The following is a 72,089-nucleotide window of genomic DNA, read 5'->3' on the forward strand; positions in this document are numbered from 1 at the left end:
TTTAATTCTGGTTGTAATGCACTTTCTGATTGGCTAAAAAATTATTTTATATCGTATAAAGAATGTTGCCTACGTCATAGTAAGACTAACGTCAAAAACGTATCAATACGCCTGACGTAACGTTTGAATTTTGTACAATTTTACGTCATTTTAAAGGTCAAATGACCGTTTTATCTACAATGAAGAGTAAACAAATTAAATTATAAGCAATGAATTCAATATTTATTTAATTTACTGTGGTTTCATTAATTTTCAAGGGCATCAATTTTCGTGGATAAAGTGAAAATCACAGTTTCAAGGATACGTAAATTCGTGGCCAATGACCCTATCAATACAAAATGTTGATAAAAATTGCACTTCAATGAACATTTAATTTCGTGAACCAACTAAACAATGAAATCCACGAAAATTGGTATTCAAAGAATATTGATGAAACCACAGTAGCTTTATACGATATAAAATGGTTTGAAACAATTTACGCTTTATTATAAACCGCTTCGCGGTTTATAAAGCGGAAACTGTCCCAAACCATTTTATTTCGTATAAAACAAATAAATATGTATAATTAAATTATTAAGAATAATAAATAATTAAATATTCATTAATTGTTTATAGTCACAAATACATGTAAATCTTATATTATAAGCATCAATAATCGATAAATTTCATGTGTGTGTCATTTGCAGGTATTTATCTAGCACCACATTCATACAGTTTATACTGATGAACTCTTCATTTGGTTTAAAAAAAAAAACTCCCCGGAGACAGTTGGAAAAATCTATTAAAGAGAAAAGATAGATATAATTTTAGATATCTCACCAAGATTATCAGCATACCAATAGCTTACTTATTAAGCACAAAAAGACATACCGATTATCAAACATGACATGGTCCGAGTCTCTCATTGACATACTTACCATTCAGAATCAGAAAGCTTATATTCACCATTGAACATTAATTCCCGTTAGTCTCACCACTTCATCAATGATCTGGTAAATAGCCTGACTGTCAGCAAAGGTCAATTCACTGCACTCCAAATTTCCTACCAAGATATTGATAAATATTAAAAGGTTTGAATTCACCTAACAACTCAAACTCTTAAATATTGCAGATCTACAGGGCTTAAAGTAAAGGTTATGTGGGTGCCTTCTTCAAAAGCCAGGGTGCTAGATCCACAAATCTTTTTTACAAGAGAGGAGTGTATTGTAAACCTTTGGCATGCATTGACTGATGCAACTAAAATGTATGCGACAACATTTTGGAATTCATACTTGTATATAATAGCTTACATCATTTTTTAAATAACATATTTCTCTTTCATTTACCGAGTTGCCCCTTTGTCAAGGCACCAAGATATTTTTTACAAGTATCTCTTACACCTATAATAACTTTCAAGTGTATCCAAAAGATATCATATGATTTATTTTCTTCTAGACTAAGTTATATAAGATGTGGTGCAGATTTTGACATGCATTGTTGTTTTTATTATATACTTGAATTTATAAAGCTAGTTTTCATTTTGATGTGGGAAAAACTTTTACATATTTTTTCTTTCTATCTCAAAACTGCATATTTTCGACGTTCAAATATACTGTGACGTCATCTATAATGAAATGTTTCAAACGTGACGTCATAGTTTCGACTTCAGATATGCAGAGAAAAATAGAATAAGGTCCGAAGTAATCCGAATAAAAAGTGAAAGGTGTTCAGGAAAGGTGTAATAAAGGTTGTGATAAAGGGTGAAATAAAGGTTGATGATACGGGTGGTGTGATAAGAACGCGTGCCACCGTTCATATCTTACCTCCTGGTAAATTTTACGTGGAGACTATGTATATTCCATACATAGTCAGTAGAAAATATTACCCCCTTCAAGCATTATGACGTCATTTTAAGGCATTATGACGTCTGGTTTTGTACTCAAATTCAAACTTGTAATATTATTATCCAATCCAAAGCTTGATTTCCATTGTTTTATTTACTTTTTAAAAAAAAGACAGTCGGTAAGATATAAAAGTTACACGGTTTGTAGTTGACCTAATATGGTTAATACATGGTCAGTAAATTCCATACGGGGGCTTGAGCTCCGCTCTTGCCCCATCAGAAAGTTACTGACCATGTATAAACCATATTCGGTCAACTACAAACCGTTTAACTAATAATATCAGGGGTGCAAATACTATAGCACTGAATCATGAATTTTTTAAGTACATGTATACGGTATCATAACTGCAGCGGTGTGTGTATACAAATTAAGTAACGCGCGTTATACGGTATAGTCGTCAAAGGGCACCTGCTCCTAAAACTTTACCCAGCTCCAAGCACCTTAATCTCCTCCACATTTGGCTCATTTAAGCCTGTCAAGTGTGTATGTATCATAAAACACACCATCCGTGCAAGTATGGTGAAGATAAGACCAGCTGTAACTGAGATATGGTCATCAAAAGGCAACGCTCCTAAAGCATTAACCAGCTCCATAAACCTTAACCTCATCTAGCATCCGAAACCTATGGCTCAGATTCAGCATCCAAGGCTATGGAGTGCATTATTATCACAAAATGCACAATCCATGCAAGTTTGTTGAAGATAGGACCATGTGTATCTTCCCATCAAATGGTACTTGCCTAAAAATACCCATAAACCAGCTCTTTTAAAACACCTAAATCTTCTCCAGCATCTGACATTCATGGCCCAGATTCAGCATCCAAGTCTTTCAGGTCTATAGGTAGGCCAAGATGCATCATCCTTGCAATTTTGGTGGAGATAGGATAAGTAATAACTTAGATACAGGACCTGATCCAAAAAAGTTTAACCAGGTCTGGATGCCGAAGCCAACGCCGAGGGAATAGCATCAGCTCCCCCTAACTTCCTCTCAGTGAGCTAAAAAGGAGTAAGCTTGGTCGCCATGGATGATCAGGCTGTCATTGTATACTTTACCTGCTTCAAGACATGTCTTGACACAGTCGGCCTCATACCGCAGACCCCCACTGTTGGGAAAGTTGTATGGAGCTGGACCACAGGGTATTTCATTGGTTATTTTACCTGACGGCAGATTTGCTGAGGCTGGGGCCCAGAAGGGTTCATCGATCTAAAAGATTTAAAAGCATTCATATTTTCATATTCACTGACTTTCCAGCAAAAACTAAACATTATAATAAATGCAAGCCTTGTTATCTTGATAGGTTGGTACTGAAATTCTTAATTAGCTGCATGCAGATCTGTAGCTCTATTCTGGAAAAGTCGGATTGACCGACCTTAAAAGTTACCAATTCTTGCATGAAAAAACCTGCAATTTCAATTTTTGGCCTTCAAAAACTGGTGCTGATGTTTCACTTTCACCTAATGTCCACATAACAGGTTTTGAGTAAATATTTCATGCAAAAAATTCTACAGTACCGGTAGATATTTAACTTTCTATCACTTAACTTGACTCAGACATTGAATTCGCTTAAACACCAACAACAGCCTCTGAAATAGACTTGTGTTCAATTTATCGGCGGATCCTAAGTCACCATTTTTTCATGTGAACAAATGGCTCTTTTACTTACAGGGTTGATGAGGGTGTTTATAAAAGAATTTCACAGGCAAGTTAAGTAGCGTTAAAACAGGTAGTGAGATTGTTTGACGAATAATTTGGCGTAACATATTACCACTACAAAAGTTTGTGTTAGAACATTAGATTAATCAAAACGTATTTTTCAAGTAAAGACTGTAAAAAGAATATTCCACAGAGCTACATGTACCCATCTACAGCTAATTGTTGGCTGGAGATTTGCATTTATTAAAATGTAATAATATATGTGCATGGTTTACAGAATCCAAAGATACCCAGAATGAGTTACCAATATTTTTAAAATTTATCAAAATTAATATATAGGATTTGGGACTTAAAACTTATTTCAACCAATCCATAGTAAATATACTCGAGATATCTTGAACAAGTCTATAGACTCTAATCTGAAAGATAGATACCGGTATACCAATTAAAGTTCAACCAAAACTTGAAACGATAGTGACAGCACAGAAAGTTTGAGTGCCTTTTGCTTTCTTCATAAGTTCTGAAAAAATCAGATGTCTCACCTCTATTTTTCCCTTTGAACCATATATTATTGCTGAATTCTTTCCTTGAAACAGTGTACTGTAGACGAGCACTGCTTTACCGCCATTCTTGTAGGTTAAGGTCATACAGCCATTTTGATCCACTCCTACAGATTTTCAATCAAAATTTACCTTTTAAAGTCCATTTTGTTTTACATGTATTTTAATTTTTTTCAGCAATTAAATGGCTGAAAAGCGAATATTCATAATTGTTACTTCAACCAATTTTCTTTTGTAAAGAATTCTGCATGTGAAGTGAAATACCAGTATACCGGTACATGTACATGTAATATGACAAACCTTGATCAGAAAACGAAGCATCAGCTGTGATTTTCAAGGGCTTTTCATTGTTAAATACCATTGTAGCTAGCTGGATTGTGTAAATTCCAACTTCATGCAGACCTCCTCCCCCTAGCTCAGGCTTTTTAAAGCGAATCGTTTCAACCACAGAGTAACAAAGCTGGCATTGTACATGCAAGATTCCCCCAAGGTTTCCAGAATGAATCTCCTCTTTGATTTTACGATAAATTGGAAAGCACCTGCTCCAAATTGCCTAAAGAGAATGTGAACATGATATAAATTTAAATGTTGAAATGTTATATCTAAAAAGTTTGTAAACCATCTTCATCCCCCTCTACTAAGTTAACTTTAAATATTGAAAAAGCAGAAATCAAGACAGGGCTAAAATTTCGTTGATTTGTTATTTTAAATAATTTTTAGGGGATTTAATTTTTGTGCTTCAAAATTAACCATACTGAAAATGTCCTTTATAAATGATATCAATGAAGTAGTAGCAAAAATTAATCAACAAGAAATACAATGTATTTTCTCTTTTACAGTTAATCTAACTACTAAGAGGAAATTTCCCTTTACCTCCATGAAGAAGCGTTTGCAGTCTTTGGCCACTTGCTGGACCTCCAAAAACTGATTCAAACTAACTGCTACTGGTTTTTCACATAGAACATTTTTTCCTGCTTTTAGGATCTGTTTGGACAGCTTCACATGGTAACAGGGTATCAAACCAATGTACACAACATCTGAATAATTTTGGAATATCAGCATAAAAACATATTTTACCAGATTTACGATGAAGAAAAACTGCCAAATAAATTTAAAACGTAGCAGAAAAGTGAAATATCTGTTATTAATTAGGTAAGCAAAACTCTTACCTTTACCTTGAACTACTAGTATGTTTGCTCAAAATAAAAGAGTTGGTGGATCAAGAGGCCCATGGGCCATATTGCTTAGCTGAGCCAAAATGCCCAATTGAAACCCGAGCAGTTGATTATAGTAACATGTTTGACATTTCACAAATTAATATTTTCTAAATATCTTTAAGAAAAAATAATTTCTATGCAATAAAAGAGCTATTTTATAAAAGACAAAACATATCATAATATTTCCCAATTGGGTTTAAACAAAGTTATAAACTTTGTAAGATCTTACCAACATTTGGATCAGTGGCAACTTCATCGTATGAGCCATAGGCTTTCTTGATACCAAACCTGTCAGCAAATTCTTGGGCTCTAGCTAATGATCTTGCTCCAACGCAAACTACCTTTAACAATCATCAAGGATGTTAAAATTAAGTATAATGCTAAAAATAGTTGTCATTTATAGTCTTGATATTACCGTAATACAGTAAACAAATTAACCTCATTGCCTCATAAACATTACTGATAATACAATAAGCAATAACCTTATTTATTTACCTCATGAACATTATTGGGAGGAGCTAACAATGCCGACACAAAATCATTACAAATCAACCCTGCTCCACAGATTCCCCAGCGAAGGACCATTATGTTCCTATCCAAATAAAGAAAAAAGTTGTTTTAAGTTCTATACCGGTATTTGTACTAGAAATGAACACAAATTCAAACTTGAAGAAAACAATAATAAAAAAATAATGACAAGCATATGCAATATATCATTTTGTAAGTAAATTGTCCTAAAAGAGAATGGTATTTAACACTAGTCCGCTGTTGTTCCCGTGAAAGGGAAAATGATTGCAATCTACCGGAGGAGGTACTCCCAGAATTTGGAGTAAGGTATCTTGTGTTGTAATATTACTATAAAGCGAAACAAGTGCCTTTGCTCTAATGGGATCTTATCAAGAAAAATATGAGGTAAAACCAACAGAAAATATGCAAAATGATATATACTAAAATATAAAATCTTAACTTTTTATATTAGAGTACTACCAAAAAATTTTGGCGGAAAACAAAATCTGCAAAATTTTGCCCGATTTTCCTCTGTTTAGCTAAAAGTCTATTTTTGTTTGAGCCTAATTCCATAATAGTGTAAAAATATCGAATGTTTTGTCAATAATAATTCATTTCATAAATACTTTTTTTGTTTAGAACAAATTTTACTCATCAAATTGAACTTTATAACAATCCAAATTTGAAAACCCTGAGTAAACAAGACCTTAAATGCAGATATTTGTTAAAGCATAATCTAACTGATTAATGTCTTAAATGTGGTTACTCTTATAAAGACTGACTGTGTTCATTTCTTTTTTTCATTGTTCATATGTTATTCGGCCAGAAACTCTTTGATTGGTGATATAAATAACAAAAAGATACCAATTAATGTTAATATTGTATTATTTGGCTTCAGCTGACCATACTATGACGAAAAAATGTTGGGTTTTTTTTTTTTACCAAATTCTTCATTTTATTAAAAAAAACAAAAAAGGATTTTAGAATGTACAATTGCATTATGAAACAATACAAGTGCTTTCATGTAAAACTATACATACAGGTACACATAATATTGCTGGGCCTACTTTATATTTTACATTTTATACAATTTTTTCCATATCTTTGCCTTTTTAATTTTTTTTTTTTGGGGGGGGGAGGTTGGTTTATTTCATTTTTCAATATTTCTATTATAGTTAATGATGTTTAGCACTTTAAAAATGATTAAGCAAGAGCGAGCGCAGATCTTAAGAAAGGAGTCTTCTCAATATCAAGCATACTTCTTGTAATAAGAAACACATTCAATTTTGACACAGTGTAACAGATCATATAACCAAATGATTCTATCAGTTTAATCAAATTTGACCTCCTTGTTTTTGCATTAAGGTCAGGTCAAGGTCACTACATTTTCCTTAACTTCCTTAAGGATGATAAAATTAAATGTAGTTCTTTGCAGTAATGTAGACATTTGTTTAAGATATGAAGATTCTATCCTTCAATGAAATGATTATATATCAGAATGTCTATCAGCTTATACTTCTTAATTGGAATAAATATTTAAACTAAAATTGATATTGCTAAGCCCGCATTTCCTCTAATTTTCTTAATTTTGAAGACATTTTGATTATTTTTTATTTATGCTTCCAATATTAAAATGTTTCTGATTTTATATTGACCATTTAATAAGAGAGAAAAACTGAGTTTAATGATTTTTTTTCACAAAAATCAATGTATAGAATGAGAACTTTAAAAAGCTTATAAAAATGTAATTTGATAGGCAAATCACATTTTAAAAACATATTCTGAAACCCAAGTATCCTATCTCTTAGTTCACGTTAGTTAAAAAAATCCAACATTATGTTATTATTTTAAAAAATGCTAAAACAGACTCATTAATCTACAGCAATTCTAAGTTGCGAAACGTGATATTTTCCTACGCCAATATTCCGCCAATAATATAGTCCTTGTTAGCTCTAAACATTGATTACTATTTCTATGCCAAGTTGTATGATAGTAATAAAGAAAGAAAATTATACTACTTTAATTTCCTTTCATCTTGATATAATGAACAATTAATCAAATTTACGTTTGACAAGTCGAAAACCAGAAAAGACTCCTTCCTTAAAAGCTGACCCTGCCCCATGCAGAAATGCTCATCTGCTTAGCGTGATGATTTTGTGGAAATGGTAAACACAAAGACCATTGCTAGAAAAGAAGACCAATGTTTTTCATGTGTGTAAGCCTTCCACCTTCGTTCTCTCCTGGAGATGCGTCTCAATCTTAGTAAACACTAATCCAGTAGTTCTTTCACAAGCAGTTTATTAACAAGCGTGATCGTATAGTCAAAATTACATCAATTAAAAGCAGCCCAAATCAAAGATCTTTAATTCAAAATCTAAATCAAAATCTCTAATTCCACATCCAAATTAAAATCCTAAATCAAATTTTTAGCCAAAAAATTACAGATCTAATATAAAATTCTAAATCCAAAAATTAAAAATCTGCCTTAACATTATTTTACAGAGGATTATTAATATTACATTTTACTTATGATTGACAGTTCTGAGTAGTTCGGCCCATCTACGATGACCAAGAGTGAACATTTAGTGTTCAAATTCCGGGGTTATATTTTATTTCTAAATAAAGCAACAAAACTGTCTATCAAGGAGTATGGATGCAGCTTTTAAACTTTGAGTCCTGGGTCTCTGAGTCCCCCACCTGAGTATGAGGCATTGCTTACGCATAATACATTCATTCATACACGGCTTTAGGGTTACAAAGGTTAATTAGATGTAACAAGCATTACATGGCTAACTTGCAGTATCAGGGCCTTCATTGCAGACACAAGATCGCCAAATATGACAATTCGTTGATTTAAGAATTGAATTTAATAATTTTTCAATTGATCGACGTATCAAAGGAAAAATTGACCGCAAAACATCAATGCGCATAGCGCATTGGTGAAAAAGTACCAAATTTGAAAAGCAGCGTTACCCTGAAAGTGTATGTGCCTATATGTTCGTTATGATTTATTCCTGTAATTGGAATAGCCAGTTTCCCAGTAAATGTTGATCGTTGATCTAAAGCAGACGAAATCGTGAGAAGACGCTTAATTTTCTATTTAGTGAATTAAATTATTGGTATTATTTATTTTTGAAGGTAAAACTTTCAATTTTTATGTTCATAAAGTTGCATTTTGTTTGCTGACAATTAAACAGATACAACTTTACATTTTGTTGACAGTGTTTTTCTTGGAAATTCCAGTTCTATAGATAGTGTTAAATCAGAACAGATGAGAAAAGTAGATCCGGCAAAATTTTATTGATGCAGGTATCAAAGAAATTTTTCGACCAATCAGAAACGCCAATATCGTATCAAACTAATAAATATTAAATGATAACTTGTTTATATATTAACAATTTGGATTTTACTGTGCCTGATAAATTAACGTCATTTAAGACTTGTTGGGATGCAGGCTTTGAATCTCCCGCCTGAGTATGACGCATCGCTTATGTACAATATTTAAGAAATGAAGATAATAATTGACCGGAAAACTTCATCAATGCGCGTAGCGCATTGATGAAAAAGTTTTCCGGTCAATTTTTTCTTTGATACGTCGATCAATAGAAAAATTATTATCTTTACTTCTTATCATTTAATAAAACATTTTCAAATCAAAAAATGTGAAGTGTCATTGATCAAAAATGTAAATAATGTAAATGAAGCGGCGCGTATGAATACAAAATAACAACAGCAACAATATTCAAAATGGATGCGCCTTCAGCTGATGCAGAGCTATTGAACTTAATTTAATGGATTAAACACAAATAGTGAGTTAAAATCTGAACCGACTGAATTGAAAACGAAAGGAAAATACATGCGATAGCTTGTGATATTATTCACTGTGCAGAAAAATTCGTAATAAAACTAGTTTTCATGTGAGATCGGTGGAAAATGCAACTGGACGTAACCATTCAAGGTGAGGCGATGGACGAAAATAGTGGATATGTCGACAAAGAATAGTGCATGTATGTATAAGCGACTTTTGTAAACATTGTGGTAACTATATAGCCAGTGATGTACTTAAATGGTATACTATAGTATCTGCCGCTTGGAATGCGCCGCGCCGAAGGAGTTGATGCATTGTACTCAAAACGATGCTTATTCTGAATTTCTGATGACCGATCATGTAGGGTACTGTGTAAATTTAAAAATCATCGTTACCAAATTTGAACAGCAGTGTTACCGTGAAAGTGTATGGGCCTATATGTTCGTTATGATTATTCTGGAAACGGAACAGCCAGCCTCGCAGTAATGTTGATTGATCTGAAGCAGACGAAATCGTGAGAAGACGCTTAATTTTCTATTTCGTGAATAAGATATTGTGTTTTGTTTATTTTTGAAGGTTAGACTTTCAAATTTTTATGTTTATAAAGTTGTATTTTGTTTGCTGACAATAAAACAGACACAACTTTACACTTTGTTGACAGTGTTTATTTTGGAAATTCCCGTTCTATAAATAGTGTTAGATCAGAACAGTTAAGAAAAGTAGATCCGGCAAAAATTTTATTGATGCAGGTATCAAAGAAATTTTTCGACCAATCAGAAGTGCCGATATCTCATCAAACGAATAAATATTAAATGATTAAAAGGTCATACATAAAAGTATACATGAGTTGGTTACAAAGAATATATAAAGCATGCGATACAAGACTCAGTTTAGAGTATTAGAGCTATCGATGCAGACACAGAATCGCCAAATATGACAACTTATTTAAAAACTCACAATTTGGATATCGTTGTGTCCGCATTCTACACCTGATTGCATAAAATCATTTAGGAATGCTGCGTAGTGCTACAAGTCTCACAGAGTTCATTCTGTTATTTATTCATTGCGCAGTATCTAGGTATACAATACAGAATGTTGCTAAAACGCAGAACGGAAAACGGAACGGAAAGCGGAACGGGAAACGGAAAAATACTTTCACGTTTATCGCTTAGGTATTGTTTAGATTGGACACAACATTTTACTTTGTAACATTTATTCATATTATATGAATGATTATTATCAAAAGGTTGCTTAATTATTTGATATCATTCCTACGAATGTATATCAACTCATTCATTGCATTCAATTTGCTTACACAAGTGCGAAACGGAAAAATAAGTGTACACACATTGTGTTTAAATAAGCTATTAAAATAACTTTTGAATTATTTTCCTTTTGTAATATTATGGGAAAATAGTGTACCTACCCTTGCAGTTGGTTGAAGCGTTTGGTTGTGATTTTCATGACTTCGAAACTTGCTTGGGATTTTATACTTATTTTTAAAAATTCATATATGATGAATTTTTCGTGATCCATAAAATTTTTAAAATTATCAATTATAGCATTATTGATATCAAAAGCGTGACCGACGAACAACATCCACTATCATTGTTACGAGGTTTTGCTGCAACACCTGTTTGCTTACCCTTTCGTCTCGCTATTTTAAAGATTATTAATTGAATTTTCCGTTTCGATCAACATCTGATGAAATTACAGCTTCTCTACTAACAGCATCCGACCAACATATTCCACACGGAATGTTTAGACATTACTTTAAACCATATTGGAAAGACAGCGGTCTCGACCAAGCTCACTATGACATGAGAGATGCCCGCCGATCATGGAAAGCTGACGGGTCACCGAGATCAAGAGATGCAAACTCGTTTTTAAACTATAAGAAAGCAAAGCGAAACTTTCGAAGAGTACACCGACAGACGGCAAAACAATGGTAACAGTCCGTATTTGACGATATCGACTAGGCAACAGAAATGGACCTAGGAACGTTCTACAAGACGGCATGGAAAAACATGAAACGATCCTCATCCAAACTCCCTAGTTCATTATCATATCAAGGCAAGTCCGCAAACAACATACCTGACATGTGTAACTTGTGGAAAGACTCAAAACTAGCAGAGGAAAATCAGGACCCGACTAAATTCGACAAGTTATTTAAACAGCATATTGACCAGCGTGTGCACGATATCGACAATGATCTCAACTCAACATTAGATTCAAAAATTTCATTATCACGCGAGGAAATTCAACATCATATTAAATCATTATCCAAGGGAAAAGCACCTGGTCCAGATTTTCTCACGAACGAACATATCATTTTTTGTGGTGATAAAATTGTTGATGAATTATGTATTTTGTTTAACTCGATACTTAGACATGCTCATGTTCCCGAAATGTTTAAAGTTGGAAAAGTTATATCAGTTTTCAAAGGTAAAAACAAAGATAAAAGTAATCCTACAAATTATAGAGGTATAACTCTAACATCAGCACTTAGTAAACTGTTTGAGAAGGTTATTCTGTCTCATATTGAAAATGATTTATTAGATAGACAAATCTGTTTTCCACATCCATTACAATTTGGTTTTAGAGCTGATCATGGTGCTGTCCCTGCCTGTTATGCTATAAAAGAAATAATTGGTTATTATAATAGTAGAGATTCACCAGTTTTCTGTACATTTCTTGATAACGAAAAGGCTTTTGATAGAATATGGCACAATGGTCTCTTGTATAAGTTATTGAACTTGGAATTGACAAAACTTAGTGGAAAATTTTAGAAAATTGGTACTATGATAGCAAATGTTTTGTACCTTTTGCTGGAGTCAATTCTGAACTCTTTAAAATATCTCAAGGTGTTGGCCAAGGTAGGGTGCTCAGTGCCTTTATGTTTCTTGTTTATATTGATGACCTATTGTATGAACTATGTACATCTACCAGTGGTAAACTAATGGGCAGTTTGCATATTCCAGGGATTCTGCTTGCCGATGATACAGCGCTAATAAACAACTCGCCTCGATCTCTTCAAGAATCATTATATGTTGTTGAATTATATGCTTACAAATGGAGATTACATTACAATCCAAATAAAAGTGTCTCTGTTGTATTCAACAAACAGTCACATATTTCATTGGAACTTGATGTTAAACTCTTTGACAATGTGATACCCAATTGCAATGATGTTATTTATGCTGGCTGTTTACTAGTATTGCAGGCTAATCTGAAAAGTGATAGACTTGTAGAACGAGCTTGCAAAAATGCAAGAAGTAAAACTCATTCACTCCATCCTGTTGGCGTTTATAATTCCCAAATCAACCCAGCTGTGTCAGCCAAAATTTGGAAAAAAATTGTTCTTCCTTCTTCTCTTTATTCATGTGAACTTTGGACTGATATCACAAAAAAGGACCAGTCCAAACTGGAATACACCCAACCACATTTTTCAAGAATTGTGCAAGGACTCGCGAAATTCTCACCTTCTCTATCCTGTACATCAAACCTGGGCCTGTGGTCAGTAAAAGGATATATAGACAAATGCCGCCTTCTATTTCTCGGTAGACTAATGAGAGCGGACAAAACCACTGTTCATAATAAGGTTTTTATGTTTTTATCTTCCGAGGATGTTTCAGATAAATATATTGTTACGAAGACTATTCAAAAGACAGCAATTGAGTATGATTTGTCTCTTAATGTTATTACAGATTGTGTGTACAACAAAGCTAGCTATATTTTCAAAACAAGTTGTCAAGAATGCGTTTATTGAAGAGGAAACAAAATGGAAACAATTGTTGTACAGCACTCCTGAAATGTCAGTATATAGAAATATTCATTGTAAATTAAAGCCAATTCATTTATGGGCAATTGTTAAAGAAAACCCTGGTCTAAGAAAATATTTTAATCGATTTATTGCATTATTGTCTATGAAAACGGTTCCCAAATTGTGTAACCATTGTAAAAGAATGGAAAACAATTTTAACATGCACATTATGCTCAATTGTTCATTATTGATGAATGAGAGAGACAAACTTTTGGAAGATTTATTAGATATTCTAAATGTATTTGAATATGTTTCTTTTGATTTGCAAGATACCGAAATCCAATATTTGGCTCTATTAGGGTGCATTGCAAATACCAGTTTTGCCCAAATTACATTTGAAAAGTGGAAAAAAATTATAATTTGTGTATCGAAATTCGTATTTTTATTGTGGGATCATTTCGTTATTGATTGTAGAAAAATTTAAAATAATACTGTTTTCTCCTGAACTGATTGTAAATATGTTTGCATTTATGTTTATTTTTCTCCTATTGTTTTTTGTTATTTAGTTTCATGTTAAACATCATAATACTCTCCTATTGGACCGCCGGTCAATAGACTGCGATCTATTGGACCGGCAAAGTATATCAGAACGCGGGTATGTTAATGTTACATCCTTTCGATAGTTCTCAGGGAATGTATAATTATTCCTTTACATAGACGCTGCTTTTAGTACTCGGTGAAACCAAATTCAATGTTATCAAAATGGAGTATCAAATAATCAACAGTTTTAAAGCTTTATATATGGTAAAATACTATTTAAAATCTAATGGGTTGAAGACTCCTCCTCCTTTGTGTAAACTTATATTTAATTGAGATGTTGTAATGCATGCAACAGGTTTTGGTGCATGTAAAAGATGAAAACAAAATCTGTGTATATTGCATAATGGCACGAAAACCATCTGCAATATGCAACCCCGAAAACTAAAAAAGGAATTAGGTAATAAAACAATTATTTAATGCTTGAACGGTCAATAGACCAGAATGTTTTCCCTTGGTGCAGGGAACAGGTCAGTATGAACTGGCCTCGGGCAATAGATCACACTGAGCTGTTCCCTGCACCTCGGGAAAAATATTATGGTCTATTGACTGCTCAAGCATTAAATAATTGTATCATATATACGCATAGTATTGTTGCCCTTACACTTTGATAGTTGTGTACAAATAAGAACGTTCTAAATTCGATAATAAATGAAATGCGTATGTCATTTTAACTGCGCACATCAGTGGATCAAAGTTTAAAGGTTTTGACTTTTGATAAGAACCCCCGATTTAGCGAATCTGAATTCTTTTGACGCTTGTCTGTTCCCAAATCGAAGTGAATTCGCAGTGGCGGGAGCGGGAACCAGATTACGTTTATGGCCGATATTTCGCGTGAAAAGCTGTATGAAAATGGCGATTAAACGATCGTTGCTTCAAAGCAATCCATCGTCTCCTTCTAATGCCAATGATCCTAACAGGGATCTGTTTGAAGCTTGTAGAAACAGAGATCTTAACAAAGTAAAGAAACTGGTGAATCACCGTTCTTAACATTATGTTAACGCGAAAGATACAGCGGGAAAAAAGTCTTCCCCACTTCATTTTGCAGCTGGTATGGATGAAGTCAAATCACATTAGCTTTGTTTTTATTTTGTGTTTATGTTTTAGTATTCGTAAAAGTTCGTATATTGCACGATGAACGTTTTTAGAGGTCGCTCAAATCAATTGTTCCTATTGCATTTGAATAAATTGCAATCATTCAAATGTTTAAGAATTTTTCAACGTTTAAGAAGAAAGAGATTTGGTTTCTCATAAGTTTGTGTTCTTTGGATGTCTTTGATTATGTTGCGTAAGATCAATATTTGTTTCCCCATTACAATTATTCTTTCTAATGTATATATGCATGTACCATCCAGGTTAATGGGATTTAACCGAACTCAAAATGTCCCAGTAACTGGGAAATACGCTCCGCAGCGAATAACTCAAAATAAATAAAACATGACTTTAACTATTGTATTAATGTATATTTTTATTGTAATAAATCATATCTTTCTCCAACGTGTCTATTTATTTTTTACAATGTATTTACATAACGTTAAGTAAATTGTAAATCAATCCAAATCAAGTTCTTGAGTTATCTCTCTTTTGAATGCCTTGTAAAAAAATGGTTCAAAAGAAGCTTTTAAAAGACAAAGGCTTTTAAATTATATAATGGCCGGCATTGGATAGCGGATAAGTTTGGGTAAGACACTTTAAGATACACAATAGATTATTTACCTACGTACATTAAATACATCATTAGCCTATTGACCGAACGCTATTATTTAGTTTTAAATCACTGTTAAATAAATTAGTGTTGGCAAATCTTGCCATATTTAACCAAGTTTCCTTCTATGAAAATATTTATGACCAATTTTATAAGGCCTAGCATGTAGGATTTTATTAATATAAAAAATTAATCAACATTAAATGTGTCCCTAACAGCGGCAGGTGTTTTAGTTATTCGTACTCCCGAATGTTCTGATTAGGAAAAAACGAACACTTTGCTTATCCGATTCTAATTAAGAGAGAGAATTGTATCAACATGTTAATAAAATTTTATTGATTTTTATATCATAACCTGCATATATGTAAAAAGATCACATTAAAAAAGTTTATCATGTAGATTAAGTAATTAAAAGGAATTAAAAGAAATCAAACAGTAAAAAGTGGATCTCAAGCAATAAACAAATCACTCAGTAAATACATGTTTGTAAAAAAAAATTAGCACCTTAATCATAAATATAATTGTTTATGGCCACAAGTACATGTAAAACATATACTACAAGCATCAATAATCATTAACATTCACATTTGCAAATATGTTTCCTTATATAAACCTACAGGATAACGAAAACGTTCAATTCTGTATGAATATAAGTAATAAAAATCAATGTTAAAAGGTTCACCGGGATATGAAGTTGGTTGGTGCGTGATCAAATCTGCTGAGAAGCCCATACTGATGCACTCTTAATTGGGTTTTAAAAACTCCTCGAAAGCAGTTGGAAAAATCTGCTAAAGACAAAATATAGACATAATTAATACCTCAAGATTATCAGCATATCAATAGCTTACTAATTAAGCACAAAATGACATACCGGTAAGCAAACATGACATGGTCCGAGTCTCTCATTGACATACTTACCATTCCCAATCAGAAAAGCTTCTATTCACCATTGGACATGAATTCCCGTTAGTCTCACCACTTCATCAATGATGTGGTTAATAGCCTGACTGTCAGCGAAGGTCACTTCACTGCACTCCAAATTTCCTACCAAGATAAATATTTAAAGGTTTGAATTCACCTTACAACTCCAACTCTTAAGCATTGCAGATCTACAGGACATAAAGTAAAAGTTAAGTGGATGCCTTCTTTAAAAGCCAGGCTGCTAGATCCACAAATCTTTTTTACAAGAGAGGAGTGTATTGTTAACTTTTGGCATGCATTCAATGATGACAATTATAAATGCATGCGACATCATTTTGAAATTCATACTTTATGTAATAGTTTAACTTATTTTTTTCAATGACATATTTCTCTTTCATTTATCAACTTGTTGAATTTTCCCCGAGCTGCCTACGATCATGCCTGAACTTTTGAGACCACCCGTGTGTAATCACTGTGTTTACCCAAAATGAACAAGCATACAATGTACTTCAGATTCAGTTTTGTTCGGGCATTCGAAAAGGAAAGCCGCTTGTTTTTCTCGGTTAAATTTTTTATGCCTGCGGTCTTAAAATTTCATATTCATTTAAAATTTGCATAAAATGTAATAGAGAAATGACCGTGTTGGATGGCAACTCAAAGTGCTATAGACACACAGTTTGCAACGAAGCGTTTCCATGCCATGTTTGCAGTAATTAAGTGGTCAGAGGAAAAACGGGCGTTAATCAAAAAGATGATTGAATGAAAGAAAATAGAAGCGAGGAAAAAATCAGCTACATTGCCAAACCCAAAAGTTCCCTTTGTGGGAAATAATGGTAATCTGAATCGTTCCGGTAATCAAGTTTCCTCTGCGGGAAACGTAGAGCTCTGCATCAGAAAACCTCTCTCCGCGGAAACGAGTCAAAATGGCGCAAGGTTCAGTCCCTCTTCAAGTAGGTAATTTTCCGCCTTTCATATTGGGAAATTTCGAAGCCCAATGGCAACATCATCAAGAGAATTGCATGAAAAAGTTGAATGACGCTAAAATTAAAGAATTAGTTCAGGATTCAAATGAACAACCGACTAGTGCTATAACGTCTGACGTTCGTTCAAACAGGGCGTGTAACTGGTTGGATATATTTCGACCGTCAGATGATCAACTCTCCAGAGAATCGGATGACGATGATCTGGTAAGCCACAGAGGTGAAACTGATCAAGTCTTAAGCAATTCACTTGATGATGTTATTGATGTTCACGAGGACATCGTTCAGAGTTTGATAACTCTGTCTTGGGTTCAGTACATACGCATGATACAGACTCTAACGGTTCATGCATGGTAGACTGGGAAAATTTTGTTTAAAAAGTGTCTACAGACACTGAACATCAACTCGGTTAATGTTTCTGAAACTCAGAGCCGATACTTCAAATCATATATGTCCAATCGTTTGATATATTGAGGACAGCAGTTTTACAACAGGGAGGAAAGAATACAAAAATCCCTACCATTTCCGTAACCCTATGTTGCATTCACGCACCAATGAGTTATGGAAAATAGATCAACGATCTCGACTTCCTCTCAGAAAGTTGACATATGCCTCTCTAATTTCGTCTACGTTGATAAATTTGTATCTGATGAGGACAAAACAGAGTCCCTAAAATCATTGATGCAAGTGTTTAAGTCAATGGCTGATGTTACTTCCTACATATTAGTGGGTGCAGTTGCAGCCTGTAGAGCCATTCATATTGAGGATTTGGCTTTTAAAAAACAAAGCAACTGAAAAAAAAAATACTTGTACAAACAACTCTGAATTCTAAACTGTTTTGTGGGAAGTATTTTGACATTCTTCTCTAAAGTGCAGAAAGTTTGCGCGATGCTAAAGAAATACAGCACCTGAGAGGTTCAAAAAAGAGAGGTGATGCAGCCCTCAGTTCTGCAAGGAAAAGAAAGAGAGATGAGTCCATGGGCACATCAGAACCAAAACAACAGAGTAATACTTTGCAAAGAAGGGAAAGTTTGTTGCGGAAAAGAACCATAGGACTACCATAGGAGGGGGACGAAATTTCAGTTCGAAAGTTTCTTTCAGAGGTCAAACTCGTGGCTCTTGGTTTTGCAGCACCTTCTTTGTTGTTCCAAAACGAGATGGAGGTTACCGTCCGATTCTCAATTTGAAATCGTTAAATATATTTCTCTAAAATCAACATTTCAAGATGGAATCTCTAATTAAGGTCAAAAATACAAGCTCTGAATATACAAGACTGGGTTGCATCAATAGATCTAAAGGATGCATATCTACATGTTCCAATTTATCCAGAAAACAGGAAATACCTCAGGTTTTGCATAGACAATTCAGGTCAATGCCCTTCAGTCGAGCAACAGCCCCAAGAGTGTTTACAAAATATATGGCAGCGTGTATAGATTTGGTTCCTCTTGTCAGACTAAAGATGCGTCCCATTCAGTTCTGCCTTCTGTCCCAGAGGCGTCCACAGTAGACAAACTGGATCATATGATTCAAATCGACAGTTCCCTCATCCCACATCTTCTCTAGTAGACAGAGAGAGGGAACGCTCTGGCAGGTTCATCTATTCTGAGCTTCAGAGCAGACCTAACCTTGTGGACGGATGCATCCACTTACGGGTGGGCAGCCCACCTAGAGGATCGCAATGTGTCAGGGGAATGGACAGTGATAGAACAGTCATCACATATAAATCTGTTGGAACTCAGTGTATTGGACTTATCACTTCATAATGTCGTACTGAGGACAGACAATTCAACAGTATTGTCTTACATCAATCGCCAAGGGCGACAAAGTCTGCAGCCCTGTGCATGATGACATGAAGGATTCTGCATTTGTGTCTTCTTTTTAGGATACAGCTCAAAGCAGCTCACATTCCCAGGAAAAGGAATGTAATAGCAGTTGTCCAGAGAGCGACAAATTCTCAAGAAGACGGAATGGAGTCTCAACCAAGAAAAAGTTCAGCAGATTTTTCGAGTTTATCCATTCCAAACATAGATTTATTTGCAACAAGGGAAAAACGGAAGTTAACAGTGTTTTGTTCTCATTTCCCGATCCCTTAGCATGGGGATGCAATGCACTAAATGTAGATTGGACAGGAATATTTGCCTATGCATTTCCTCCACCCATATTAATTCTGAAATTACTCAGAAAAGTGGAACAGGAGTCGTGTGTTCTTTTTCTCATTGCTCTGTTTTCACCAAGACAGTCATGGTTTCCAGACCTTCTAATTCTATTGGTAGACATTCCAAGGGAACTTCCAATAATAAGAGACATGTTAACTATTAAAAAAGAGGGCAGTTCATTCATCCAAGTCCAGAAAGTCTGCATCTAGTGGTTTGGAAAATTTCAAACAACAAAGAACAGAGAATAGATTTTCTGAGCAAGCTAAGTCATTTATCTTCAACTCCCAAAGACAGTCAACAAGAAAAATGTATTATGCTAGAATACGAATCTACAAGTAATGGTGTGCCAAGAACACAAAGGATTCAGTTGAGGCCACTTTAGCCGGTTTAGCAGACTTCTTCATCTTTTTGCATGAAGAACATAATTGTAAGCCACATACGTTAATGGGTTACAGGTCAGCGATAGCATCTATGCATAAGGGTTGGAGCAATAGCTCTTTCAGTAAAAACACTGATCTCTCAAAGTTAATAAAAGGAATACCGGTATACAATTATTAACCAAATGTACGACCATTACTTAGGTATGAACAAAACTTACTTCATTTTGTAACCAGCTCCAATTTGACTTCTTAAATTTTAAACCACCTAAGCATCTAGATAATCAATATCACTCTCTGTATCTGAAACTACATGTACCTCTGTGATTAATTTACAGAGATAAATCAACCATGCAAGTTTGAATAAGTACTATTTATATTTTCATAAACATGTGATCAGCTCCAAAATCCTTAAATTACTCCAGCGTCTGAAACTAATGGCTCAGATTCAGCATCCAAGCCTGAAGAGTGCATCAGTATCACAAGATGCATCATCAATTTAAATTTAGTAAAGACTGACCCAAAAATAATGAAGACTTGTCCATCAAAATGTACCTGCTTCAAAACTTTAACCAGCTGTGGAGTGCATTAGTATCACAAATGCACAAGCCATGCAAGTTAGGACCAGTAGTAAGTAAGAAATAGTCATCAAAGGGCACCTACTCCTAAAACTTTACCCAGCTCCAAGCACCTTATTCTCCTCCACAACCGAACCCTTTGGCTCAGATTCAGCATTTAAGCCTGTCAAGTGCATAAGTATCATAAGACACACCATCCGTGCACGTATTGTGAAGATAAGACCAGAAGTAACTGAGATATGGTCATCAAAGGGCAACGCTCCTAGAACATTAACCAGCTCGAAAAACCTAAACCTCATCCAGCATCCGAAACCTGTGTCTCAGATTCAGCATCCAAGGCTGTGGAGTGCATAATTGTCACAAGATGCACCATCCATGCAAGTTTGGTGAAGATAGGACCAGCAGTATCTTAGATGTTGCCACAAATGGCACCTGCCCAAAAACTTAAACGAGCTCTTTTAAAACACCTAAATCTCCTCCAGCATCTGAAATTCATGGCCCAGATTCAACATCTAAGTCTTTCAGGTGCATCAGTTCATAAGTAGGCCCAGATGCATCATCCTTGCAAGTTTGGTGGAGATAGCTTAAGTGATTACTTAAATACAGGACCTGCCCAAAAATTTTAACCAGATCTGGATGCCGATGCCAACTGTATAGCATTAGCTTCCCCTGACTCCGTCTTGGTGAGCGAAAAGGAGCAAGCTTGGTCAACATGGTTGTTCAGGCAGTCATTGAATACTTTACCTGCTTCAAGACACTTCTTGACACAGTCTGCCTCATACCGCAAACCCCCAGTGTTGGGAAAGTTGTTTTGAGCTGGACCACAAGGTATTTCATTGGTTATTTTACCCGACGGCAGATTTGCTGAGACTGGGCTCCAGAAAGTGTCATCGATCTAAAAGATTTAAAAGCATATATATTTTCATATTCATTAGCTTTCCAGCAAAAAGTAAACATTATAATAAATGCAAGCCTTGTTATCTTGATAGGTTGGTACTGAAATTCTTAATTAGCTGCATGCAGATCTGTAGCTCTATTCTGGTAAAGTCGGATTGACCGACCTTAAAAGTTACTAATTCTTGCATGAAAAAACCTGCAATTTCAATTTTTGGCCTTCAAAAACTGGTGCTGATGTTTCACTTTCACCTAATGTCCACATAACAGGTTTTGAGTAAATATTTCATGCAAAAAATTCTACAGTACCGGTAGATATTTAACTTTCTATCACTTAACTTGACTCAGACATTGAATTCGCTTAAACACCAACAACAGCCTCTGAAATAGACTTGTGTTCAATTTATCGGCGGATCCTAAGTCACCATTTTTTCATGTGAACAAATGGCTCTTTTACTTACAGGGTTGATGAGGGTGTTTATAAAAGAATTTCACAGGCAAGTTAAGTAGCGTTAAAACAGGTAGTGAGATTGTTTGACGAATAATTTGGCATAACATATTACCACTACAAAAGTTAGAACATTAGATTTATAAATCAAAACGTATTTTTCAAGTAAAGACTGTAAAAAGAATATTCCACAGAGCTACATGTACCCATCTACAGCTAATTGTTGGCTGGAGATTTGCATTTACTAAAATGTAATAATATATGTGCATGGTTTACAGAATCCAAAGATACCCAGAATGAGTTACCAATATTTTTAAAATTTATCAAAATTAATATATAGGATTTGGGACTTAAAACTTATTTCAACCAATCCATAGTAAATATACTCGAGATGTCTTGAACAAGTCTATAGACTCTAATCTGAAAGATAGATACCGGTATACCAATTAAAGTTCAACCAAAACTTGAAACGATAGTGACAGCACAGAAAGTTTGAGTACCTTTTGCTTTCTTCATAAGTTCTGAAAAAATCAGATGTCTCACCTCTATTTTTCCCTTTGAACCATATATTATTGCTGAATTCTTTCCTTGAAACAGTGTACTGTAGACGAGCACTGCTTTACCGCCATTCTTGTAGGTTAAGGTCATACAGCCATTTTGATCCACTCCTACAGATTTTCAATCAAAATTTACCTTTTAAAGTCCATTTTGTTTTACATGTATTTTAATTTTTTTCAGCAAATAAATGGCTGAAAAGCGAATATTCATAATTGTTACTTCAACCAATTTTCTTTTGTAAAGAATTCTGCATGTGAAGTGAAATACCAGTATACCGGTACATGTACATGTAATATGACAAACCTTGATCAGAAAACGAAGCATCAGCTGTGATTTTCAAGGGCTTTTCATTGTTAAATACCATTGTAGCTAGCTGGATTGTGTAAATTCCAACTTCATGCAGACCTCCTCCCCCTAGCTCAGGCTTTTTAAAGCGAATCGTTTCAACCACAGAATAACAAAACTGGCATTGTACATGCAGGATTTCCCCAAGGTTTCCAGAATGAATCTCCTCTTTGATTTTACGATAAATTGGAAAGCACCTGCTCCAAATTGCCTAAAGAGAATGTGAACATGATATAAATTTAAATGTTGAAATGTTATATCTAAAAAGTTTGTAAACCATCTTCATCCCCCTCTACTAAGTTAACTTTAAATGTTGAAAAAGCAGAAATCTAGACAGGGCTAAAATTTCGTTGATTTGTTATTTTAAATAATTTTTAGGGGATTTAATTTTTGTGCATCAAAATTAACCATACTGAATGTCCTTTATAAATGATATCAATGAAGTAGTAGCAAAAATTAATCCACAAGAAATACAATGTATTTTCTCTTTTACAGTTAATCTAACTACTAAGAGGAAATTTCCCTTTACCTCCATGAAGAAGCGTTTGTAGTCTTTGGCCACTTGCTGGACCTCCAAAAACTGATTCAAACTAACTGCTACTGGTTTTTCACATAGAACATTTTTTCCTGCTTTTAGGATCTGTTTGGACAGCTTCACATGGTAACAGGGTATCAAACCAATGTACACAACATCTGAATGATTTTGGAATATCAGCATAAAAACATATTTTACCAGATTTACGATGAAGAAAAACTGCCAAATAAATTTAAAACGTAGCAGAAAAGTGAAATATCTGTTATTAATTAGGTAAGCAAAACTCTTACCTTTACCTTGAACTACTAGTATGTTTGCTCAAAATAAAAGAGTTGGTGGATCAAGAGGCCCATGGGCCATATTGCTTAGCTGAGCCAAAATGCCCAATTGAAACCCGAGTAGTTGATTATAGTAACATGTTTGACATTTCACAAATTAATATTTTCTAAATATCTTCAAGAAAAAGATAATTTCTACCAATAAAAGAGATATTTTTTTGAAGACAAAACATATCATTTTTCAATTGGGTTTAAACAAACTTATAAACTTTGTAAGATCTTACCAACATTTGGATCAGTGGCAACTTCATCGTATGAGCCATAGGCTTTCTTGATACCAAACCTGTCAGCAAATTCTTGGGCTCTAGCTAATGATCTTGCTCCAACGCAAACTACCTTTAACAATCATCAAGGATGTACAAATTAAGCATAATGCTAAAAATAGTTGTCATTTATAGTCTTGATATTACCGTAATACAGTAAACAAATTAACCTCATTGCCTCATAAACATTACTGATAATACAATAAGCAATAACCTTATTTATTTACCTCATGAACATTATTGGGAGGAGCTAACAATGCCGACACAAAATCATTACAAATCAACCCTGCTCCACAGATTCCCCAGCGAAGGACCATTATGTTCCTATCCAAATCAAGAAAAAAGTTGTTTTAAGTTCTATACCGGTATTTGTACTAGAAATGAACACAAATTCAAACTTGAAGAAAGCAATAATAAAAAAAAATGACAAGCATATGCAATATATCATTTCGTAGGTAAATTGTCCTAAAAGAGAATAGTATTTAACACTAGTCCACTGCTGTTCCCGTGAAAGGGAAAATGATTGCAATCTACCGGAGGAGGTACTCCCAGAATTTGGAGTAAGGTATCTTGTGTTGTAATATTACTAATATGTAAACGGTGTGACCGTCGGACCGAGCGCAGATTTAACACAGTGCAGTTTGATTTTTTTTAAATCTATTTAAAACGCACACAGTAGGATCCGCCTGCATGGTTGCCTACTCATATTATTCGTCAAAGTTAAACTAAAAGTCTCGTGCTCAGTCTACATTATGACGTCATATTTCAGACGTAAAACGTTCAAGTTTTGTCATCGGAGATAACCGAAGAGAGTTACGTAAAGTTCCGAATTTTTTTATTTCTTCTTTTATTGTTCATCAATTTAATTCATATGAATACCGCTGTAATAAAATTGCATACTTTGTTCAGTATCTAAAAGATCAGTTCCTTGACGTTAATGTTTTTATTTTCAATCTGATAATTTGATAAGACATACATAGAACAAGTCGTGTTTCTTGATTGAAGCACTATTGAAACTTATCTGGTTTCCTTTTTAATTTCTTTTAATTCAAATTAACTTCTTTTGAAACACTGGAACTTATTTAATCGAGTTTAGGGGCAATAAACATCGATAAGTACCAGTCAATCAATGATCGAACTAACTTTTTAAAAACAACATGGCTGCCAATATGGCGGCGTCCAGGGCTGGAAGAAATTTTTTTTTGCCTTAGTACCCCCGATTCAACATTCATTTTTCACTGATTTTCTTATATATACGTGTTACCATTAATCCTCGCTTCGCGAGGCGGGCTTCGCCCGCCTCTCGCTGCGCTCGGTATAAAGCGAAACAAGTGCCTTTGATCTAATGGGATCTTATCAAGAAAAATATGAGGTAAAACCAACAGAAAATATGCAAAATGATATACTAAAATATAAAATCTTAACTTTTTTTACCGAGCGCAGCGAGAGGCGGGCGAAGCCTGCCTCGCGAAGCGAGGATTAATGGTAACACGTATATATACGAAAATCAGTGAAAAATGAGAGTTGAATCAGGGGTACTAAGGCCAAAAAAAAATTCTTCCAGCCCTGGGCGCCGCCATCTTGGCAGCCATTTTGTTTATAAAAAGTTAGTTCGATCATTGATTGACTGGTACTTGTCGATGTTTATTGTCCTTAAACTCGATTAAATAAGTTCCAATGTTTCAATAGAAGGTAATTTGAATTAAAAGAAATTAAAAAGGAAACCAGATAAGTTTCAATAGCGCTTCAATCAAGAAATACGACTTGTTCTATGTATGTCTTATCAAATTATCAGATGGAAAATAAAAACATTAACGTCAAGGAACTGATCTTTTTGATACTGAATAAAGTATTCAATTTTATTACATTGGCATTCATATGAATTAAATTGATGAACAATAAAAGAAGAAATTAAAAAAAATTCGGAATCACGTAACTCTCTTCGGCTATTTCCGAAGACAAAACTTGAACGTTTTACGTCTGAAATATGACGTCATAATGTAGACTGAGCACGCGACGTTTAGTTTAACTTTGACGAATGATTTGAGTAGGCAACCAGGCGGATCCTACTGTGTACGTTTCAAATAAATTTAGTTCTATAAAAATCAAACTCCACTGTGTTAAATCTGCGCTCGGTCCAACGGTCACACCGTTTACATATTATTAGAGTACTACCAAAAAATTTTGGCGGAAAACAAAATCTGCAAAATTTTGCCCGAATTTCCTCTGTTTAGCTAAAAGTCTATTTTTGTTTGAGCCTAATTCCATAATAGTGTAAAAATACCGAATGTTTTGTCAATAATAGTTCATTTCATAAATACTTTTTTTGTTTAGAACAAATTTTACTCATCAAATTGAACTTTATAACAATCCAAATTTGAAAACCCTGAGTATACAAGACCTTTAATGCAGATATTTGTTAAAGCATAATCTAACTGATTAATGTCTTAAATGTGGTTACTCTTATAAAGACTGACTGTGTTCATTTCTTTTTTTCATTGTTCATATGTTATTCTGCCAGAAACTCTTTGATTGATGATATAAATAACAAAAAGATACCAATTAATGTTAATATTGTATTATTTGGCTTCAGCTGACCATACTATGACGAAAAAATGTTGGTTTTTTTTTTTACCAAATTCGTCATTTTATTAAAAAAAAACAAAAAAGGATTTTAGAATGTACAATTGCATTATGAAACAATACAAGTGCTTTCATGTAAAACTATACATACAGGTACACATAATATTGCTGGGCCTACTTTATATTTTACATTTTATACATTTTTTTCCATATCTTTGCCTTTTTAATTTTTTTTGGGAGGGGGGGGGGTGGTTTATTTCATTTTTCATTATTTCTATTATAGTTAATGATGTTTAGCACTTTAAAAATGATTACGCAAGAGCGAGCGCAGATCTTAAGAAAGGAATCTTCTCAATATCAAGCATACTTCTTGTAATAAGAAACACATTCAATTTTGACACAGTGTAACAGATCATATAACCAAATGATTCTATCAGTTTAATCAAATTTGACCTCCTTGTTTATGCATAAAGGTCAGGTCGAGGTCACAACATTTTCCTTAACTTCCTTAAGGATGATAAAATTAAATGTAGTTCTTTGCAGTATCCCCAAGTACCCAAACTCCGTCACCATAAGCAGAAAACGTCCCGCGTTTCTCTGTAAATTATTTTTTGTGGTTTTTATCATTTGCAATCACTAAATATAATCTGAAACAATATCATTTATAAAATTATTAACAAAAATATTTATTTTATTCAAATAAGCCCTCTGAATACGACGTTTATCACGCGTGCTTATTATATCTTATGAACCTAACTCCGTCACCCACATGCTCTATGATATGGCAGGGAATGAAGACACATTAACAATTTAGTTAAAACTCCATTTGTATCTAGTCCAAGTTATAATAAGTAAAAATGGTGCATACAATTTAATTGTATTTAATTTCACCGAAATGAAATGATCGCCAGAATAAAATATGGGTCCATGTAACAACAATCACAATGGCCTTTTCAGAATGTATGGATGCCGTTCGATTTATGTCCTTACTTATTTCAAATATCTTATATCAGTAATTAATATATTACTTATTATATTATTTATTTATTTCATTTTTAGAAATGTATCATATTCTAAATAACGATATACCGGATATATCTATACCCTGTATAAGGCAAAAGTTACGGCATGAGCGATTTGACGTTATCATCAAGAATAGTGCATAAAGGCTATTGCGGATTGAAAAAAATGTGTATTACCTTAATCAAAAATGTATTACATGTGATATGTTTCATCTTGACATCTCTAAAAATGGCTGACCAACGTAAATGATCGAATGGGCCCGCATGTCAGAAATATCGATAATTTAGTGCACCCGTGAAAAAGTTTTAGCTGATTTCACACAATTATTGGTGCATAAAATGAACAAGCTTTAATTCTGTTATTTTTTGACACATTCTTAAATTTAACCGTTGCAAATTGTTGACATTTGATTAAAGATTTTTGACATGTAAAAAATGACGTCATAATCGTACTTGATTTCAAACGGCGAGGAGTTTCCCGAAAGTGACGGAGTTAGGGTAGTGACGGAGTTAGGGGGCTATGCGATAATGTAGACATTTGTTTAAGATATGAAGATTCTATCCTTCAATGAAATGATTAAATATCAGAATGTCTATCAGCTTATACTACTTAATTGGAATAAATATTTAAACTAAAATTGATATTGCTAAGCCCGCATTTCCTCTAATTTTCTTACATTTTGAAGACATTTTGATTATTTTTTATTTATGCTTCCAATATTAAAATGTTTCTGATTTTATATTGACCATTTAATAAGAGAGAAAAACTGAGTTTAATGATTTTTTTTCACAAAAATCAATGTATAGAATGGGAACTTTAAGAAGCTTATAAAAATGTAATTTAATAGGCAAATCACATTTTAAAAACATATTCTGAAACCCAAGTATCCTATCTCTTAGTTCACGTTAGTTAAAAAAATCCAACATTATGTTATTATTTAAAAAAAATGCTAAAACAGACTCATTAATCTACAGCAATTCTAAATTGCGAAACATGTGATATTTTCCTACGCCAATATTCCGCCAATAATATAGTCCTTGTTAGCTCTAAACATTGATTACTATTTCTATGCCAAGTTGTATGATAGTAATAAAGAAAGAAAATTATACTACTTTAATTTCCTTTCATCTTGATATAATGAACAATTAATCAAATTTACGTTTGACAAGTCGAAAACCAGAAAAGACTCCTTCCTTAAAAGCTGACCCTGCCCCATGCAGAAATGCTCATCTGCTTAGCGTGATGATTTTGTGGAAATGGTAAACACAAAGACCATTGCTAGAAAAGAGGACCAATGTTTTTCATGTGTGTAAGCCTTCCACCTTCGTTCTCTCCTGGAGATGCGTCTCAATCTTAGGTGGCAGGGGATAGTTTCGAAGGAAAGACCCGGTCAAAATTTTGAAATAAAGGGAGAACCTGAGGTTTGGCTGGTTATTTGAGGTGTATAAATTGCTAGAATATTTATTGCATTCATTTTGTGGATAGAGGAGCTCATGTCAATTTCATTGATATATGACACTTTAATACTGGTAGCACTTTTCATCAGATATGGAATGAAAATGCGAAACTGTGGCCAAAATTTTCACTTTCGGTTTTGTGCTTGAAAAGTAGGGTGGGTTCAGAACACGAAATGTCACTCGAAAAGAAGGTGATTGACCCCCCATTAATTGGTGATTATTTGCATGGGTATACATTAAGGTACCAATCCTATGGTAGTTTATGGCAGTTGCTCGGGACTGGAGCGTGGTGCTGGACCCTTGAAAATGTGAAAAAAGGGCAATTTTTCAGAAAATTTTGAGACCGTCCCTGGCCATTCTATATAATGCTATATGTAAGTTGTACTTGTTTTATTCTGAAATGCTTAAAAATTCTCAAGAGTCGGGACCATGTGTCCCCTGCGTGCAAACCAATTTTAGCAAATTTAAAAATCCACTGAAAAATTAGATCACATATATGAGCACTATCTGCCTCACATTTCCTCGACCAAAAAAACTATCCCCTGCCACCTTAGTAAACACTAATCCAGTAGTTCTTTCACAAGCAGTTTATTAACAAGCGTGATCGTATAGTCAAAATTACATCAATTAAAAGCAGCCCAAATCAAAGATCTTTAATTCAAAATCTAAATCAAACTCTCTAATTCCACATCCAAATTAAAATCCTAAATAAAATTTTTAGCCAAAAAATTACAGATCTAATATAAAATTCTAAATCCAAAAATTAAAAATCTGCCTTAACATTATTTTACAGAAGATTATTAATATTACATTTTACTTATGATTGACAGTTCTGAGTAGTTCGGCCCATCTACGATGACCATGAGTGAACATTTAGTGTTCAAATTCCGGAGTTATATTTTATTTCTAAATAAAGCAACAAAACTGTCTATCAAGGAGTATGGATGCAGCTTTTAATCTCTGAGTCCTGGGTCTCTGAGTCCCCCACCTGAGTATGAGGCATTGCTTACGCATAATACATTCTTTCATACACGGCAGGTTAATTAGATGTAATAAGCAGTATATGGCTAACTTGCAGTATCAGGGCCTTCATTGCAGACACAAGATCGCCAAATATGACAATTCGTTGATTTAAGAATGGAATTTAATAATTTTTCTATTGATGGACGTATCAAAGGAAAAATTGACCGGAAAACATCAATGCGCATTACGCATTGATGAAAAGGTACCAAATTTGAACAGCAGCGTTACCCTGAAAGTGTATGTGCCTATATATGTTCGTTATGATTTATTCCTGGAATTGGAATAGCCAGCCTCTCAGTAAATGTTGATCGTTGATCTAAAGCAGACAAAATCGTGAGAAGATTTTCTATTTAGAGAATTAAATTATTGGTATTATTTATTTTTGAAGGTAAAAATTTTTATGTTCATAAAGTTGCATTTTGTTTGCTGACAATTAAACAGATACAACTTTACATTTTGTTGCCAGTGTTTTTCTTGAAAATTCCAGTTCTATAGATAGTGTTAAATCAGAACAGATGAGAAAAGTAGATCCGGCAAAATTTTATTGATGCAGGTATCAAAGAAATTTTTCGACCAATCAGAAACGCCAATATCGTATCAAACTAATAAATATTAAATGATAACTTGTTTATATATTATCAATTTGGATTTTACTGTGCCCGAATTCCGTGCCTGATTAATTAACGTCATTTAAGACTTGTTGGGATGCAGGTTTTGAGTCTCCCGCCTGAGTATGATGCATCGCTTATGTACAATATTGAAAGGTCATACATAAAAGTATACATGAGTTGGTTACAAAGAATATATAAAGCATGCGATACATGACTCGGTATAGAGTACTAGAGCTATCGAATCATACACAGAATCGCCAAATATGACAACTTATTTAAAAACTCACAATTTGGATATCGTTGTGTCCGCATTCTACACCTAGTTGCATAAAATCATTTAGGAATGGCTACGCAGTACTACAAGTGTCACAGAGTTCATTCTGTTATTTATTCATTGCGCAATATCTAGGTATACAATACAGAATGTTGCTAAAACGCAGAACGGAAAACGGAACGGAAAACGGAAAAATACTATCACCTTTATCGCTTAGGTATTGTTTAGATTGGACACAAACTTTTACTTTGTAACATTTATTCATATCATATGAATGATTATTATCAAAAGGTTGCTTAATTATTTGATATCATTCTATCAACTCAGTCATTGCATTCAATTTGCTTAAACAAGTGCGAAACGTAAAAATAAAATGTACACACATTGTGTTTAAATAAGCTATTAAAATAACCTTTTGAAATATTTTCCTTTTGTAATATTATGACAAAAATAGTGTACCTACCCTTGCAGTTGGTTGAACCGTTTGGTTGTGATTTTCATGACTTCGAAACTTGCTTGGGATTTTATACTTATTTTTAAAAATTCATATATGATGAAACCTCATGCACATTGAATTTTTCGTGATCCATAAAATTTTTAAAATTATCAATTATAGCATTATTGATATCAAAAGCGTGACCGACGAGCAACATCCACTATCATTGTAACGAGGTTTTGCTGCAACACCTGTTTGCTTACCCTTTCGTCTCGCTATTTTAAAGATTATTAATTGAATTTTCCGTTTCGCACTTGTTTAAGCAAATTGAATGCAATGATTGAGTTGATAGTCATGTCACCGTGTGAAATGTTCCCCTTGAACATGAGACCTTTTCCCCTGTCACTAGCGTTGATTGACTTTGATCTGGACATGCACTCTAAATTGACACTCAGTTTATTTAAGAATCCATTAATTCTAATAACTCTTTACATTTATGTCTCTGTTGATCTCTATTGTAAGAAATGTTTTGTTATCTATATGTAATTGTTGGCCATGTTCAATTATTTGGCACTTGGAAAGCGACGGTCGAGGCGTTCGTTCCACCGACTCCTGACCTAGCAGAATATTGCAATAAGTTTGCGGCGTTTTAATAAATCTTATAAAACGAATACCGATCGACTTTTACATTTTCAGTGGGTCACAGAAATTCGTAAGAATGATATCAAATAATTAGGCAACCTTTTGATGATAATCATAAAATACGAATAAATGTTACAAAATAAAAGTTTGTGTCCAATCCATACAATATCTAAGTGATAAAGTCATAGTATTTTTCCGTTTTCCGTTCCACTATGTATCATAGTGACCATATTGTAAAACTAACAATTCCGAGGTCATAGTACGGCTATCTGGTTACATGTGCAATGTTACATGTTACAAACCCACTGGACCAGTTCCTGTTTATGTTCCTAGAGTGAAGACCATCATGAGTCTTGATGCCATTGTTCCAACTGTTCCAAGTCCTTTCATTTCTCCAATAATAACTCTACATCAGCAAGCAGCTAAGGGCCTAACCAATACAGCATCTGCAACCAAATCCAGACTTTGCTGTTTTATAGCTGATCTAAATACCATCGACGCATTAACCCAAATCTGACTTCGACCCAGAGAAGATGCATGTTGTCAAACAGGCTGAATGAACCAAGAAGAGGCGCTTAGATCAAGTTCAGAAAGCATATCTAGTTGGTGGAAAATTCCTACCAAAACAAGTGTGACAACTATCTGTGCATATTACAGGAAGATACACACCGCAAAAAGGACATCGATCAACATTTGATGAATAATACAGCTTCTCTACTAACAGCATCCGACCAACATATTCCACATGGAAAGTTTAGACATTACTTAAAACCACATTGGAAAGACAGCGGTCTCGACCAAGCTCACTATGGCATGAGAGATGCCCGCCGATCATGGAAAGCTGACGGGTCACCAAGATCAAGAGATGCAAACTCGTTTTTAAACTATAAGAAAGCAAAGCGAAACTTTCGAAGAGTACACCGACAGACGGCTAAACAATGGTAACAGTCCGTATTTGACGATATCGACTAGGCAACAGAAATGGACCTAGGAACGTTCTACAAGACGGCATGGAAAAACATGAAACGATCCTCATCCAAACTCCCTAGTTCATTATCATATCAAGGCAAGTCCGCAAACAACATACCTGACATGTGTAACTTGTGGAAAGACTCAAAACTAGCAGAGGAAAATCAGGACCCGACTAAATTCGACAAGTTATTTAAACAGCATATTGACCAGCGTGTGCACGATATCGACAATGATCTCAACTCAACATTAGATTCAAAAATTTCATTATCACGCGAGGAAATTCAACATCATATTAAATCATTATCCAAGGGAAAAGCACCTGGTCCAGATTTTCTCACGAACGAACATATCATTTTTTGTGGTGATAAAATTGTTGATGAATTATGTATTTTGTTTAACTTGATACTTAGACATGCTCATGTTCCCGAAATGTTTAAAGTTGGAAAAGTTATATCAGTTTTCAAAGGTAAAAACAAAGATAAAAGTAATCCTACAAATTATAGAGGTATAACTCTAAAATCAGCACTTAGTAAACTGTTTGAGAAGGTTATTCTGTCTCATATTGAAAATGATTTATTAGATAGACAAATCTGTTTTCCACATCCATTACAATTTGGTTTTAGAGCTGATCATGGTGCTGTCCCTGCCTGTTATGCTATAAAAGAAATAATTGGTTATTATAATAGTAGAGATTCACCAGTTTTCTGTACATTTCTTGATAACGAAAAGGCTTTTGATAGAATATGGCACAATGGTCTCTTGTATAAGTTATTGAACTTGGAATTGACAAACTTAGTGGAAAATTTTAGAAAATTGGTACTATGATAGCAAATGTTTTGTACCTTTTGCTGGAGTCAATTCTGAACTCTTTAAAATATCTCAAGGTGTTGGCCAAGGTAGGGTGCTCAGTGCCTTTATGTTTCTTGTTTATATTGATGACCTATTGTATGAACTATGTACATCTACCAGTGGTAAACTAATGGGCAGTTTGCATATTCCAGGGATTCTGCTTGCCGATGATACAGCGCTAATAAACAACTCGCCTCGATCTCTTCAAGAATCATTATATGTTGTTGAATTATATGCTTACAAATGGAGATTACATTACAATCCAAATAAAAGTGTCTCTGTTGTATTCAACAAACAGTCACATATTTCATTGGAACTTGATGTTAAACTCTTTGACAATGTGATACCCAATTGCAATGATGTTATTTATGCTGGCTGTTTACTAGTATTGCAGGCTAATCTGAAAAGTGATAGACTTGTAGAACGAGCTTGCAAAAATGCAAGAAGTAAAACTCATTCACTCCATCCTGTTGGCGTTTATAATTCCCAAATCAACCCAGCTGTGTCAGCCAAAATTTGGAAAAAAATTGTTCTTCCTTCTTCTCTTTATTCATGTGAACTTTGGACTGATATCACAAAAAAGGACCAGTCCAAACTGGAATACACCCAACCACATTTTTCAAGAATTGTGCAAGGACTCTCGAAATTCTCACCTTCTCTATCCTGTACATCAAACCTGGGCCTGTGGTCAGTAAAAGGATATATAGACAAATGCCGCCATCTATTTCTCGGTAGACTAATGAGAGCGGACAAAACCACTGTTCATAATAAAGTTTTTATGTTTTTATCTTCCGAGGATGTTTCAGATAAATATATTGTTACGAAGACTATTCAAAAGACAGCAATTGAGTATGATTTGTCTCTTAATGTTATTACAGATTACAGCTAGCTATATTTTCAAAACAAGTTGTCAAGAATGCGTTTATTGAAGAGGAAACAAAATGGAAACAATTGTTGTACAGCACTCCTGAAATGTCAGTATATAGAAATATTCATTGTAAATTAAAGCCAATTCATTTATGGGCAATTGTTAAAGAAAACCCTGGTCTAAGAAAATATTTTAATCGATTTATTGCATTATTGTCTATGAAAACGGTTCCCAAATTGTGTAACCATTGTAAAAGAATGGAAAACAATTTTAACATGCACATTATGCTCAATTGTTCATTATTGATGAATGAGAGAGACAAACTTTTGGAAGATTTATTAGATATTCTAAATGTATTTGAATATGTTTCTTTTGATTTGCAAGATACCGAAATCCAATATTTGGCTCTATTAGGGTGCATTGCAAATACCAGTTTTGCCCAAATTACATTTGAAAAGTGGAAAAAAATTATAATTTGTGTATCGAAATTCGTATTTTTATTGTGGGATCATTTCGTTATTGATTGTAGAAAAATTTAAAATAATACTGTTTTCTCCTGAACTGATTGTAAATATGTTTGCATTTATGTTTATTTTTCTCCTATTGTTTTTTGTTATTTAGTTTCATGTTAAACATCATAATACTCTCCTATTGGACCGCCGGTCAATAGACTGCGATCTATTGGACCGGCAAAGTATATCAGAACGCGGGTATGTTAATGTTACATCCTTTCGATAGTTCTCAGGGAATGTATAATTATTCCTTTACATAGACGCTGCTTTTAGTACTCGGTGAAACCAAATTCAATGTTATCAAAATGGAGTATCAAATAATCAACAGTTTTAAAGCTTTATATATGGTAAAATACTATTTAAAATCTAATGGGTTGAAGACTCCTCCTTCTTTGTGTAAACTTATATTTAATTGAGATGTTGTAATGCATGCAACAGGTTTTGGTGCATGTAAAAGATGAAAACAAAATCTGTGTATATTGCATAATGGCACGAAAACCTTCTGCAATATGCAACCCCGAAAACTAAAAAAGGAATTAGGTAATAAAACAATTATTTAATGCTTGAACGGTCAATAGACCAGAATGTTTTCCCTTGGTGCAGGGAACAGGTCAGTATGAACTGGCCTCGGGAAATAGATCATACTGAGCTGTTCCCTGCACCTCGGGAAAAATATTATACAAATATTGACTGGGGTTGAGGGCAACATTGATTATATTAGCCCCCGAGGGACAAAATATTGCCCGACGCGAAGCATTGACTGCTCAAGCATTAAATAATTGTATCATATACACGCATAGTATTGTTGCCCTTACACATTGATAGTTGTGTACAAATAAGAACGTTCTAAATTCGATAATAAATAAAATGCGTATGTCATTTTAACTGCGCACATCAGTGGATCAAAGTTTAAAGGTTTTGACTTTTGATAAGAACCCCCGATTTAGCGAATCTGAATTCTTTTGACGCTTGTCTGTTCCCAAATCGAAGTGAATTCGCAGTGGCGGGAGCGGGAACCAGATTACGTTTATGGCCGATATTTCGCGTGAAAAGCTGTATGAAAATGGCGATTAAACGATCGTTGCTTCAAAGCAATCCATCGTCTCCTTCTAATGCCAATGATCCTAACAGGGATCTGTTTGAAGCTTGTAGAAACAGAGATCTTAACAAAGTAAAGAAACTGGTGAATCACCGTTCTTAACATTATGTTAACGCGAAAGATACAGCGGGAAAAAAGTCTTCCCCACTTCATTTTGCAGCTGGTATGGATGAAGTCAAATCACATTAGCTTTGTTTTTATTTTGTGTTTATGTTTTAGTATTCGTAAAAGTTCGTATATTGCACGATGAACGTTTTTAGAGGTCGCTCAAATCAATTGTTCCTATTGCATTTGAATAAATTGCAATCATTCAAATGTTTAAGAATTTTTCAACGTTTAAGAAGAGATTTGGTTTCTCATAAGTTTGTGTTCTTTGGATGTCTTTGATTATGTTGCGTAAGATCAATATTTGTTTCCCCATTACAATTATTCTTTCTAATGTATATATGCATGTACCATCCAGGTTAATGGGATTTAACCGAACTCAAAATGTCCCAGTAACTGGGAAATACGCTCCGCAGCGAATAACTCAAAATAAATAAAACATGACTTTAACTATTGTATTAATGTATATTTTTATTGTAATAAATCATATCTTTCTCCAACGTGTCTATTTATTTTTTACAATGTATTTACATAACGTTAAGTAAATTGTAAATCAATCCAAATCAAGTTCTTGAATTATCTCTCTTTTGAATGCCTTGTAAAAAAATATCCAGGTTCAAAAGAAGCTTTTAAAAGACAAAGGCTTTTAAATTATATAATGGCCGGCATTGGATAGCGGATAAGTTTGGGTAAGACACTTTAAGATACACAATAGATTATTTACCTACGTACATGAAATACATCATTAGCCTATTGACCGAACGCTATTATTTAGTTTTAAATCACTGTTAAATAAATTAGTGTTGGCAAATCTTGCCATATTTAACCAAGTTTCCTTCTATGAAAATATTTATGACCAATTTTATAAGGCCTAGCATGTAGGATTTTATTAATATAAAAAATTAATCAACATTAAATGTGTCCCTAACAGCGGCAGGTGTTTTAGTTATTCGTACTCCCGAATGTTCTGATTAGGAAAAAACGAACACTTTGCTTATCCGATTCTAATTAAGAGAGAGAATTGTATCAACATGTTAATAAAATTTTATTGATTTTTATATCATAACCTGCATATATGTAAAAAGATCACATTAAAAAAGTTTATCATGTAGATTAAGTAATTAAAAGGAATTAAAAGAAATCAAACAGTAAAAAGTGGATCTCAAGCAATAAACAAATCACTCAGTAAATACATGTTTGTAAAAAAAAATTAGCACCTTAATCATAAATATAATTGTTTATGGCCACAAGTACATGTAAAACATATACTACAAGCATCAATAATCATTAACATTCACATTTGCAAATATGTTTCCTTATATAAACCTACAGAATAACGAAAACGTTCAATTCTGTATGAATATAAGTAATAAAAATCAATGTTAAAAGGTTCACCGGGATATGAAGTTGGTTGGTGAGTGATCAAATCTGCTGAGAAGCCCATACTGATGCACTCTTAATTGGGTTTTAAAAACTCCTCGAAAGCAGTTGGAAAAATCTGCTAAAGACAAAATATAGACATAATTAATACCTCAAGATTATCAGCATATCAATAGCTTACTAATTAAGCACAAAAAGACATACCGGTAAGCAAACATGACATGGTCCGAGTCTCTCATTGACATACTTACCATTCCCAATCAGAAAAGCTTCTATTCACCATTGGACATGAATTCCCGTTAGTCTCACCACTTCATCAATGATGTGGTTAATAGCCTGACTGTCAGCGAAGGTCACTTCACTGCACTCCAAATTTCCTACCAAGATAAATATTTAAAGGTTTGAATTCACCTTACAACTCCAACTCTTAAGCATTGCAGATCTACAGGACATAAAGTAAAAGTTAAGTGGATGCCTTCTTTAAAAGCCAGGCTGCTAGATCCACAAATCTTTTTTACAAGAGAGGAGTGTATTGTTAACTTTTGGCATGCATTCAATGATGACAATTATAAATGCATGCGACATCATTTTGAAATTCATACTTTATGTAATAGTTTAACTTATTTTTTTCAATGACATATTTCTCTTTCATTTATCAACTTGTTGAATTTTCCCCGAGCTGCCTACGATCATGCCTGAACTTTTGAGACCACCCGTGTGGAATCACTGTGTTTACCCAAAATGAACAAGCATACAATGTACTTCAGATTCAGTTTTGTTCGGGCATTCGAAAAGAAAAGCCGCTTGTTTTTCTCGGTTAAATTTTTTATGCCTGCGGTCTTAAAATTTCATATTCATTTAAAATTTGCATAAAATGTAATAGAGAAATGACCGTGTTGGATGGCAACTCAAAGTGCTATAGACACACAGTTTGCAACGAAGCGTTTCCATGCCATGTTTGCAGTAATTAAGTGGTCAGAGGAAAAACGGGCGTTAATCAAAAAGATGATTGAATGAAAGAAAATAGAAGCGAGGAAAAAATCAGCTTCATTGCCAAACCCAAAAGTTCCCTTTGTGGGAAATAATGGTAATCTGAATCGTTCCGGTAGTCAAGTTTCCTCTGCGGGAAACGTAGAGCTCTGCATCAGAAAACCTCTCTCCGCGGAAACGAGTCAAAATGGCGCAGGGTTCAGTCCCTCTTCAAGTAGGTAATTTTCCGCCTTTCATATTGGGAATTTTCGAAGCCCAATGGCAACATCATCAAGAGAATTGCATGAAAAAGTTGAATGACGCTAAAATTAAAGAATTAGTTCAGGATTCAAATGAACAACCGACTAGTGCTATTACGTCTGACGTTCGTTCAAACAGGGCGTGTAACTGGTTGGATATATTTCGACCGTCAGATGATCAACTCTCCAGAGAATCGGATGACGATGATCTGGTAAGCCACAGAGGTGAAACTGATCAAGTCTTAAGCAATTCACTTGATGATGTTATTGATGTTCACGAGGACATCGTTCAGAGTTTGATAACTCTGTCTTGGGTTCAGTACATACGCATGATACAGACTCTAACGGTTCATGCATGGTAGACTGGGAAAATTTTGTTTAAAAAGTGTCTACAGACACTGAACATCAACTCGGTTAATGTTTCTGAAACTCAGAGCCGATACTTCAAATCATATATGTCCAATCGTTTGATATATTGAGGACAGCAGTTTTACAACAGGGAGGAAAGAATACAAAAATCCCTACCGTTTCCGTAACCCTATGTTGCATTCACGCACCAATGAGTTATGGAAAATAGATCAACGATCTCGACTTCCTCTCAGAAAGTTGACATATGCCTCTCTAATTTCGTCTACGTTGATAAATTTGTATCTGATGAGGACAAAACAGAGTCCCTAAAATCATTGATGCAAGTGTTTAAGTCAATGGCTGATGTTACTTCCTACATATTAGTGGGTGCAGTTGCAGCCTGTAGAGCCATTCATATTGAGGATTTGGCTTTTAAAAAACAAAGCAACTGAAAAAAAAATACTTGTACAAACAACTCTGAATTCTAAACTGTTTTGTGGGAAGTATTTTGACATTCTTCTCTCAAGTGCAGAAAGTTTGCGCGATGCTAAAGAAATACAGCACCTGAGAGGTTCAAAAAAGAGAGGTGATGCAGCCCTCAGTTCTGCAAGGAAAAGAAAGAGAGATGAGTCCATGGGCACATCAGAACCAAAACAACAGAGTAATACTTTGCAAAGAAGGGAAAGTTTGTTGCGGAAAAGAACCATAGGACTACCATAGGAGGGGTACGAAATTTCAGTTCGAAAGTTTCTTTCAGAGGTCAAACTCGTGGCTCTTGGTTTTGCAGCACCTTCTTTGTTGTTCCAAAACGAGATGGAGGTTACCGTCCGATTCTCAATTTGAAATCGTTAAATATATTTCTCTAAAATCAACATTTCAAGATGGAATCTCTAATTAAGGTCAAAAATACAAGCTCTGTATATACAAGACTGGGTTGCATCAATAGATCTAAAGGATGCATATCTTCATGTTCCAATTTATCCAGAAAACAGGAAATACCTCAGGTTTTGCATAGACAATTCAGGTCAATGCCCTTCAGTCGAGCAACAGCCCCAAGAGTGTTTACAAAATATATGGCAGCGTGTATAGATTTGGTTCCTCTTGTCAGACTAAAGATGCGTCCCATTCAGTTCTGCCTTCTGTCCCAGAGGCGTCCACAGTAGACAAACTGGATCATATGATTCAAATCGACAGTTCCCTCATCCCACATCTTCTCTAGTAGACAGAGAGAGGGAACGCTCTGGCAGGTTCATCTATTCTGAGCTTCAGAGCAGACCTAACCTTGTGGACGGATGCATCCACTTACGGGTGGGCAGCCCACCTAGAGGATCGCAATGTGTCAGGGGAATGGACAGTGATAGAACAGTCATCACATATAAATCTGTTGGAACTCAGTGTATTGGACTTATCACTTCATAATGTTGTACTGAGGACAGACAATTCAACAGTATTGTCTTACATCAATCGCCAAGGGCGAAAAAGTCTGCAGCCCTGTGCATGATGACATGAAGGATTCTGCATTTGTGTCTTCTTTTTAGGATACAGCTCAAAGCAGCTCACATTCCCAGGAAAAGGAATGTAATAGCAGTTGTCCAGAGAGCGACAAATTCTCAAGATGACGGAATGGAGTCTCAACCAAGAAAAAGTTCAGCAGATTTTTCGAGTTTATCCATTCCAAACATAGATTTATTTGCAACAAGGGAAAAACAGAAAGTTAACAGTGTTTTGTTCTCATTTCCCGATCCCTTAGCATGGGGATGCAATGCACTAAATGTAGATTGGACAGGAATATTTGCCTATGCATTTCCTCCACCCATATTAATTCTGAAATTACTCAGAAAAGTGGAACAGGAGTCGTGTGTTCTTTTTCTCATTGCTCTGTTTTCACCAAGACAGTCATGGTTTCCAGACCTTCTAATTCTATTGGTAGACATTCCAAGGGAACTTCCAATAATAAGAGACATGTTAACTATTAAAAAAGAGGGCAGTTCATTCATCCAAGTCCAGAAAGTCTGCATCTAGTGGTTTGGAAAATTTCAAACAACAAAGAACAGAGAATAGATTTTCTGAGCAAGCTAAGTCATTTATCTTCAACTCCCAAAGACAGTCAACAAGAAAAATGTATTATGCTAGAATACGAATCTACAAGTAATGGTGTGCCAAGAACACAAAGGATTCAGTTGAGGCCACTTTAGCCGGTTTAGCAGACTTCTTCATCTTTTTGCATGAAAAACATAATTGTAAGCCACATACGTTAATGGGTTACAGGTCAGCGATAGCATCTATGCATAAGGGTTGGAGCAATAGCTCTTTCAGTAAAAACACTGATCTCTCAAAGTTAATAAAAGGAATACCGGTATACAATTATTAACCAAATGTACGACCATTACTTAGGTATGAACAAAACTTACTTCATTTTGTAACCAGCTCCAATTTGACTTCTTAAATTTTAAACCACCTAAGCATCTAGATAATCAATATCACTCTCTGTATCTGAAACTACATGTACCTCTGTGATTAATTTACAGAGATAAATCAACCATGCAAGTTTGAATAAGTACTATTTATATTTTCATAAACATGTGATCAGCTCCAAAATCCTTAAATTACTCCAGCATCTGAAACTAATGGCTCAGATTCAGCATCCAAGCCTGAAGAGTGCATCAGTATCACAAGATGCATCATCAATTTAAATTTAGTAAAGACTGACCCAAAAATAATGAAGACTTGTCCATCAAAATGTACCTGCTTCAAAACTTTAACCAGCTGTGGAGTGCATTAGTATCACAAATGCACAAGCCATGCAAGTTAGGACCAGTAGTAAGTAAGAAATAGTCATCAAAGGGCACCTGCTCCTAAAACTTTACCCAGCTCCAAGCACCTTATTCTCCTCCACAACCGAACCCTTTGGCTCAGATTCAGCATTTAAGCCTGTCAAGTGCATAAGTATCATAAGACACACCATCCGTGCACGTATTGTGAAGATAAGACCAGAAGTAACTGAGATATGGTCACCAAAGGGCAACGCTCCTAGAACATTAACCAGCTCGAAAAACCTAAACCTCATCCAGCATCCGAAACCTGTGTCTCAGATTCAGCATCCAAGGCTGTGGAGTGCATAATTGTCACAAGATGCACCATCCATGCAAGTTTGGTGAAGATAGGACCAGCAGTATCTTAGATGTTGCCACAAATGGCACCTGCCCAAAAACTTAAACGAGCTCTTTTAAAACACCTAAATCTCCTCCAGCATCTGAAATTCATGGCCCAGATTCAACATCTAAGCCTTTCAGGTGCATCAGTTCATAAGTAGGCCCAGATGCATCATCCTTGCAAGTTTGGTGGAGATAGCTTAAGTGATTACTTAAATACAGGACCTGCCCAAAAATTTTAACCAGATCTGGATGCCGATGCCAACTGTATAGCATAAGCTTCCCCTGACTCCGTCTCGGTGAGCTAAAAGGAGCAAGCTTGGTCAACATGGTTGTTCAGGCAGTCATTGAATACTTTACCTGCTTCAAGACACTTCTTGACACAGTCTGCCTCATACCGCAGACCCCCAGTGTTGGGAAAGTTGTTTGGAGCTGGACCACAAGGTATTTCATTGGTTATTTTACCCGACGGCATATTTGCTGAGACTGGGCTCCAGAAAGTGTCATCGATCTAAAAGATTTAAAAGCATATATATTTTCATATTCATTAGCTTTCCAGCAAAAACTAAAAATTATAATAAATGCAAGCCTTGTTATCTTGATGGGGTTGGTACTGAAAATCTTAACTAGTTGCATGCAGATCTGTAGCTCTATTCAGGAAAAGTTGGATTGACTCACCTTAAAAACAAATTCTTGCATGAAAAAACTTGCTCAAACTTGTGCTATTTTTCCATTTCACCTACTGTGGAATCATTAGATTTCGTGGTGGCTCAATTTTCGTGGAATTCGAAACTATCCCCACGAAACTGTAAAAATTAAGCAATCCACGAAAATTGGCCCCCACAAATTCTAATGATTCCTCAGTAATGACCTACCAGGTTTTGAGGAAATATTTGATACAAAAAATTCTTCAGTACCGGTAGATATTTAACTTTCTATCTCTTTACTTGGCTCAGACAATCGCTTACAAGCATCAGCCTCTGAAGAAGAATCTTATCATACCTCAATATGATTATTCTATATGACGCGTCATCTGATTGGTCTACAGAGTCATGTGACTGGGCACATAAATCGTTGTGTCTCCAGGGAAATAAATATCATGTCTCACCTCTTTGGAAATCTCAGGATTTTTCATTCCAAAGATATGAAATAGTCATGGTTGGTTTACAGAATCCAAAGATTCCCAGAATAAGTTACCAATACATTAAAAATTTATTAAAATTAATATATAGGTCTTGGAACTTGGAACTTAAAAGTCATTTCAACCAATCCATAGTAAATATATTTGAGATATCTTGAACAAGTCTATATATTCTAATCTGAAAGATAGATACCAGTATACCAATTACAGTTCAACCAAAATTGTAACGATAGTGACAGCACAGAAAGTCTGGGTGCCCTTTGCTTTCTTCATAAGTTCTGGAAAAAATCTGATGTTCTTACCTCTATTTTTCCCTTTGAACCATATATTATTGTTGAATTCTTTCCTTCAAACAGTGTACTGTAGACGAGCACTGCTTTACCGCCATTCTTGTAGGTTAAGGTGATACAGCCATTTTGATCCACTCCAACAGATTTTCAAAATTTACCTCAAAGTCCATTTTGTTTTGCATGTATTTTAATTTTTTTTCAGCAAATGAATAGCTGAAAAGCAAATATTCATCATTATTACTTCAACAAATTTTCTTTTGTAAAGAGTTCTGCCTGTGAAGTGAAATATAGGTATACCAGTACATGTACATGTAATATGACAAACCTTGATCAGAAAATGAAGCATCAGCTGTGATTTTCAAGGGCTTTTCATTGTTAAATACCATTGTAGCTAGCTGGATTGTGTAAATTCCTAAGTCATGCAAAACTCCTCCCCCTAATTCGGGCTTTATAACACGATCCATATTTAAATTAACCATAGGAAAACAAAACTGACATTGTACATGCTGGATTTCCCCAAGGTTTCCAGAATGAATCTCCTCCTTAATTTTACGATAAATTGGAAAGCACCTGCTCCAAATTGCCTAAAGAGAATGTGAACATGATATAAATTTAAATGTTGAAATGTTATACACCGTATCTAAAAAGTTTGTAAACCATCTTCCTCCCCCTCTGGTAAGTTTTTAATAACTTTAGATACTGAAAAAGCAGAAATCTACACAGGGCTAAAATCTCATTGATTTGTTATTTTATATGATTTCTAGAGGATTTAATGTTTATGTTTCAAAATAAACCATTCTGAAAATGTCCTTTATAAATGTTATCAATGAAATATGGTTGGTAACAAAAATTAATCCACAAGAAATACAATGTAATTCCACTTAACAGTTAACCTAACTACTGAGAGAAAATTCCCCCTTACCTCCATGAAGAAGCGTTTGCAGTCTTTGGCCACTTGCTGGACCTCCAGAATCTGTGACAGACAAGCTGCTACTGGTTTCTCACACAGAACATTTTTCCCTGCTTTTAGGATCTGTTTGGACAGCTTCACATGGTGAATGTGTATCACCCCAATGTACACAACATCTATAATTATAAAGTATGATTTTGGAATATCAGCAAAGAAAACATATATTGTACCAGATTTACAATGAAGAAAAACTGCCAAATAAATTTAATACTGTTTAGCAGAAATGTGAAATATTTTGACTGTAATCTGTTATTTATTGGGTAAGCAAAACTTTTACCTTTACCTTGAACTAATTGTTTGTTTCTTCAAAATATAAGGTTTTTGGATCAAGAGGCCCATGGGCCATATTGCTCAACTGAGCCAAAATGCCCCAATGAAACTCAAGCAGTTGTTTTTACAGTAACATGTTTGACATTTCACAAATTAATATTTTCTAAATATCTTTAAGAAGAAGATGATTTCTACCAATAAAAGAGCTATTTTCTTGAGACAAAACATATCATCTTCAATTGGGTTTAAACAAACATAAATTTTGTATGATTACTGGTACACCTTACCAACATATTGATCACTGGCAACCTCTTCATATGAGCCATAGGCTTTCTTGATACCAAACCTGTTAGCAAATTCCTGGGCTCTAGCTAATGATCTTGCTCCAACGCAAACTACCTTTAACAATCATCAAGAATGAAAAAATTAAGCAGAATGCTAAAAATAGTTGTCACTATAGTCTTGATATTACCGTAATACAGTAAACAAATTAACCTCATTGTCTCATAAACATTCCTGATAATACAATGTACAAACACCTTATTTATTTACCTCATGAACATTATTGGGAGGAGCTAACAATGCCGACACAAAATCATTACAAATGAACCCTGCTCCACAGATTCCCCAGCGAAGGACCATTATGTTCCTATCCAAATCAAGAAAAAAAATATTTTAAGTTCTACATTTGTACTACAAATGAACACAAATTCAAATTTGAAGAAAATGATAATTAACTAGACTCTTGTTGCTATAGCAACAAAAAGGTCTTCCATTCCTCATGTACAAGTAAAACAAAGCAGAATGACAAAAAGTCAATTTTTGAGTACTTTACGTGACGAACAGAAGTTATGCCGGATCAAACAGAACATAGTAAACAAATCTTCATACATTGTTCTGTCTTTCCTGAAAGTTTGAATGTTCAAGTTTTTGTCAGTTATGAAATCTCGTTAAAAAAAGATTCTTTGTCTCGGGACTGGAAACGGACAAACAGAAGTGATTAAAGAAATTATAAGTAAATATTTTTAGTATATTTACCTACGGTATGTAACTGTTCGTCACACTGAGAAAAATGTTTCAAAAAAAAATTTAAAAACTTTTCAAAAACTCTTCGAGTGAGAACCAGAAGTGACAGACGACCAGGGTGCGAAATTTGCATTAAAAAAAACCTACCTGAGATATTTAAGATGTCTTACCGGAAGTAGAATTTTTTGTGGGTTTTTTTTAACCATGTGTAGATGACCTATTGTATTTCTATTACTAAAATTGGCTACAGTTGTCCATCCCTTGAAGGAAATTTAAAATGTTATTTTATGACCGAATTCATATAATCATTTTATAAAGAAAAAACATAAAAAGATTTTAAAATGTATAATTGTATTATGCAACAATACTTTTATGTAAATGGTAGACACATAGACCATTACTAGAGGGAGAACCAATGTTTTCTGGTGTGCAATGAGCGCATTATGGAAGAGAATTCCAGGGAGAAACATGTTATAAAGTGTGTACGGAAGCCTCGCCAGAAAATGTTTGAGTTTATGCCACCACCAAAGAAAGTAACATACAGAGACACTAAAGAATACAACATAGTGGAAATTCAGGGACCACTACCAGCTAGCAGAAAGCGAGTCTGATCATGAGTGGGAAACATTGGATTCAGGGTGTCTTTCTGACATTGTTGGCAACTCTAACATCCTGTTCACGATCCTCTGTTACTCCAGAAATGGTGAGAAGGAAACCCACTGGACCAGTTCCTGTTGATGTTCCTATATATAGTGAAGACCATCAAGAGTCATGATGCCATTGTTCCAACTGCTCCAAGTCCTTTCGTTACTCCAAAGATATTTCCATATGAACAAGCAGCTAAAAGTCTAACCATTACTGCTTCTGTAACCAAATCCCGCACCTTATGGGACTTTGCTGTAGAAGCTGATCTTAATACTATGGACGCATCCACTCAAACCTTGATTTTCGCTGGAGTAGATGTTGCCACATTGAAGGAATTAAGAAACCCAGAAGTGGTGCTTAGATTAAGTTCAGAAAGCATATCAAGTTGGTGGAGAATTTGTGATAGAAATCCATGAAGATGAAGATTGGCTCTAAGATGACTTTTGGATATCAAGCTACAGTGCAACTTTCTGTCACCATCAACATGTTACAAATTAAATTATGTCCATTATTGTTTTCAAATTGATGGCAGCTAGGGCATCTGTGATTTCAAACATCTGTTTCTTTTTAATATAAAGTGGAACATATATTTTTCAAAAAAATATTCCATTTTTTTGTTCATGATATTTTGATATAAATGTGCTATACGCATTTCTCAATTAAAGGCATGACTTATGAAGCAAAGTTATAATCAAAATCAGAAATATCCCATTGAATAGCTCGATCAAGCAGAGCAGCTGTATTAGAGACATTACAATATTTTAGCTTGTGATATAGAATAGTTACCGTAATATTGATTGACATTCAATCATTATTCATAGGACAGCACCATCAGTGTCTCAAACTACAATTACCAGGTTAATACGTTCAAGATCTTACCTGCTACTTGCGTGTATTATAAAAAGCCATGCTGTTGAATATTAAGCTAACCAAGATATTCATTGCCCAAATTTTTAATGCTAATTAAGCATCAAATTCAAGCCACATCTTAATATAGTTACCACTTTGTAACAAATGTTAAATCTCTCATAATAATTTAATTGTTCATTCTATAAATTATTATGAATTTAACAAGTATATATCCGCTGGAAATATAATTAATGTTGATGTATTAATTAAGTCTTTGTTAAATAAATATCCAACTTAATTCGAATCAGAGACATATACCAGCTAAACTAGCAGTCCGTTCAATAGACCTAGATATCTACAACCTAGCATCTAGGTTAGATGCTACGATCTTGGATACATTCCAGGATTGTAGCAGCTATACTTACCTGTATGCCTCTACTGAATAGCTTTCAATAACTGCTATATATATACGATCTTGAATGATATAGCTTAGCAATATAACAGCAATTACAACATTAATTTATTCACTGCGTTCCCATAAATAGACTATCAAAGCTAGCAGCTAGGCTACTAGTTACAATCTTGAATGCAGACTAGCACTATCAGCATATATGCACTGTATAAATGCGTATGTCATTTTCCAGGCACGTATCATCATCCCCCCCCCCTTTTTCTGGCAGCAAATAATTTTCTTAAATTTACACAGTAAAAATTGAATTATCATGGACTTCGCCCCCCCCCCCCCTACTTTTTTGGGAGTATGAGAATTCGAAGTTATAAGTTATAGATAAACTAAGCCAGCCGAATTACAGTCAAGTCGTACCCAACCCGACTCGCACCCAAACCAACTCGTACTCAAATGGTCAGGTCGTACCCAAAACTATGTGGTTCACTGCGGGCAGATCAATATTTATTATAAGAAAATAAAATGAATGGCTTTTATTCGTATATTGTTATGTTTTGTATATTATCGATAACATTAATATGCGAATTGTATAACAAATTTAAAAGAATTTGTTATAAAAATCTAGTAGGCCTATACTATAGTTCTGTTCTTGAATGCGGACGGATCAAAGAATGATTATGAGCAGGTTAACTATCATCAATTAAAAATAAAATGAATTGTTTTATGTGATTCCGTTCAACCGATCAACCAATGAGTTTGTCAGCACAAAATAAACATGCTGCTCATAATTAAGAAGAAACACATATTTTCATCACTTTTGGAAGATCAACATGGTTCAAGAGAGGTGTGTTTCCTGCAAAAAACAGTAAGTAAATCACTATATTAGATATTGTTTTATAATTTAAACATATTTTTGAGCAATCAAATGGATTAGGCAACAGGCAAAGTTAATTTAAAGTTTGGGTGCGAGTCGGGTTGGGTAAGACTTGACTTGACTTGACTCCCCCCCCCCCCCCATTAGGATTTTGAAGATTTTTTTTTATTTGCTTGTCAAGATTTTTTGGATGAGTCTGCCCCCCCCCCCCCACTTTCAAAATCGTGCCTGTTTTGAAACACAATCAATTTTACCGATCTTTACTATGTTAAAAAAGAGTGACACTTACGTCTGCAGTGGGTCAAGTTTGTATTATCGACTTTTGATAAGTACCCCCGAGTTTGCGAATCTGGATCCTTCCGACGCTTGTCTTCAAATTTTCAAATCTCGTTTTTGGCCGATATTTCGCGTGAGGAGATGAATGAAAATGGCGACTAGACGATCGTTGCTTCAAAACGAATCGTCGTCTCCTTCTCATGCCAATGATCCAGGCAGGGATCTGTTTGAAGCTTGTAGAAACGGAGATCTAAACAAAGTAAAGAAACTGGTGAATCACCATAATGTCAATGCGAAAGATACAGCGGGAAGAAAGTCATCTCCTCTTCATTTTGCAGCTGGTATGGATGACGTCAAATTAATTAAGCTTTGTTTTGATTTTGTGTTTGTTTATGTTTTAGTATTCATTAAAGTTCATATATTGCATGAAGAATGATTTTAGATGTCATTCAGATCCATTTTTCCTATTGTATTTGAATAAATTTCGATCAATGATCAGATGTTTAAGAATTTTTCAACATGTTCAAAATTGACATGAAGAAAGAGATTTGGTTCGTCATGAGTTTGTGTTCTTTTGGTGTCCTTGATTATATTGCGTCAGATCAATATTTGTGTCTCCATTACAGTTATTCTCTCTAAGAAAATAACATATCTTCTTAATTAAAGTTCTAGTGGTTGTCATGCCAACTTTTACATTCTTTTTTTTTAGACATAATGTCAGTTTTGTCTTTTTATATCTTCACTCAGTAAGAATGCTAGTTATTGCTTTCTTGATAATTTTAATGAAATTCAACATGCTTGGATATTTGTACTTTACCAAATTAAATTCTTGAAGCTTTTGACCTGAAAATTAATTGGTACATCACACACTATAGCAATATCTAGGCTTCAACCTGCTTCAGTGTAAAATTGAAGTAGGTTTGACCAACGGAAATTGTGATTTTCACTGGAAATTTATCTGACATGCATGTATCGAAGGTGGCCTATTTCGCCCCATTTAGCTGAAATAATATCTTAGTCCCAGCTTGTGCATGACTTTGGCTTAGCAAAAAATAACTCTGAGAGGTTTTTTGACCAAACCTAAATTACATATGGAAACCCAGATGTTCTAATGGACATATTATCATTCCTAGAAATGAAAGTATCAATTTTCTTATTTTTAACTCTTAAAATTCATCTTATTTCTTGATTTTTTTCTGCATCAAATGAAAAGCTTATGTCACCAGTAAGAATCAATTAGTGTGTGTTGAATATCCTCAGTGTTTTGACCATCTGTCAAGCCATTTGGGGGGGAGGGGATGGACAAAGAATGAAAATGACCTTTATTTTAGTAACTCAAGAGGAAAGAGAGATTTAGTAATATCTTCACTTTTGTTTGTTGCCTGACGTCTGTAAGCTTTTTTAAAAGAACACACTTGGTAGACTCCTGTTTAGCATAACATTTCTCATGGCCTGAGGGTGTGTCATGTGTGATGACCCTGACCTAAGGTGACTTTACAAGGCCAAGGTCACATCATCTAGATGATGACTTTAAAATGAAACAAGGAAAAATTTATTTATGATGATTTTTGTATTAATTTGCTTCAAAATGGTAATGGCAGTACATTTCAAATTCATACCCCATTAAATAAGATTAAATATATATACTGAGCAAGATTTCTAGATTTATTGTAGTATTTGGTATTGATCTGCAATATCTGCATATTATTTTGTGGTTGAATGGCTTTTGTACTTTATTTAACAATATTGATAGGTGCTGCATGCCTGCATACATGTTATTTGGATTTCAGTGTCACAATTTGCAAGTCCAGGTATATACCCATGAATAAGTAATAACATGTAACAGCTGTCAATAACAGCAGTTCCAATGATCCAGACATGGATATCTCAGCAGTAGTTAGCCAATTACTTTACTGGCTTTGTGTGTCATATAATGTTCACTGTGATTTTATTTGTGTTCAGAAAGCTTTGAAGATTAAGAATTCAATTTTTGTACCTGTTTAGGTTTAAAGCTGTACCGGTAATTCTTCTCTGTTTTTCCCAAATTTATATAAGAAACTACTCTTTTTTCTAACCTTCCATCCATCCTTAAATTGTTCTTTGAAAACATTTTGAACACTGTGATTAGATCTAATCAATGTTCTGATTTTAATGGTTAAGAAGAAAATTTCCCCTGTCTGATTTTCAAACTTTATTTGGAAGCATAAAGACTGGACAAGAAGATTAAGTTATGTTATATAATTTATGTCGGAGAGGATTTATATAGGCAATGCCTGCTATCCGTTTATGTGATATATTGCATAATAAAATGTTGTTTAAATTAAATTAAAAGTTTTGTAATATTAAATGATTTAAATGGAATTTATTAAAATGCAAATGTTCTAATAATTTGGGGGAAATATTTACAAATTTCAATTTGACTTTTGGTGTATTATAGATTATTCTTCACCATTGTAAATTTTGCATGTCATTGTTAAAAGCTGTGCCTTTTTAAGGTTTTAATGTTTACAACTTTTACTTGACTCCAGGTTTTGGGAGGAAGGATGTGGTAGAGCATTTATTGGAGTGTGGGGCAAGTGTCCATGCCAAGGATGACGGGGGACTGATCCCCCTACACAATGCCTGCTCCTTCGGGCACGCCGAGGTGGTGCAGCTTCTACTGAGGAGTGGGGCGGACGCCAATGCCCGAGACAACTGGAATTACACCCCCCTACACGAGGCTGCTATCAAAGGGAAGATTGATGTCTGTATTGGTGAGTTTCTTTTTGAATGTCAGTCACTTGATGTATTTTGATGAAGATTTTTGGGAAATATGACCAAGAATTTGTTTTTAACAAAAATTATTTGATTTTGTGGAATTGATAAGCAGATTATCTGAATTGCATTCTTAAAGTTTTGCCAGAAAAGCTATGAAAACCAGAAAACCTGGTTTTGTAAGCATTTGAAATACGACTTAAATATGAAATGACAAGATAACAACCCTACAAGTATTGTAAAGGCTGTTCTATTGCTGGAAAAACAAGCAAGTTTGATTGATGATCATGCTGAATTAAAGAAGAGTTCAATAGATTTTTTTCAAACACAGTGTTTGCAAAGTCAAAAAACAAGATATTTTCACCCTTATTAGAATAGGGTAGAGTTATGTCCTTTATTCAAAAGACCTTTGTACAAGTATCATGCCTAATTTAGAAATTAACAGATTCATCACAAATACAATGCATACCGGTACACATCCGTATTTAAAACAAATGCAGCTTTATTTAGAAAATCTCCAATGAAAATAGCTATTTATGTCAGAACCAGCTATTGTCTTAGTGATTGTATTGGATACAAAAGGAAGTAAGAGTTTGCAGTATGGAGGTCTGGTTAGTGATTCTAACAAGGAAACAGAATCAGGGCCAGTAATTGTTGAGTACACATACTTATCTCCTCCTAATGAAGCACACATGCTGTTTCCTGTAAGTGATCTGATTTTGGTGATTTACCAATTGATGATGCTGTGATTTTGTGGCCTAATTAAAAGCATTTCCAGCACCCATGACCTAGAATGATTCATTTATGAGAAGTTGCTGCAAGTCTACAACTTGTTTATCACTGTTTTATTGGTGTTTTCTTATATATGACACAGCATTTACCTGGGGTATAGGTGGAGGTGTGAATTTGTGTGTCCAGATAAGTGGTTACCTGTATGGCCAATCAAGTGTGACCATGTATTCAGGGCTAGCTTTCACTGTGGTCCCTCAGGCGTCCAGTGTCACATGGCAGCTGAGTTGTTTTTTCCTGGCTAATTGTGAAGTACAACTTCTTTTACACAAAATCATGTAATGTAAACAATAGAAGGTTTATGGGGTCTTGAGTAGTTTTACAATCCTCCAGAGAAGTCACATGACTGTCCCCTAGAGACTACTGGTCTTGCTGAATTACACACTGTACACATCTGCTGCCCATACACAGATGATCAGTGATAGTAGACTTCATTAGTAGAAGAAAATTGCAGAGGAAAGGAGAATTTTATAGAGATTTTTACTTGTTTTAAGAAAAGCTTTCAAAAAGGAAGTAGGTTTTAGCTGTGACTGGTTTTACATGTGAATTAATCCTGGATTAGACAGTGTGTTTATGGAGTGGTAGATTAAGGAGTATAGAATCCCTTTAAGTGTCTGTCTTGGAGATTACCACAGATTTTAGTGTAACTGGCCACTTCAACCGACTGTCTGTTTGTTGTATTATGTGATCGAATGTGAAAAGAGGAACAATGCCCAGAAACAAACTCCAGGATCGCCCAGATACTCAGGGCAGTATCCTGGATATCAGTCTATCCGAGATCTCCTGTATCCACCCTGTTAATGCTAACTGTACTGTTGCCTCCACAGTTCTGCTGCAGCACTGTGCTGATCCCAATATCCGGAACACCGACGGAAAGACGGCCCTGGACCTGGCTGATCCCTCCGCCAAGGCTGTACTTACCGGTGAGTGGGACCAGAATCAAACTGGATTCAATCAAACTAATATAAATAATCATAATGTAAAAGCTAGACAGGGTTTATTGATTTAAACAATGGCTAATTTATGTATGAAAAAGCAATTGCATAATGCACATTCTTGCAGGGTTTCGGAGTAGGATTTGATTCATATTTAGATATGAATAAAAGAATCTGACATCTGTCAACCAGAATATAATAATGCCATATTGAGTCAATAAAAAGTAAGCTGTTTTCATAAGAAAAAAAACATGTACAAGCTGTTTGCTTTCAGATTTTTTTTTTTAAATATGTAATGCAAAGAAAAGGGGAAAAATACATAATTGAAAATAACTATTAACTGTGGGTCACAATATTGCATTATAGAAATAGATCATGACAGATTACCATGCAGGGTCAAAATGATCAATTTGACTGCGACATATTTTCACTTTTTATGGGCAATTTTCAAATCCACATGTCAATTTCCAGATTCAGGGAACATTTTTTACAGTGCCACCAAATGAGCTTTTATTGTTGTACCCCAGGAAGTGTTAGCCCATTCTTCTCCCTGGCACCTTGCTCCTGTTAGGCAGACAGGGAGATAAATGGTCCTAGATTATGTGGTGATTGTCTTTTAATTGACCAATAACAATGTCAATTCTAATCCCTCATTGACCAGTGTCCAACAGGGCCCTGGGGCCTCACCTGGCAGGAGGTGGTAGGAATTGGGATGTTATTGTCACACCTGGGGTGTGGGGATGGCCCCCAGCCCCAGAGCCTGACACCCAGAGAACAGGGTTTATAGTCCCTGCTCATCAGTAGGACTATTAGATTTATGATTTAGTCTCCACAGTATGAGAGCTAGTACACAAAAAGATTAACCAATTCATATCTATAGATATACACTTCCCAGCCAAAGAATTCTACCTCATATCATAAAACCACATCATGCTCTGAAGATAAAAAACATAAAACATGAAAATGAGAGGTCTGGATAGAGAGAATTGCATTTTTTTAAATTAAAAAAATCAACATCTTTGAATATCTTTGGATTAACTATTAATGAAAACCAAATCATTTATTCTTGTACCCAAAATATTTACAGGAGAATACAAGAAAGATGAGTTGCTGGAAGCAGCCCGCAGTGGAAATGAGGATAAGTTGATGTCCCTCCTGACCCCTCTCAATGTCAACTGTCATGCCAGTGATGGGAGAAAGGTAGGTGCCCACTCATTAAAAATCTCAGCATATGTCTCTCTTGGTTTCCATTTGATAACTATATCCGGGTAAATTGAAAGTTAATTTGATGGCTTGTATTGAGTTCAGTCTGTGACAGACTTGGGTCAACAAAATTAGCTGACAACAGTAGCATGCTCCAGCTGTCAGTGTATGTATCAGTATAGATACACAGGGCCCCATTCTGTTGAGTAATCTGTGTTGACTTAGGCATGTTAGTCGGAGTTGTAACTTTCATGTTTTCCTTTCACCTGGGTGACACAGTACATGTTATGTTGGACAGGGTTTGACCGATATCCAATCTATTAACCTTCAGACATCTGTCTACAAATTCACTCAAAACTGACAACTGTCACTGGATCAGAAATAAAGAAAATTAATTATTTAGACTGCATAGAAAGCAGGCATGATGTATAGCACACATCAGAAATGATTAGTGTTGTCATGGGGTGAAAATTACTAGGTTGTTTTTTGTGCTTGTCAATCATTATTAAGGTCTTGATTTATGTTGATTTGAATATAGTTGATGCTATTTTTATGGGAGAAATGTTTTTATAAAATGAAAAAAAACCCAGCTTTTAAAATAAATTGGTTTTAAAAATTGTTGTTATGCTTGGAAGTATTTAAAGATTATTTAGTACAATATACAAATACTTTAAAATGACTGTTTTATAAGTTCATGATAAATATCAACATGATGTGGGGGAAGGGAGAGTAATGGCATCGTATGAAAATGTTCATGTAGTACTTAACAGTTTAATCGTTAATAACAGTAACTAAGATGAATATGGATTTACATTAGCAATATTGATGTTATTTTTTCAGTCCACACCACTACACCTAGCTGCTGGTTATAACAGAACTCGAATTGTACAACTGCTGTTACAGCATGGAGCTGATGTTCATGCTAAAGACAAAGGGTATAGCTACTTGTACTTATTTAATGAAGAAAATAAAATCACTGCTTGAAAGTTCAGTAACATATTTAAATTGTTCTTCTTGCATGTAACTTATTTTCTGGACTTTATTTTTTCTTTTCAGGGGACTTGTTCCACTTCATAATGCTTGTTCATATGGACATTTTGAAGTTACTGAAATGTTACTTAAGGTACAATATGGTCTTTATATATATATATTCTATTTAAAAAAGCTCAAATAAAGAACTGTAAATATTGATATCTTCTCATCATAATTATCTTTTTAAAAAATTTAGGCTGGAGCCAGCGTGAATGCAATGGACCTATGGCAGTTCACTCCCTTGCATGAGGCTGCCTCCAAATCCCGAGTAGAAGTTTGTTCGCTTCTTCTAGCGCACGGGGCTGACCCAACACTGGTTAACTGCCATTCAAAGAGTGCTATTGACGTTGCTCCCACCCGAGAGCTCCAGGAACGACTCCAACAGGAGTTCAAAGGTCATTCACTGCTAGAAGGATGCCGACAGGCGGATGTAGCCCGAGTGAAGAAATACCTGGAAGTAGTCAACTTTAAGCACCCATACTCCGGGGACACAGCTCTGGTAGGTGACATTATAGCATTCTTCAATAGAGAGCTACATATTAAGTGATGGTATTTTTTAGGCACACAAACTGATAAAGTTCAAAATAATGATTAAATAACTTCTGTTTTATAGCACTGTGCAGCAGCTTCACCTTTTCCAAAGAGAAAGCAAGTTGTTGAAGCTCTGATCAGGAAAGGGGCAAACCTCAACGACAAAAACAAAGAGTAGGTGTCTTATGGAATACTGTAACATTGTAATTGAATTACATTTTGCGAAATGATTTTTGTGATTTTTTGAAAATTTGTACCTTACTGTTTTACAGATACGTAACTGCTCTCCACATAGCTGCTGACAAAGCTCACTATGATGTGATGGACGTTTTACTGAAACACGGTGCCAAGGTAGGGACTTATTTTACCAGTCAATTTAAAAGATGCATTGTAAAAGTTACTTACATTTCTATCATTTCTTTATAAATTAGTGAAGTTAAATTGATTTTTTGCACTTCAAAGTATGCTTAATATGCTTGCATTTCATGTGTGATTTTTTTATTTATTTTGTAAATGTTTAGAGTGAAATTGTGTCTCAGAAAAATGTTTGAAATATCCATCTTCTCCATACATTTCATATGGCTTGATTTTACCCCCACAGGTGAATGCACTAGATGGTTTAGGACAGACTGCCTTACACAGAGTAGCCCAGCAAGGAAACATGCAGGCATGTCGACTTCTCATGTCCTACGGAGTGGACTCCTCTATTGTCTCATTACAAGGATACACTGCTGCCCAGCTAGCCACAGAAAACATCCAGAAAATGCTCAAAGGTAATATACAGAGCTCACTTACTAGAAATGTATAAAACATAAATATGGGTAAAAAAAATACATTAAAATAAATTGAAATACTTTAGAAGCAGATATATTTGTTGGGTTAGATTTTCTTTGTTTTTAAGCCAAATAAAACTTTGTTGAGATATAATTTTGGGATAATGTAATCTATAAAATGGATACCAACTCTGTAATTATAAATACCTGGGTTAAAATATGTCATGGATTTAATTTTGCCAATTAATACTGCCTACGAAAATAATGAAATTAAATCCTCAACGAAATTTTTTTGCCTCTTCAGTACATGGAGAGGAAACATAATTCTTTATATTCTTATGTACTTAACACTGTAAGCGGTAGTTGTTTTGCAGTGTTATTTTTGTTAACATTGATGTTTAGGATGATAGTAACTGTTTGTATTGTTGTTTACAGAGGACCCACCGGTAGGAGGAACAGACGTCGATATTCAGCTGTTGGAAGCAGCCAAAGCTGGAGACATGGAAGTAGTCAAGGTCTGTTCAGTGCAACCATCATGTCTTTTGCTAAGAATTTTTTTTACACCCAATAGAAAATCTATTACCTCTGAACTAAGAATTTTTGTGCTCCATAGAGTTTACAAATGAGTCACATCTGAATAATTTTTGTGTTGTAGACTAGTATTTAATGTTCATTAGAATTTCTGTAACCTTATATCGAAGAATTTGTGCACTTTGTAGAAATTAGATACACATCTGATTAATGTACTCAATTGTTACTTGTAGAAACTGATATCCCAGAACCCCCACTCGGTGAACTGTCGAGATCTGGATGGCCGCCACTCCACCCCTCTCCACTTTGCCGCGGGATACAACCGAGTGGTGGTGGTGGAGTATTTACTACAGCACGGGGCCGACGTCCACGCCAAGGACAAGGGGTGAGTCACCGATCGCACACCTAACTGTGTGTACTGTCTACTTGTCTGTAGATTTACTTTGAGTTGTGTGTTGCTTTATAGGTTGTTTAGACAGAGAAGTTATTCTATATAACATTATTCTTTTCAGTGGTTTGGTCCCACTTCACAATGCCTGCAGTTATGGTCATTTTGAAGTCACAGAACTCTTAATAAAGGTATTCATTTTTTCAATAATGTTTGAAGAATATAAAATGTATGGTACAAATGCCATGTATGTGGTTATTCAAGTGTGAGAATACTAGCATTGTCATCTTATGTGTTTTTCAGCATGGTGCTTGTGTAAATGTGGCAGATCTCTGGAAGTTTACCCCATTACATGAAGCTGCTGCCAAAGGGAAATTTGAAATCTGTAAATTATTGTTAAAAGTAAGTGCTTTGTTTGTAAAAAAGGTTTTATCTTTGAGCTACTGTTTGGCATGTCTTGATCTGATGCACGTTCACAGATGTAGATATATAACCACTGTCCGATGTATTTTAGCATGGTGCTGACCCAAACAAAAAGAACCGGGACGGTAACACACCTTTGGATCTAGTCAAAGAGGGCGATCAGGATGTGGCAGACCTTCTCAGAGGTAAAAACATCTACAATTTACACATCAAGATAATAAAAGTAAACATTAACCATACAATTAGATCTAGATACAGATAGATCAAGAAATGAATTTATACCATGGTGTTGTTTGATTTTATTTTAGGGGATGCTGCTTTACTAGAGGCTGCCAAAAAGGGAAATCTAGCCCGAGTTCAAAAATTAGCATCACAAGAGAACATAAACTGTAGGGATACACAAGGCAGAAATTCCACACCACTGCACTTAGCAGGTATTAATTCTGTTTCTGATAATGTCATACTTGATTTGGAAGGTTAATATGATTGGAAGATGACTTGTTAAGTTCAAAGTTTTATCAAACTCAAAGTGACATTGTTCTTAAGGACAGGATTCATTGTAGAGTACATGCATTGTGAAAAGTCACAGAAACTATATTACATATGTTTACCCATTGCTTGTGTAGACCCAAGGCCCACTGATATAAGCACTTCCTAATGTATGTTTGTAAATGTTTCTTCCAGCTGGATATAACAATGTAGAAGTAGCAGAGTTCTTGTTAGAAAATGGTGCTGATGTCAACGCCCAGGACAAGGGGGGTCTGATTCCACTCCACAATGCCTCGTCTTATGGGGTAAGAACATTTCAAGTTTGATACATTTATGAACACGTAGAACAATTTTTTTATGGGAGTTAATCTTTTTTGGATATGCTTTCTGTGTTTTTCAGCATGTGGATATTGCAGCCCTGTTGATCAAGTTTAACACATGTGTGAATGCGGTGGACAGATGGGGATTTACACCTCTACATGAAGCTGCCCAGAAGGGCAGAACACAGTTGTGCTCTTTACTGGTAAGATACAGATTTATTTCATGTAGATTCAGCAGGGTTGTCTCTAAGACCGGGGGGTGGGAATTCCCCTGCCTAAAATGGCGTAATTACCCGGCTATTATTGCATTTCTACCACAGTCTACCTGTAAGCTAGACCCTCAGACCCCACTTCTACTTTTTAATTTCTTCCTTCAGACCCACCTTCTACTTTTTTATTTCTTCCTTCTACTTCAATTTTTAGAGACAGCCCTGGATTATTCAGGAAGAAATCTGCTGGTTTTTCTACTTTTGAATACTCTATGTATGCTATGTAGTTAATTCTTTAAAAGACACACTTACACATACACTGTACTACAGAATTTTACATTTTAATTCTAGCTGGCTCATGGAGCTGACCCTACCATGAAAAACCAAGAAGGTCACACACCTTTGGATTTGGCCACTGTAAGTTGATATGCCTGTTTATCAATGTAATATCTGTTTTAAACTTGCAGATACACTGTAATTTTAAATTAAGCATTCAAAAATTTTGATGTGTTACATGGAATTATTTCCTGTATTGTAGGCTGATGATGTACATGCTTTACTACAAGACGCAATGCCCCCTGCTGTTCAACCTCCCTCTCTCACAAAATCCAGTATTAACTTGGGTAACACAAGTGATGCCAGCTCTAACAACAGTTTAACATTCAATGCCTCGGACCTTGGGGTCGCGGCCGGAACCTCTGGCACCTCAGCCGCTGGGGCCTCAATGTCGATCGGCGCGGAAGGGTGTAACATGGAGCGCACCATGGCAGAGGGTGAACGGGGAATAGACAGTATGAGTGTGTCTGCATTCCTGAACAGTGTGGGATTAGAACAGCTTGTGTGTGTGTTTGAAAAGGAACAAATTAGTATGGACATTCTTGTTGAAATGGGACACGACGAGTTGAAGGAAGTGGGAATTAACGCGTATGGACACCGACACAAAATTATGAAGGGACTAGAAAAGTTAGCAGCCAGCAAAGGTAAGACTGAACAGAGTAAAGTTATGGACATGCTCAAACAATAATTGAATGTTCTGTGAAAAAGTATTTCACTGGTAGAGTTTTTATTAATTTGGGTGTGTTTTGTTTCAGCGTCAGCTTCATTGCCTGCAGTGCCAACACAAGGAACAGTGCTAGTTGATCTGACTACAGATGACCCGGAGTACATCTCTGTCGATGAACAGGTAACCACATATGTCTATTGTCTGTTTCCTTGGTCCATAGTTAATAAGACTTGGTAAAGTTTTGGTAATTCAAGGTTTTTTCTCTTCATATCAGGGTTGGCAAAAAAGCGGGAAATACTCATATTTCCCAGGACGGTGGGAAATACTGGTAATTCCCGGGAATTACTGGTATTTCCCGGGAAATACTGGGAAATAAAGTACAACTACATATTATAGTACTTCATACTTAGACATTAGTCTTAATCAAATCTGTAGGGATGTAGACAATAGTACACCTTGTCAGCTTTTTGACATTTTATTAATGTTCTTTGATTTTAACAAGTTTTGACTGCCCAGTAATGCATTGGTTATCTTCTTATGAATACTCCAAACATGGTTCATTCATTGACAACATTGTTATTTTGTTTTTAAGACTAGTCAGGTATAGGTGAATCTATACAGTTATCATAAACATGATATCAAAAGTTCCATTTTCTGGTTATTTGGTGAATGTGAAAATGGTGCAGGAAAATTGTGAAAATTAAAGTGTGACTGTGTCACTACCTCAGTATGCAACACACCCAAGAGGAAGCCAATCAGCCCCACTCATAGTATATATCTCCCCTAAACATGAGCACAAAACTGTCAAGTGTCAATTATTATAACAACATGTGTGATTATTTAATTGTTACTTGTAACACCTACAGTAATTATAACAGTTTATTTTGTGCTTTGAATTATAAATCTGTAAAACAGAAAACTTGAGGTTCAAAAAGCTGGACTAAAATTTGTACTTTAGCAGCTATAGAAGTCTTTGGGAATAGGTGATTGGTGAATTTAAGATTCATAAACTGGCAGTGAAATGGGAAAGTAGGATAAATTGGTTTTTGATGCTTATTGTTAATATCTTTTATCATAAACATACGTTTTGCATTGAAAAAATTAAAGATTATAAATTTGTATTTCCCAGTATTTCCCAGTATTTCCCACATTAGTGAAAAACAGTAGTATTGACCGGGACGGGAAATACCGGTATTTACCACCGGTAATTCCCAGCACTGGTATTTCCCGGCCAACCCTGCTTCATATGCCAGGATATATTATTTCTTTTCTGAAATTGAATTGGAAATCATCTTTTCAGATGCAGAGCACTCTTCGAGAGCACAAGGACAACGTAGGAGGATTATTTAATAGATATAATATATCTAAGGTCAGTTGACAAAAAAAGATTATCCAATTAAATTTTTGCTTTTCAAAATTCACTGATATAAAACAGGAGAGCATGTTTGATATTATTTTGAGAATTTTGCCCGATTCATATTTCACAGATCCAAAAAATCAGCAACAAACGATTATGGGGTAAATACTGTCACCGACGAAAAGAGGTGGCAGAAGAGAATCACGGCCACGACAATGAGCGACTACTGTTTCATGGCTCTCCCTTTATCAATGCCATTGTACACAAAGGCTTCGATGAGAGACATGCCTACATTGGTGGAATGTTTGGAGCAGGTTAGATTTGAATAGATTCATGTATTTATTAAGAAATATTACTTCGTAATAAATAATCAATATACTAAACATAGATTTGAAGTTATTTGCATTAAAATGGAAAAAAAAATCTTTTTTTTTTCCCTGTAGATTCAATTAATTTATTTCTAGTTCATCTGTTAAGGTGATTTCTTTCCTACAGGTATTTATTTTGCTGAGAATTCGTCCAAGAGCAACCAGTATGTGTATGGCATAGGGGGAGGGACAGGATGCCCTGCCCATAAAGACAGATCCTGTTATATTTGTCACAGGTAAATTGTAATTTTGTTTAAAAAGAAATAAATACAATATTGAGCCTTTTTTTTGTGAAATGTAAAATTATAATGTGATGTTTTCTTCTTATTAGATCCCGACCAGGTCAAAAGGATGTTAAATTTCTAAGGCATCAAATTTCAAAATATATTTTTGTTGGGGGTTATTTTGTTTTGATAATTATTAAAAAGGGGATTTTAAGGTGGAAATAATGAGTTATTCCCCTTTAAAAAATGACCATAAAGTTACCCAATGCAGATGCGTTTCACCTGAAGCGGCAGTGCCAGAGAAACTGAATATAATATTAATTTTAGCGCAATCAGTATAGTTTACTGCTCCAGTCATTGAGATGGGATTTTGTTTAGGATCTGATGTTTTATGTTTTTGACTTTGCAGACAGCTGATCCTATGTCGGGTGACACTTGGCAAGTCCTTCCTACAGTTTAGTGCAATAAAGATGGCCCACGCTCCACCAGGCCATCACTCCATCATTGGGCGCCCCAGCAGTGGTGGCCTCATGTTCCCAGAGTATGTTGTGTATAGAGGAGAACAGGTAAATACCATTGTTAATTTCTCTAACCGCATCTCTGCAATTGCTTTATTGTAGTCAACAAGCAAGTTAGTATTAACAACATGTTTTGTTTATTTTTCTGCATTTTCTAACTGAACATAGAATATAAATTTGAATTGATTATCCACACAATTTAGATTAAATATGTTATATATTATTTTAATATAACTAATATGTTACTTTTTGTATTCAGGCATATCCCGAGTACCTGATCACCTTCCAGATCTGTAAACCAGAGTCCCCCGATAATTCTGCAGCTCCAACCCCCAAGAAATCCTAACCAACAAAACAGTTGACCACTCAACCAAGAGATACCAACCTGCCCAGAAAATTGGCACTAACCATGTGATTTCCTTGTCTCGCTCCCCGTTCTGATGTCAATACTGATAGAGACAGTAGAAAATGGCAAAGAAGGGAGCGGCAATGTCCCTGTGGAAGTTTTGGATCATTTTAACAGTTGAATTTGGACAATAATTCTGTGTTGACGATGACCCAAACTGAGCTCGGCACATGGAAACTTCTTGTTAATAGATATGAAAAACATCTTGTTACACGATCTGACAAATTTAGTCATGATAAATCATTACGTGCATACATCCGAGTCTAAACCAGATATTTATTTTTTTTCAAAGTTGATGTCAATTCTTGCCTGGTTGTGAAAATAAATTTATCCAAATTTGATAGGTGTGCTAAATAATCAAAGAAATTATTCATTCTTTGGGGTATTTTTTCCTTTGAAAAAGTATTTTGAGTGCCATACATTAGTGTTGTTACAGAACTATGCAAGATGCATAAGTTTTAGGTACCTGTTTTGGTTCATTAATGGCAGAATAATTAGTTGAAAACTTATTTAATTTGGACCTTGAATATGATTTTTAAGGTGTTTTGATTTCAAAATTTTAATCATAAGATCATGCTTTCGCATTATTGATTTAGAGGATTTTATGTTTTATTAAAAAAAATAAAAATATTTTTAGATTGATCTTATCCAGTACAAAACTTCTGACAATATATTTTTAAGTTCGTGTTTTACAGTAGATATTTTATGTGACAACCAAATGAGAATCTCATTCTATGTACTTTGTATGGAATGGAAACTGACTGTAATGTAACGGATACTGACCGGGAAGCTGTTATTTAATACCTGTACATTTGTAGATATACTTTGTGAATATTGCTGTGTGTAGTCTGTCAGAATTCTGTGTCCTCTCATGTCTGTATTCGCAAAACCACGTGTCTAAATAAAGCCATGAAGAAAGATAAGCCGTTGTTTAATTTCTGTTTACCTAGTACAACTGATAATGATACAGCCACTGAACCTTTTACCGTTGAATGCTATCCTTGAGTTCTATAAAATACTGTATGCAAGTAAGTTTTGGCCCCCTGTTTTATTTTCACCACTTTTGTCCTCGTCAGCGGGCAAATTTGAGACTTGGCTATTTGCAATGCCTCATATGATCTCTTTTTAAACAAAAAACTGTCTCTGGGCGAATTCCAGAGAGGGTGAAACTGTTTGCAAGTTTAGAAGGGCGAAGATTACACGGGGCAAAAATAACCCCTATAAAGTACTAGTATTGATAAGAAGTAAATACTGGCATATAGATTGACTGACACCCCTTTTCGTAACAGTTTGAAGACAAAGATCTTTTGCATTAACGACCTCTTACTAGTATAATAAAAAAAAAATGCGTGTTGACACCATGAGTCACAAGCTCGTTGTAAGGTATAAGTTGTATTGAAATCTCTCCCCCCCCCCCCCCCCCCCCCCCAAGTGTATTGTATTTGTACTTGGGATAAATCGTTTGAGACTATGCGACAGCTGGGCAAAGATTTATATACTTTATCACAGATCAATGTGCTGGGTTTTCTATTTGGACTTCTTTTTACATGTTCTATGCGGTAATGTTGAGTGCCTATTGGGAGTGAAACACCTACCGGTATTTCGTTTATCTGCGTTGAATTCAGATCAATTCGGAGAAATGGGTCAAGTGAAGATCAGATTTTGAACATCCCCCCACTTGAACCTCACTCCCCTGTGTCATTTTGCGGAAGATGTAAATGTAAGATTATTGAGGTTTATTTTAAAGACATCCGTATAAAAGTATGGTCATATTTGAGACATTGGGTTAACACCTACGATTTGTTTTAATCAGTTTAATAACACACCAAAAAGGATGATATTGGGAATATTGCTCTTGCAAAATCTTTGCAATATGCAAGCGCTATAACGTTTGAAGATTTTAATAAAAATACACGATATCTTTTTCAGTACATTCATACAAAATAATTATATTTAAATGCCTCTTGTATGATAGATTTCGTCAGCGTTTGTTTTATATATATACTATAGTTGCACCATTTTAATATATCTTAAAATTTCCCGCTTCTAATCATATTGTGGTACCTTTTGTTATTATTTTTCAATTTTATTTGAAATTTAATAGCACCCACTTTCACTTATTTGTTACTAACTGTGTACAAATGCAGTTCAATATGTATATATCGCCAAAGCCAGAGTAGAAGTATCGCAATGCATCACGATATTTATGAAAAAGAATGAGGCAAAAACCCCAAAACATACGATTTCATGGTACTACATGTACTAGTATATCAAATTTTTCATGGCTGATTTCTATATACATGTATATTACAATTTTGATTTTACGACAGAGTAGAAATAACTTTTTTTAAATTCTAAATACTGTGTAAATTATAGACATCATAACCTCTTCTTTATTTTTTTTTAGTTCTATACAATCTTTGTTGAATCTAATGCGAACGAATATTTTGGCGAACAGACTCTGGGCACAGGAGCATCTTACCCGCTCTGCTCTATACGCCATATACATGTATATGTATTATTTATACATGTATATTATTATATGTCACAGAGACCAGAGCAGATAAGATGTCCCTGTGCTCTGTGCGAATGAAAATTGCTGCATCGATGCATTTTATGTACGAATCCTTTAAATTCAATATTGTTAATTTGGCGTGTGCGGACCCAGAAATGTTTACAGGGGGGGGGGGGGGGGGGGGGGGGGGGGTTGAGGCCTCTTTTCGGTAAATTTACGTGAATTCAATCAATTTTAATTTTCCAGGAGAGGGGATCCGACCTTTCTCTATAGATTTTTGCATGAAAGATAACACATTCTTAGAAAGTTATAAAAAATGTACGAAAACTGAGCTGAGTAATCATTATATTACATGTATATATTTCATTTTTACAAGTTTGTTATGAGGAAATCGGATGGGGAGGGTGACAGGCAGAATTTATTTCTATACGAGGAGGGAGGGGTGTTACTACTTTTTGGACAAGGCGATTTACCTTCCTTTTTTACACTGACCTAAAAAGAAACTTATCAAGTGTTGGCCTTTTTATTTTATGTAATTGAAATTGTAAGATTAATACAAGTGTAAAGAATGGTGTAGGAAGTTGATATTGCAAATCATTTTCATCTACCCCGGATCAGGTTTTTGACTATATATCTGCGGGTCGTAGCTCCCGGTCTGAAAAAATTCGGATGGACGACCTGGGAGAAGACCTGCAGCTAGTTTTTGACGTGCCTTTCGAGGCAAGACTTCGCATCGTTGTACGCAGTAAAATACTTCAAAAGTCAACCATTGTAAATGAATCGATTTATGCAGTAGGTCCGCATCGCCAGGCCAGATTTTCCACAATGCCTGTTGCATCATTCATGCTGACGTTTTGTTGTTGTTTCATCTTGCACACGTGTTAAAGGAAATTAAAGACACGAACGGCTTTATGTATTTCTGTGTATCCTCAAGAAACCATTGGGAAATGGCCAGATTTCTTTAATCCCCGTCTTTATTAACAAGTAGAAAGGATATTGCTGTGGTTCTATAAACTGCAAAGGTGCAGAAATGACAAAATCTAAAGATTCTTTTGCCGTTAACTCTGGAGATGAAAACACGATTGATCCTAAGGACGGTAAGTAGAGTTTATTACAGAACAGTTTGATTCTTACTTCGAATTTGCTTTGAGTCTTTGCATTATTTTAGAAGACGGGTAATATAGGCCTACAAAATGATGTTCATTTCTGCATGTTCTAAAAATATATACTTTTCTATGGCAACGTTGTACATGTAACAATATTGCTCAACCTATATTTCTTACAAATAAATTTGTTTCGACAATGATACCCCATTGTTTAGAATTAATTTTCTAGCACAGTCAAATTATAGTCATTGACGTATTTGAAAAAAAGATAAATGATTTTTAAATCCCCGCTTGGTCGGCATAACCTTGTTAATTATCTTGTACCCAGAGAAACATGGGGCATATTGTAAAATACGAGATGGCACATACCAGGGTCGAGTTTTACTATAGTCTGTTCCAAGTTTTATTATTTTTTAAGCCACATTTAAACGATTTTTATGAAATAAACATACCTGTGAAAGAAGTGTAATTGAGATAATTGAAAGGGAAAATAATCAGTACATTATTTTTCAGTTGGAAAAATTCACAGGAACGAATACAGATTTCTTACGGAGATTTATAATGGGAAATGTTCCATTCGGAAGTCACTCAAAATACCTCCTTGCACAATATTTCAACATTATATAAATAGTGCCTGTTTGGGAGGGTAACAGTTGAAATTGACACCCTGAGGAAACCATTGTCAACCGACGCGAAGCGGAGGTTAACAATGGTTTTCGAGGGGTGTCAATTTCAACTGTTATTCTCCCAAACAGGCACTATTTATTTCATGATACTGAATGTCTTACTATTAGAGAATTTTTTATTACTTTTATGTAGAAGTGACGTGAATTCTATGCCGAACCGTATGCGTATAATTTACGCGCATGTAACAGTTCGTTGTGTTACCCGTTGCTAAGTGTGTTGCTAACGCTGAGGATAATAGAACGGATTGTCAACCGTGTCTTAACCAATCAGATTTCAGTATTTAACATGAAAGTATAATAATATCATTGGGGTACTTTCATATCTGTTGCAAGGAAAATCCCTGTAGACTCTTTTTTCTTCAGCCATGTATTGAAACCTGATAAGCTAGGGGAGGTGTTTCAGGTGGAATGTATAAATAGTAAAATTAATAGCAGAGGGATATTACACCTTAAAAAAGAAATCTCGACAATTTTTTTACTTTTTAATGAACATCATTTAAACCCTGAGGTATTTATTAATATGGAGTAATTATGCAAAGTGTTAATCAAAGACGTATTGGAACAGAGCATAAAGTTTGCAATTTTGTTGTTGATGTAAACAGACTTTAAGTTCGAATTTATGTGTTGGTGTTTAACCAAAGGTGGTAACTACCTACGTAAATGTAATTTACTCGTAGACATTGTCATATTTCATGAATGGAACTCTTTAAAACATGGTTATTTAGTAGAGTAATTGTAGTAACTAATGCTATGCAGGCATGTTCATTACTTCCATATTTTCAGTTTATCTTCCATGACAGTAAACATATCCTGCATAATTAAAAAGAATTAGAATTATACTTAGCATAAGCTGCAGGTCTGTATCTACTGGTTTAAAAATTTGGATGAACAACCTGGGAGTTACAGTGCCTGTAATAATTAAAAAACTGCAATTTATGGTGAGCAGAAAATTGCGCTTGCTGATCAATAACCTTATTTTCAGAAAAATCATGTGGAAAAATTTAGTACCATTAAATTCTTCTTCAGTCAATTTACAATTGATATTGGTAATTACCAGTAATTTACTCACATCAAACTTTCTTTTAAAAAATTAAAGTATGTAAGTTAATTAAAATAAAGTTCAAGAGTTACCATTTTTACAAGTAAAAAAACTGCACAACTTCACTCTACAGGGCTGGTGATGGTGTTAAATAGAATATCAGTGGCAAGTAAAGTGATGATATATTTAGTAAAATATGTCAGAGGATTTTGTTAAAATCAAAAACATGTATTTGTATGGAAAGTGTTTTGTAAATAAGGTTTCAAAGCTTACAAGCGCAAATTTTTGTGCATTGTAAATTGTCGTTTTTTACAATGGGAGGCACTGTAACTCCCAGGTCATGATCCAAATTTGTTCAGACCTGAACCTACAGATTTCACCTGCAACAAACTTTAAAAAAATAATGTCGTCTGTTTTTTATGCAAAAATTGTTAATGAATGCATGCTGTCCTTAATTTTTACCCACAGTTCCTTGGTGGACCTCCAGTCGTCTTGGTCTGGCTGTCCTGGGATTTTTTGGGTTTGTCAATGTCTATGCATTACGGTTTAACCTCAGCGTGGCCATTGTGTGTATGGTCAATGCAACAGCCGTACGATTGAATTCCAATGGAGAGAGTGACACTGCCAACAGCACAAATTCTATCCTAGCCAATGAGCATTTCACGAGTAGTTGTGGATTGATTTCAGCAGATGCTAATGCAACTCTAGGTAGAGAATTCGAGGTATTGACACCAGTTTTAAAATGATAAACCAAAAGTAACATTTATGATTCATTTAATTTTGAACTAAATATTGTTGGCTATCTTTGTGCTCTGTAATGTTCAAAGAGTAAAATTTGTAATAAAGAATGAACTGCTGCAACACTTTTTTCAAATGATAATCTTGATATCATTGACATGTACATCATACTTATATAACATTTTCATCATTTTGTAAACTTCACAGGATGGTGACATTATATGGGAAAAGACAACCCAGGGACTTATTCTCGGGTCCTTTTTCTGGGGTTACCTGGCAACACAGATACCTGGGGGATGGTTAGCCGTGAAGTTTGGAGGCAAAAGAGTCCTCGGCATCAGCATGGCTCTCTGTTCTCTCTGTACATTTTTGACTCCTATCGCAGCCCAGACTGGATACGTATTTCTGATGATAATCCGAATTATATTGGGCATTGGTTCAGTAAGTATTGTTACAGTATGTCATATATATTTAATATTGATAATAACTTGGACGACTTCATTTTTATTTCATTTAAATCTAAAGATATCTGACTTATTAATGTAGTTTTGCACCCAAATATATACATTTTCTCTGATCTGTTAGTTAGTTATCAGACTTTAATATTAAATCAAGTACAGTTATTGCCAAGATCAAAGAAATGCTGTTACCAGTTATTCTCTAATATACCAAGAAAGTTATCAGTAAATTAACAGATGTTCCAAGGACCTCCCAAACTCATTTGCAATGCATGCAGTTCTCCCCCCCCCCCCCCCCCAAAAAAAAAAATTATCTAAGTACCATTTTAATTATGAGAAATTGAATTTCATTAAACAAAAAAAAAAAAATAGAAATAAATGATACAATGATAATTAAAATGTACTGTATTATACATCCAACAAAAATTTCTATCATTTGCATTCCAATTTGAAGTCTGCTATTGATATACTTGAACAAAACTTAAGAGGTTCACAGAACAGCTGTCTCAATAACCTACTTAATTTGTCTCTCTGAAGAGAAAGAAAATCAGCAGAAATTCTGAGCTGCTAGCTATATAGTAGAATAGAAGTAAAGTTCTTATTATTGTGGTAATGTCTAATCTTTTATATTTCAAAACAACATTTCTCAACCATAAGGAGGTTAACCAGCATCATCCACAATGCAAAATCTGCCATCTTCCCTAGATTTCTCAAAGAATTGTCAGCATGAGAAACAATTAATGTATTTGATCCTGTATTTTGACTATAAGTACATGAAGCTGTACTGTAAGCTATTAGTGTTGATATATAGTACATTTGTGTTAGGATTCAGAGGAAGCTGTGTAGGAAAGCAAGCACAGTGTCTTGCATGTAGTCAGTACCTAGGTCATATACCGGTATATCTTCAAAACAAGCATGGTGATAAATAGGTCATAACATAATTACTGGAATGTATATATGTACAGTAATGTCCCTTTCGATTATCACAACTAAACAACTTACCTGGTAGATATAGAAAATGTAGATGGGAGTAGACTATATAGCTACCAATAAATATGAGAGAGAGAGAGAGAGAGAGAGAGAGAGAGCGAGAGAGAGAGAGAGAGAGAGAGAGAGAGGTAAAGGGTTTGCAATGTTCTTTAAACAATTTCTGGATCAGTTGTTAGGATCTTAAGAAAACTCTTGTCTTGGTTTCTTTCCCATGCACTGGCTCAATCTGACTCGTATAGTAAATATACTTTACCAGCAAAGGGCCTAGGATGATAGGCAGTTTCCTTGGATCAAGTTTCTTGGTCAGAGGTCAAGGTTATATTAGACCACTGAAAAAAATCCTTTTCTGGACATACTGTATGACAAGAAATTAACTTAAGGAGTTAATATGGACCTTGTTCTGTGGATGCCCTGTAGTGAATATTTATATCTTAATTGATTTGTAGGGAACAGTTTTTCCAGCCATGCACACCATGTGGGGAAAATGGGCCCCACCCCTGGAGCGAAGCAAGCTTACTGCATTTACATATGCAGGTATGTATGATTTTATGATGATAACAAATTTGACCATGAAACACATGGTTTGACAAGTTGAATATTGTAATTATTCTGTGGCAATATGATTGATAAAAGTGCTTGCCACATTGTACAAACCCATAAACATGAATGTGACCTTAAAGGTGTGAGGCCTTTATTAAGGTCTTCCGTTTCCAACGGAAGACCTTATTGTTTTCGTACGATTTCTTTTTCCCTATTATTATTATTTTTCTTTTTTTTCTTACAATTTTTGTGCACGCAATTTCTCAAAAACAGCTCGACCGATTTTCATGAAACTTCCAGATCTGTTAGATAATGATCTAAACTAGATAGGTTTTTTATTATATTGATGACGTCACTTCCGTTTTTGA

At 34.8% G+C, this 72,089-nt stretch overlaps 5 protein-coding genes across 8 annotated transcripts in view; 2 read left to right on the plus strand and 3 right to left on the minus strand.

Annotated features, from left to right (window-relative positions):
* Positions 1 to 595: 595 nt before the first annotated feature.
* LOC128180735 (trans-1,2-dihydrobenzene-1,2-diol dehydrogenase-like) lies at positions 596 to 10,705 on the minus strand. The gene is made up of 9 exons (XM_052848880.1): positions 10,586 to 10,705; positions 5,809 to 5,905; positions 5,543 to 5,654; positions 4,970 to 5,133; positions 4,397 to 4,649; positions 4,079 to 4,203; positions 2,936 to 3,086; positions 918 to 1,042; positions 596 to 778 (listed from the first exon to the last, which is right to left on the minus strand). Exons 2-8 carry the CDS (start codon positions 5,896 to 5,898, stop codon positions 942 to 944), a joined length of 996 nt encoding a protein of 331 aa, XP_052704840.1. The 5' UTR covers positions 5,899 to 5,905; positions 10,586 to 10,705; the 3' UTR covers positions 596 to 778; positions 918 to 941.
* Positions 10,706 to 15,703: 4,998 nt separating this feature from the next.
* LOC128180736 (trans-1,2-dihydrobenzene-1,2-diol dehydrogenase-like) lies at positions 15,704 to 31,163 on the minus strand. 4 transcript variants are annotated; one of them, XM_052848884.1, is made up of 9 exons: positions 31,071 to 31,163; positions 24,314 to 24,410; positions 24,048 to 24,159; positions 23,480 to 23,643; positions 22,909 to 23,161; positions 22,591 to 22,715; positions 21,450 to 21,600; positions 16,612 to 16,737; positions 15,704 to 16,481 (listed from the first exon to the last, which is right to left on the minus strand). In XM_052848884.1, the coding sequence occupies exons 2-8, from the start codon at positions 24,401 to 24,403 to the stop codon at positions 16,637 to 16,639; spliced, it is 996 nt and encodes a 331-aa protein (XP_052704844.1). In that variant the 5' UTR covers positions 24,404 to 24,410; positions 31,071 to 31,163; the 3' UTR covers positions 15,704 to 16,481; positions 16,612 to 16,636. The 4 variants fall into 4 exon arrangements, with proteins under 4 accessions (XP_052704844.1, XP_052704841.1, XP_052704843.1 ...); XM_052848881.1 differs by lacking the exon at positions 31,071 to 31,163 and adding an exon at positions 25,521 to 26,229; XM_052848883.1 differs by lacking the exon at positions 31,071 to 31,163 and adding an exon at positions 25,512 to 26,229.
* Positions 31,164 to 37,282: 6,119 nt separating this feature from the next.
* On the minus strand, positions 37,283 to 47,722 carry LOC128180732 (trans-1,2-dihydrobenzene-1,2-diol dehydrogenase-like). The gene is made up of 8 exons (XM_052848878.1): positions 45,873 to 47,722; positions 45,608 to 45,719; positions 45,003 to 45,166; positions 44,405 to 44,664; positions 44,093 to 44,216; positions 43,010 to 43,160; positions 38,172 to 38,297; positions 37,283 to 38,041 (listed from the first exon to the last, which is right to left on the minus strand). The coding sequence occupies exons 1-7, from the start codon at positions 45,960 to 45,962 to the stop codon at positions 38,197 to 38,199; spliced, it is 1,002 nt and encodes a 333-aa protein (XP_052704838.1). The 5' UTR covers positions 45,963 to 47,722; the 3' UTR covers positions 37,283 to 38,041; positions 38,172 to 38,196.
* A 1,792-nt stretch (positions 47,723 to 49,514) lies between these two features.
* LOC128180720 (poly [ADP-ribose] polymerase tankyrase-1-like) lies at positions 49,515 to 64,572 on the plus strand. The gene is made up of 26 exons (XM_052848858.1): positions 49,515 to 49,737; positions 51,925 to 52,149; positions 53,767 to 53,862; positions 54,962 to 55,074; positions 55,918 to 56,012; positions 56,134 to 56,200; positions 56,306 to 56,608; positions 56,723 to 56,814; positions 56,913 to 56,991; positions 57,242 to 57,413; positions 57,849 to 57,928; positions 58,178 to 58,329; positions 58,457 to 58,523; positions 58,636 to 58,734; positions 58,847 to 58,940; positions 59,064 to 59,189; positions 59,440 to 59,549; positions 59,645 to 59,767; positions 60,125 to 60,190; positions 60,312 to 60,753; positions 60,865 to 60,956; positions 62,077 to 62,145; positions 62,264 to 62,447; positions 62,629 to 62,737; positions 63,135 to 63,291; positions 63,503 to 64,572. The coding sequence occupies exons 1-26, from the start codon at positions 49,542 to 49,544 to the stop codon at positions 63,587 to 63,589; spliced, it is 3,495 nt and encodes a 1,164-aa protein (XP_052704818.1). The 5' UTR covers positions 49,515 to 49,541; the 3' UTR covers positions 63,590 to 64,572.
* Positions 64,573 to 67,003: 2,431 nt separating this feature from the next.
* Positions 67,004 to 72,089, plus strand: part of LOC128181691 (sialin-like) — an 11,458-nt gene continuing 6,372 nt past the window's right edge. Inside the window, exons 1-4 of the mRNA XM_052850179.1 lie at positions 67,004 to 67,261; positions 69,464 to 69,717; positions 69,941 to 70,174; positions 71,628 to 71,715. Of these exons, the coding sequence (XP_052706139.1) occupies positions 67,195 to 67,261; positions 69,464 to 69,717; positions 69,941 to 70,174; positions 71,628 to 71,715 (643 nt within the window). The 5' untranslated portion in view covers positions 67,004 to 67,194. The remainder of the gene's footprint in view (positions 67,262 to 69,463; positions 69,718 to 69,940; positions 70,175 to 71,627; positions 71,716 to 72,089) is intronic.

The sequence above is a fragment of the Crassostrea angulata genome, chromosome 4 (assembly GCF_025612915.1).
Source record: "Crassostrea angulata isolate pt1a10 chromosome 4, ASM2561291v2, whole genome shotgun sequence".
NCBI lineage: Eukaryota > Metazoa > Mollusca > Bivalvia > Ostreida > Ostreidae > Magallana > Magallana angulata.

Coding starts and splice junctions, on each gene's coding strand:
- LOC128180735 (XM_052848880.1), bottom strand. CDS start 5,898: ATGGTCCTTCGCTGGGGAATCTGTGGAGCAGGGTTGATTTGTAATGAT. Junction 5,655..5,808: donor CTCCCAATAATGTTCATGAG/GTAAATAAATAA, acceptor TGATTGTTAAAG/GTAGTTTGCGTTGGAGCAAG. Junction 5,134..5,542: donor TGCCACTGATCCAAATGTTG/GTAAGATCTTAC, acceptor AAAATTATTCAG/ATGTTGTGTACATTGGTTTG.
- LOC128180736 (XM_052848884.1), bottom strand. CDS start 24,403: ATGGTCCTTCGCTGGGGAATCTGTGGAGCAGGGTTGATTTGTAATGAT. Junction 21,601..22,590: donor GTTCAAAGGGAAAAATAGAG/GTGAGACATCTG, acceptor TAAATCTTTTAG/ATCGATGACACTTTCTGGAG. Junction 16,738..21,449: donor CAAGAAGTGTCTTGAAGCAG/GTAAAGTATTCA, acceptor TTATCTTGGTAG/GAAATTTGGAGTGCAGTGAA.
- LOC128180732 (XM_052848878.1), bottom strand. CDS start 45,962: ATGGTCCTTCGCTGGGGAATCTGTGGAGCAGGGTTCATTTGTAATGAT. Junction 45,720..45,872: donor CTCCCAATAATGTTCATGAG/GTAAATAAATAA, acceptor TGATTGTTAAAG/GTAGTTTGCGTTGGAGCAAG. Junction 44,217..44,404: donor GCTTCATTTTCTGATCAAGG/TTTGTCATATTA, acceptor AAAATCTGTTGG/AGTGGATCAAAATGGCTGTA.
- LOC128180720 (XM_052848858.1), top strand. CDS start 49,542: ATGAAAATGGCGACTAGACGATCGTTGCTTCAAAACGAATCGTCGTCT. Junction 59,190..59,439: donor CACACCACTGCACTTAGCAG/GTATTAATTCTG, acceptor TGTTTCTTCCAG/CTGGATATAACAATGTAGAA. Junction 60,754..60,864: donor AAAGTTAGCAGCCAGCAAAG/GTAAGACTGAAC, acceptor GTTTTGTTTCAG/CGTCAGCTTCATTGCCTGCA.